General features: G+C 37.1%; 6 protein-coding genes and 2 non-coding genes across 17 annotated transcripts; 2 read left to right on the top strand and 6 right to left on the bottom strand.

Annotated features, from left to right (window-relative positions):
* Positions 1-493: 493 nt before the first annotated feature.
* Positions 494-600, bottom strand: LOC141701731 (small nucleolar RNA R71). The gene has a single exon (XR_012566882.1). It is a non-coding gene; the product is annotated as a small nucleolar RNA R71 (small nucleolar RNA).
* A 14,984-nt stretch (positions 601-15,584) lies between these two features.
* Positions 15,585-16,618, top strand: LOC141701722 (DNA repair protein XRCC3 homolog). The gene has a single exon (XM_074505353.1). The coding sequence runs from the start codon at positions 15,585-15,587 to the stop codon at positions 16,557-16,559; it is 975 nt and encodes a 324-aa protein (XP_074361454.1). The 3' UTR covers positions 16,560-16,618.
* A 1,819-nt stretch (positions 16,619-18,437) lies between these two features.
* On the bottom strand, positions 18,438-21,498 carry LOC141701728 (uncharacterized). 2 transcript variants are annotated; one of them, XM_074505366.1, is made up of 4 exons: positions 19,550-21,498; positions 19,187-19,368; positions 18,865-18,965; positions 18,438-18,785 (listed from the first exon to the last, which is right to left on the bottom strand). In XM_074505366.1, exons 1-4 carry the CDS (start codon positions 19,722-19,724, stop codon positions 18,650-18,652), a joined length of 594 nt encoding a protein of 197 aa, XP_074361467.1. In that variant the 5' UTR covers positions 19,725-21,498; the 3' UTR covers positions 18,438-18,649. The 2 variants fall into 2 exon arrangements, with proteins under 2 accessions (XP_074361467.1, XP_074361469.1); XM_074505368.1 differs by having other exon boundaries at positions 19,187-19,362.
* A 6,977-nt stretch (positions 21,499-28,475) lies between these two features.
* LOC141701724 (uncharacterized) lies at positions 28,476-30,519 on the bottom strand. 2 transcript variants are annotated; one of them, XM_074505355.1, is made up of 3 exons: positions 29,684-30,519; positions 29,222-29,604; positions 28,476-29,146 (listed from the first exon to the last, which is right to left on the bottom strand). In XM_074505355.1, exons 2-3 carry the CDS (start codon positions 29,243-29,245, stop codon positions 28,601-28,603), a joined length of 570 nt encoding a protein of 189 aa, XP_074361456.1. In that variant the 5' UTR covers positions 29,246-29,604; positions 29,684-30,519; the 3' UTR covers positions 28,476-28,600. The 2 variants fall into 2 exon arrangements, 1 of the variants encoding a protein (XP_074361456.1); XR_012566880.1 differs by having other exon boundaries at positions 29,012-29,146.
* Positions 30,520-37,114: 6,595 nt separating this feature from the next.
* LOC141701727 (uncharacterized) lies at positions 37,115-39,778 on the bottom strand. Its single transcript, XM_074505365.1, has 7 exons — positions 39,585-39,778; positions 39,379-39,507; positions 38,940-39,240; positions 38,677-38,795; positions 38,427-38,559; positions 38,023-38,099; positions 37,115-37,579 (listed from the first exon to the last, which is right to left on the bottom strand). The coding sequence occupies exons 1-7, from the start codon at positions 39,696-39,698 to the stop codon at positions 37,313-37,315; spliced, it is 1,140 nt and encodes a 379-aa protein (XP_074361466.1). The 5' UTR covers positions 39,699-39,778; the 3' UTR covers positions 37,115-37,312.
* A 5,806-nt stretch (positions 39,779-45,584) lies between these two features.
* On the bottom strand, positions 45,585-45,691 carry LOC141701730 (small nucleolar RNA R71). Its single transcript, XR_012566881.1, has one exon. It is a non-coding gene; the product is annotated as a small nucleolar RNA R71 (small nucleolar RNA).
* Positions 45,692-60,603: 14,912 nt separating this feature from the next.
* LOC141701725 (DNA repair protein XRCC3 homolog) lies at positions 60,604-61,542 on the top strand (the record flags this gene model as incomplete). Its single annotated transcript, XM_074505356.1, has 1 exon — positions 60,604-61,542. A coding segment is annotated over one exon (939 nt), but the record flags the coding sequence as incomplete, so codon positions are not given.
* Positions 61,543-63,441: 1,899 nt separating this feature from the next.
* LOC141701726 (uncharacterized) lies at positions 63,442-68,389 on the bottom strand. Of its 8 annotated transcripts, XM_074505358.1 has the most exons (12): positions 68,237-68,345; positions 68,064-68,111; positions 67,836-67,974; positions 67,630-67,758; positions 67,191-67,491; positions 66,928-67,046; positions 66,678-66,810; positions 66,274-66,350; positions 64,553-64,742; positions 64,191-64,371; positions 63,869-63,969; positions 63,442-63,789 (listed from the first exon to the last, which is right to left on the bottom strand). In XM_074505358.1, the coding sequence occupies exons 3-11, from the start codon at positions 67,947-67,949 to the stop codon at positions 63,930-63,932; spliced, it is 1,284 nt and encodes a 427-aa protein (XP_074361459.1). In that variant the 5' UTR covers positions 67,950-67,974; positions 68,064-68,111; positions 68,237-68,345; the 3' UTR covers positions 63,442-63,789; positions 63,869-63,929. The 8 variants fall into 8 exon arrangements, with proteins under 8 accessions (XP_074361459.1, XP_074361460.1, XP_074361462.1 ...); XM_074505359.1 differs by lacking the exon at positions 68,064-68,111 and having other exon boundaries at positions 67,836-67,928; positions 68,237-68,389; XM_074505361.1 differs by lacking the exon at positions 68,064-68,111 and having other exon boundaries at positions 67,836-67,925; positions 68,237-68,384.
* Positions 68,390-71,360: the final 2,971 nt, after the last annotated feature.

Raw genomic sequence — 71,360 nt, 5'->3', positions numbered from 1 at the left:
TTTAGATACAGCTGAGGAGACAGATGAAGTTCTTGATATTCCAGAGAAGATAGATTTTGAAGATTCGGATTCAGGAAGTGAGCAGAAAGAACCAGTAATCATGGGTGATTGTATTGTTCAGGCCGATTCCCGCCCTTATGGATATTTCTCGGCCTAAAATTGATGACATTCAGTCGAGCATTCTTCATCCGTCTATTCAAGCTAACACCTTGAAATCAAGTCGGGCACTATTCAGATGGTGCAGAATTCTGTTTCTTTTGGAGGTGATGCGACTGAAGACCCCAACATGCACATAAGGAATTTTGTCGAGATCTGCAGTACTTTCAAGTATAATGGCGTGACTGATGAGGTTATCAAGCTGAGGCTTTTCCCATTCTCACTGAGGGACAAAGCTAAGGACTGGTTACATTCTGAACCAGCTGGGTCCATCACTACTTGGCAAGATCTTGTGCAAAAGTTTCTGGTGAAGTTTTATCCGATGGCAAAGACTGCTGCTATGAGGAGTGCTCTTACTCAGTTTGCGCAGCAACCTACAGAATCTATGTGCGAAGCTTGGGAACGATACAAGGAAATGTTGAGAAAGTGTCCACATCATGGAATGCCCAATTGGATTGTGATCACTGGTTCTATAATGGTTTGGGGGCCCAATCTCGGCCCATGCTCGATGCAGCAGCTGGAGGCGCCTTGTGGGCCAAAGCTATACTGAGGCTTATAATCTTATCGAGACTATGGCTGCAAATGAGCACCAAAACCCAACTCAGAGGATGATGCCTGGGAAGGTAGCAGGTATTCTGGAAGTCGATGCAGCCACAGCTATTGCAGCGCAGCTCCAAGCGCTGTCGATGAAGGTTGATTCTCTAGCTACATATGGAGTTAATCAAATAGCTATGATCTGTGAGCGTTTTGCAGGTTATCATGCTATGGATCAGTGTTCTCTTTTCAACGAATCTGTTCAGTATGTGAACAATTATCAGCGACAACAGCAGCCTGTGCCGGCTACTTATCATCCTAACAACAGAAATCATTCAAATTTCAGCTGGGGTAATAATCAGAATGCTATCCAGCCACCATATCAGCAAGGTGTGAGTAAACAGTTTAATCCACCTGGATTCTAGCAACCACAGCAGTATGCTCAAAGGCAATCATATCCTCAACAGGGAAGTGCAGCTGCACCTACTAGTGCTGATTTTGAGGAACTTAAGTTGTTATGCAAGAGTCAGGCGGTTTCTATCAAGACCTTGGAAAATCAAATCGGTCAAATAGCCAATGCAGTGCTCAATCGTCAACCTGGAACACTTCCCAGTGACATGGAAGTACCAGGCAGGAAGGAAGCTAAAGAGCAAGTCAAGGCTATTACCTTAAGGTCTGGGAAAGTTGTTGATGCTGAAAAGGCAAAAGAAGGAGAATCTGAAGTTAGAGATGAAGAAGCTAAGCAAAAGGAGAAAGCGGCGGAACCAAGGAAGACTACTGTTGAACACACTCTGCCTGAGGGTAATATAGGGGAGAAACAGCTCTATCCTCCACCACCTTTCCCTAAGAGATTGCAGCAACAAAAGCTGGATAAGCAGTTCAGTAATTTCTGGAGGTGTTCAAGAAACTTCACATCAATATACCTTTCGCTGAGGCTCTGGAGCAAATGCCTAGTTATGCGAAGTTTATGAAGAGTATTCTTTCAAGGAAGGTGAAACTGGATGACCTTGAGACCGTTGCTCTAACGGAAGAATGCAGCACTGTTCTGCAGCAAAGTTACCTCCAAAGCTTAAAGATCCAGGTAGCTTCACCATTCCTTGCACATTGGCAAGTTGTCGTTTGACAAGTGCCTTTGTGATTTGGGAGCAAGCATCAATCTGATGCCGTTGTCGATCTTTAAAAAGTTGGATTTGCCTGATCCAAAACCCACCTACATGTCTCTACAACTGGCTGATCGCTCTATTACTTAACCAAGGGGCATAGTGGAGGATGTGCTAGTCAAGGTGGACAAGCTCTTTTTTTCCTGCAGACTTTGTTATTCTGGATTTCGAGGAAGATAAGAAGATTCCCATAATCTTGGGAAGACCTTTCTTGGCCACTGGCCGTACCTTGATAGATGTGCAAAAAGGTGAACTTACTATGCGGGTGCAAGATCAGGATGTGACCTTCAATGTATTCAAAGCAATGAAATTCCCTACAGAAGATGAGGAGTGCTTAAAATTGGATGTGATTGATTCTGCGATTACTTCATAACTCGATCATATGCTAATGTCTGATGCATTAGAAAAGGCCTTAGTGGGGGATTTTAACAGCGATGATGAAGATGGCAATGAGCAATTACAATATCTGAATGCTTCTCCCTGGAGGCGAAAGCTGGACATGCCGTTTGAATCTCTTGGTACTTCTGACCTCAAGAATGCTAAAGGAAAGCTCAAACCATCAATTGAGGAAGTACCTACCTTGGAGCTCAAGCCATTACCTGAACACTTGAGGTATGCTTTTTTAGGTGATGCATCTACTTTACCTGTCATTATTGCATCTGACCTTTCAGGTAGTGAGGAAGACAAGCTCTTAAGGATTTTGAGAGAATTCAAATCGGCTATTGGATGGACCATAGCAGACATCAAAGGGATCAGCCCTTCATATTGTATGCATAAGATTCTGCTAGAGGAGGGTAGTAAGCCAACTGTTGAGCAGCAGCGCAGATTTAATCCTATCATGAAGGAGGTGGTGAAGAAAGAAATTCTGAAATGGCTGGATGCAGGCATCATTTATCCTATTTCTGACAGTTCTTGGGTGAGCCCCGTACAATGTGTACCTAAGAAAGGAGGTATCACTGTGGTAGCAAATGAGAAGAATGAGCTCATCCCCACGAGAACAGTTACAGGATGGAGAGTCTGCATGGATTACAGAAAGCTGAACAAAGCCACGAGGAAGGATCACTTCCCTCTTCCATTTATTGATCAGATGCTTGACAGGTTGGCTGGTCATGAGTATTATTGTCTTCTGGATGGCTACTCAGGGTATAATCAGATTTGTATTGCACCAGAGGATCAAGAAAAGACTACCTTCACTTGTCCATTTGGCATGTTTGCTTTTCGCAGAGTTTCGTTTGGTTTATGTGGCGCACCGGCCACTTTTCAGAGATGTATGATGGCTATATTCTCTGACATGATTGGAAATAATGTCGAGGTGTTCATGGACGATTTCTCCGTCTTTGGACATTCGTATGATGAATGTTTGAATAATCTTCGTGCCGTGCTCAAAAGATGTGTGGAAACTAATTTGGTGCTCAATTGGGAGAAATGTCATTTTATGGTGCGTGAAGGCATTATTCTTGGGCATAAGGTCTCTAGCAAGGGTCTTGAGGTGGATAAAGCCAAGGTGGGAGTCATTGAAAATCTTCCACCACCTATTTCTGTGAAAGGAATCCGTAGTTTTCTTGGTCATGCGGGTTTCTATCGGCGGTTCATCAAGGACTTTTCAAAGATATCTAAGCCATTGTGCAACTTGCTTGAGAAAGATGTGCCTTTCAAATTTGATGATGAATGTTTGACGGCATTCGAGACTCTCAAGAAGAGTTTAATCACTGCACCAGTTATTACAGCACCGGATTGGACAGAGCCGTTTGAGATGATGTGTGATGCGAGTGATTATGCGGTAGGTGCAGTTCTTGGGCAGCGCAAGAATAATCTCTTTCATGTGGTCTACTATGCTAGTAAGACCTTAAATGGGGCCCAAATGAACTACACCACTACTGAGAAGGAGCTTTTGGCTATAGTCTTTAGTTTCAAGAAATTTCGATCTTATCTGTTTGGGACAAAAGTGACAGTATTCACTGATCATGCGGCCATTCGCTATTTGGTTTCCAAGAAGGATTCGAAGCCAAGACTCATTCATTGGGTGCTCTTACTTCAGGAATTTGAGTTAGAGATCAAGGATCGAAAAGATACTGAGAATCAAGTAGCTGACCATCTCTCTAGATTGGAGAATCCCGAGTCTAATTCATAAGATAAGACATTGATCAACGAATCTTTTCCGGATGAGCAGTTGTTCGCAGTTCAAATATGTTGTTTCTCTCTGTTTCTTTGCTATATCTAGCTGTTATCTCTCTCATATAACCAGAAAATACCAAAAACAGTTGCAAAACTAGTTCAGGAACCATCAATTCCGGACATATTGCATAACAAATCTCTTTACACCACTTGTACCATTAACCCTGAAGGAAAACTCAGTTTCTTTATTATCAAAATACTTTGGGGAATGTGTTCTGAGGTAGATTATTCCTATCAATCCAACTATGGCAAGTAAAGATCCCCTGAATTCAGCACTGATCTCCTCGGATATGTACATGTCATGTACCTTTTTTCACTTCTCATGACCATTACATCTACAAGACAAACACAACCACCATCAAAAATAGTTGTCTTTGTACCTTGATAGGGTGCAACAATTCAAGCCCACCAAGACTTTGAGGTTTTGCGACAATCTTTGGACATACAAACTTTGATGCGTACAAACCGCCCCAAGCTTGATTGTGGCCTGTAAAATCTTTATATAATTATTTAAATTTATTAATGTAACTGTAACAGAGAATTGAAAAGAAGTACGAGATATCCTATATAGTTGCAAAACTTCTTTTCGTCTCTTTACCCATGAGCAAACTAGCAAAGTCTACTAAGTTCAGTTGTGATTTATGGATATAGAAAGAGTACACAAGTTAATACAATGTTCACCAGTTCAAAAATAAGCATTGTTGATATTATAAAACATTGATCACAAATGAAACAGCTTAATTATGCTAATTGGTTTTCATCAGAGTCCGTGGGATATAAACTTTGTAGCACAAATAAATTTGGATAATATAAATCTTCACCCTTAAATGCGCCTCTCCCAACCTAAAATTGAACTGGTAGTTTTCATGTAGTAGTTGTTAATGTTTTCCAGTTGCCTTTGTCCAGAATACAATATATTCAGAGTTGACTTGAGCTTCACTATGCCTTGAAAATCCTCCAAACCTTCGACTTCCTCTTCTCCACACAGGTCCTTCCCATTCACAATCACCATAGGAAACCTCACGTTGTCATTACCCACCAGCTCTTGAAGCTCTGTCAGATACTTTAGCTCTTTTGAACAGTTTCTCTCTTCAAATACAACATTTCCACCCATCAGAATCGTCTTCACCAACCCGTTAGCGCCTAGACCATTGTTATCAGTACTAGTTGTGTAAAGAATCACCTTGTCGTTAGTTGGACCATGTCTCAAATGGATGATGAAGAACTGCCTTGTTAAACTGTACTTGTTGGTGTTGGGAGGCGGCATTCTGGGAATTTGGCAGCCAATTTTTCTTGAAACAATTTTACAGTGTTTTGGATGAATGAGCTTTGTAACCTGAACGTGATAAAATAACCAAAGAGACATATTAATATTGATACTCTGGCACATACTTATACGTTTATTGAATATATCAACATCAGCTGAGAAATAAGAAGCATTCATATGATCAAGAAATAGAAAAGGAAACCTCTGTGCATATATTGCGCATCACAGAATAATGTACGTTAGATACATTGCATATCATAGATAATTTGCATATTATAAAACAACGTACTAGATGTTTCACACTCGTATAGGAAATTAAAAGAAGTAACGGTAAACAAAACACAAAATCATCGAAAAATAAGGTAGGAAAATTTACCCCTCTACGTGGTCACCAAAAATATTACCAGCTTCAACCAGAGCGTCTCTCCATTTTTCCACTTTGTGGTTGTGCTTAACCCTATGCTTTTCAAGCGCCATGCCATAATTTCCGAGCTGGTATCTGATATCTCGAATTTCAACCTCATAAAATATGGGCATTAAAAAATATCTGGAATTCTTCTTGCGTTCAAGAATGAGGACAAGTTCATCAAGCCACCATGTAGAATATGTTATCAATCTTGTACGATAAAGACATTATTATATATATATTGAATATATAACTAATTCACAAGAACATTGCTAATTCTTAAATCACATAAGCATATAAGAATTAACAATTAAATTAAGAGAAGAGTTTGAGAAAACAAACAGAGATTGGATTTAATCTCGAGTCCAGAAAACTGTCTCCTTAAAGCAGTTTCGCCCCGCACCATCCGTGTTTAGCGACCTGCTTCCCAGGATAAAACGAGATACTAGTATAATCGATAGATCGAATATACTCTCAGCGAACTTGAACTGAGCCCGATAACTATCACCGAAATATTGGAAAAATTTAAGACTAAAGAGACCGAGAATGAAAGAGATGACTCTTATTTCCTTGACTTAATAAAACTGGTGCCCTAAGACTCTATTTATAAAGAGAGGCTTGAAAGGACTTTTTTTTCTTTTCGATGTGGTACATGGTATTTATAAGAAAAAATGAGGAATAGGTTTGTGCTACTCTCGATGTGGTACAAAACCACTTTTTCATATTAAATGGTAAAACTTTGGAACATCAGTTCTCATTCACCTTTTACTCATTTTGAGCGTGTTAATATGCATCGGAATCCCGTCGAAGAGGAGAATACGTTCCAATAAATACACACCACTAACACATAATGTGTCTCACTCATATAGAGTCTCAAAATGATTCACAACTTAGTCTAAAATACTAAGTTTGTCCAACAATCCCCCACAAATGAGATTGATGGTCCAGTAGCACGCACCACATAGACAGAAAGACGCGGAGCTTGACTTGGTGATAGTTCTGGCGGTCAGATATAGCATACGATAGGTAGAGAATGCTCCTTGAACCTTCGCTCGAATAAGTATATCGACTTTACTAGTAGACAGTATGACGCGATGTCCTTGAACTGTTCGACCGTTTGTGTAAACGATGACATACTCATCACTGTATCTTTCCTGACTCATTAAGTTCTCATGATTATGTCCATTTTGGTCCTGGAACATCGTCCTGGTTCTGCAAGAGTTTCTAAAGAATTGTGCCTCGCAATTCTCCTTTGAAGCGGCCATACTTCTCTCTTACATAGGTGATCTTTATCTTATAGAGTAACCCGCGTTTACTCAACCGAATATTATGTATTCAAACTTGAAATCCTTGTATTCGTCAAAGATCATTAAAAGCATAAAACTTAACCTCGTACCTTACGGGTCTCACTGTTTCATCATCATAGAAATAGGCAAGGAGTTACCCCCACAGTGATTTGGTCATCATGATTTAGTTGTCCCATTGAACCAAGTTCTTGGGATCTCCAGTCAGCAAGGTTGGGTGTCCACCATGACGCCGTTAAGCAATAGGCAAGGCTCATTCCTCTCGATGATTTGACAACTATCTCTCGGTCTAACTAGATTCCCTTGGCTTAAACAGATTCGCTCAATTTAACCATCTGGTTAGTGGATCCAAACATTATCATTTGACTTTACATAGTCAATCATGATAATTCTCGTTGAGAATAGTTGTTTAATGGTATTATGTCCTCATCATAGATGTGAGACATACCATTTCATACACAATAATGTGATCTCCCAATTTGTATATTGATTACATGATATATGCATATTGAAGACACATTTTCCTTGTCATTTAGGAATATCCTTACAAAGTGGCTACTCAGCCTTTTAACTGCATTTATTTTATGTACCCGACTCGTATTCCATCATGAATCGAGCTAAGTTTAGGATTTCCATGACACGACTGCTAAGTGTGAAATGTATTCTCGAATGACTTTTAAGTTCTTAAAGTCAAATATCTAATTTACATACTATATTCACATAGTGCAATTAGATATCTTTCGTATTGCAGTCCAAGCTCACGAGCACATATCATACACCTTAAATCTCATTGCAATCACTTCCAAGTGACCAATTTCCATTGTACTCGTGCATCTACCCAGTTTACCAACTGTGTAGCCTATGTCTAATTTTGTACAATTTTAAAAAGTACAACAGACTTGCAATCCTTCTTGAGAGATCCTTGTTCATCAACGCTTGGATAAATATAAATTCATTCCAGCTATGACAACTTTAGCTTCGTTGATCTCTTCAAAATTCACATCACCAACATGTGACATGTATCGTCTAAAACTTTTAAAGTCACGAAGATTGTAATCTTCAAATCAAAACTTTTCAATCTCATCAAGATTTTCAGAAATGACCCTCTTGTCATTACTTCTCGTAATGATCAGATCACTCACATGCAATCAATTATGACTTGCATATCATGTCTAAATAACACATGCACACTTGTCAATTCTCTGATTTTGAATCAGTTTGACATCTCATATTGACATATTTCACATTTATGAAATAACTTTACTAGTTATTACTTAAGGCTTCACTTGTTATTGATATTACCAGCTTTTAGCGTCCCAAAAACCAGCAATTTCAGTTTGCATCATTACCGAGTTTAAGCGTCCTTAAACTGGCAATCCTTATTCACATAGCAACCAATTTTGAGCGTCCTCAAAATGGCAACCATGTCATTTATTTGAAGTCATTGCTTATCATAACAATATCAAATTTAATATGCCATTATTTCGTGTCAATGTTGTTTCACTGAACATGATCACCGAAAATACAGATTTTCTACTCTTGCTTTATCTAGAGCAACCCTCGGGTTCACGTAAATAGATATTTCTCCAAATATCTATTTAGAAAGACCATCTCAATGTTCATTGATGCACTTTTAAATTTCACAATACGATAATTTTAGTATCATCTTAATGAACCTTATTCTCAAAACTCGAGAATATTTCATAAATTATATAAGGTCATCACTTTCGACTGTAATATTTTAGTATCAGTCTGACCTTATACTTCCTTCAGACCCAGATATATTTTCCCAACAAGATTCTGTCAAACAGAACCACTCTCTCTATTTCTTAACATCTTTCCCCCACAAAGGACATAGAGAGAACATGCACAATCCATTTTCTAGTACACGTGCTAGAAAATCTTGATTTATTGACTCTCAGTAATAGTCAAATTTTCTCTTGATATATTCACTTATCAAGAAATTATACGAGAAGCGCATTGCTTCTATTAAATTTATGAGTTCACCTTCAAGCAAATTATCAAGACATTCGGGACTAGCAATTATCCAAGTCTTTTGCTCTCTGCAGGTTCATCCTCACATTCATCCAATAACTCGTAAGTTCATTTAGATGACTTTTAATTACAGATCTACTGGGATCTACTAGCTTATCGCATAAGCATTCCTAAACTCTGTAATAGTATTCTTACGAATCTCAAAAATTAGATTCATATATCGGATATTATTAGACTCAACCATTGTCTATGTATCCATCCAAAATATCTCAATTGATTTTGGATCTCATGCTACCAACAGAGGTATTGGTATCAAGTTTCGAGATACCCCCACATTTCAATTATTTTCAAGAATGTTTCATTACATTCCACTATTCATAGAAAATTCAATAATTTTCTATTTTAGATACCCCCACAATTTTAATATTTTACAGAATGTCAGAAAACATTCTAAAACTAATAGGAAATTTAATTATTTCCTTCTGTGGTATTATGTTTAAGGAACGATTAGCCCTTCGTAACTAATATCCTCAAATTCAGTGATAGTCTGAGCTGATCATAATCGTTTTGCATCTCTCTTAGAGCGCAACTCAAGCCTGCATCTACTCCATTTATTTAATGCGAGTAAGGTGCAACGACCTCATGAATATTCACGTTGCAAACTGAATTTGCCCGGTGATTATTCATCATCAAATTTATTCACTACCATCTTAATTATCTGTATTAAGTTGGATTTACCCTTGAGTTTATAGAGCACACATCTCTCTATTTAGCTTCAATATTGACTCGACTATGAGTACGAGTGATAAATGTTTTACTATCAAACCAGACAGTAAACACGTATCGTGTCACTACCTCTCATCTGAGCAGGTTTTACGTCATTCATTAAAACCTATAAGATTTTAATATCATGTTTAAATAACTTCCCGTGGTTCTTATCATTAAAAATTCAATTACCGAATTAATCTAAAATATTTACATGGTTCACACGAACCTACATTTCTGGCTCACCTACTGGTACAACCATAAAAGGCCCAAGGAAGAAAATAAATCTTCAATAACCCCACATTCAGTGATCCTTGATCAACTGATGCGTTAGGGTTAACAACTTTTCGGATTCTCTCCGAAGTTCAGCATAACTACTGATATCAATATCTGTCGTATTAAGTATCATATGGATCACTATAATAGGCTCGTGTGTCACTGCCGCAGCAGACCGACACCAACACGTAAAATTACTATTTAATTGGAGGAAAAATCCAACCAGAAAAATATAATTTATGTGCCGACCCATAACCTGTACTCCAGGCCCATTAGGTTTTTTAATGTGGAGAATCCTGAACCATTGTAAATCTGGTTCACTTCAGCTGCACAACTCGTCACATTATTTAACAACAAATATGTTACTGCATTCTATCCAATATTACAAGTTTGTGATATAACTCCATTATTAAATATTAAACAATAATAATTGATGCCTTATCATCACTCAACAATAATTAAAAAATTAATCACCAAATAATCAAGTTCCATCATGAAGGGTCACATTTATGTAGCCATATCATTTAATTGCATAGCAATATCATGTTATGAACTTGCAAACACGCATGTAAACTATAGCATATACGATTCTTGTATCAGTGTACTAATAATTCCGAAATCAATTCAGAATTAAGAAACTCTAGCTCATATATATTATCAATCACCATGTTAACAAAACATAATAAGCTATCCATTAATAGCGAAACATGGACGAATTATAAATTTGGGTTTAATCTACCAATTTATAATGATCAACCCGAGAGAGATGTCAACCAAATATGTCCACTTGAATATAAGTTGATCATAAATCAATAACCATTAAAGCATCAATAGCCTTATAAGAAACCAATTATCCAACAACTTTGTGCTTACTTTTGCCTCGTACCTGTTATGCTTAAACAAAGCACCACTTAAAATCAAATTTATATTAATTTCAAGCACATGGCAACAAGTGATCAAAGAAATTAACACACTAAATTTAATTTAATTAATGAGGCAAATAATGGCCACTCATTTACCCATAAATAAATCCAATTTAAACAATCAAATTGACTTTTGCGTCTACTCACAAGAAAGTATGAAAATTGAAGAAAATTGCTTTAAGATTGTTATCAATCTTGTACGATAAAGACATTATTATATATATATTGAATATATAACTAATTCACAAGAACATTGCTAATTCTTAAATCACATAAGCATATAAGAATTAACAATTAAATTAAGAGAAGAGTTTGAGAAAACAAACAGAGATTGGATTTAATCTCGAGTCCAGAAAACTGTCTCCTTAAAGCAGTTTCGCCCCGCACCATCATTGTTTAGCGACCTGCTTCCCAGGATAAAACGAGATACTAGTATAATCGATAGATCGAATATACTCTCAGCGAACTTGAACTGAGCTCGAGAACTATCACCGGAATATTGGAAAAATTTAAGACTAGAGAGACCGAGAATGAAAGAGACGACTCTTATTTTCTCGACTTAATAAAACTGGTGCCCTAAGACTCTATTTATAAAGAGAGGCTTGAAAGGACTTGTTTTTCTTTTCGATGTGGTACATGGTATTTATAAGAAAAACTGAGGAATAGGTTTGTGTTACTCTCGATGTGGTACAAAACCATTTTTTCATATTAAAAGGTAAAACTTTGGAACATCAGTTATCATTCACCTTTTACTCATTTTGAGCGTGTTAATATGCATCGGAATCCCCTCGAAGAGGAGAATACGTTCCAATAAATACACATCACTAACACATAATGTGTCTCACTCATATAGAGTCTCAAAATGATTCACAACTTAGTCTAAAATACTAAGTTTGTCCAACAGAATACGCATAATTCTGGGAGAATACAACTATGGCGCTCATAGAATTTCGGATCCCCTCTCTAATTGTCAAATCTACTTCATCTCCAATATTTATGTCATTTTTGTCCATGAAAGCTACAAATCCTCGGGCTTTCAAAGCCTCGTACAAGAAGCATGTAAAGTTGTTGCGAGTTTCCCCTTTGAAGCTTAAGAAGACATGACAAAATGAGTCTTCTTTAGCCATGGAGAATTAGCTTTTCTGAATCAGATAGTTAGACTGGAGAAAAAAATTAAGTAGTCAAAATGCAGATGGAATACTTCAAGTTCAAAACAAGTGCTTTATTACAAAAGATGTTCTGATATATATACCAATAATTGGTTAAAAATATGTCAACAAACCTAAAGAATGGAGTGAATTGGTCAAAGAAATTATTAATACATGATAAAAATAAATACAAGGCTAGGTTGGAATGTTGGATGTAGCTTCCACGAAGTCAATCAACCATGGCAAGTCAAGTATTCTAGGGCTCTGCACACAAGGTTATACAAATGCACGTTCTCGGCTTATATATCTTAATGGTATGATCAATAATAAAAAAATTCTAAGTAAGGTTGATAAGAATTCTTACAAAATATCATTGATGTTGTTTAAGTCGGTCAAACAGTGACAGGAAAGCCAACTTCCCTCAGAAATAAATCTCATTAAAATTTGGAACAAGCTTAGAGAGGATAATTTTACATAGAACATTTAAAATTGAATTGTCAGCCTTTAAAGAAAACCAAGAATTTTAAATCATAGATAATAAGTTGTTATACAGTATTCGAGCTTGCTCAAGTAGCACTGCATCTGCAGCATCAGAAAACAAGCTGCTAGAAAGGAACTTGGCTGATCTCTTTGGCTCCTTTGCTTTTTATCTTGTTTAGATGTCTCTAGTCCCAAACACTCCATCAATATTCCAACAACTTTACATAATATTAGGGAATAGCAGAAGGAGTGAATATTTACAATGGGGGCATCATGTACTTAAGTGACTATATTACGTGTCGAAATTCAACTTTTTTTATCATTTTCATTGAAATTTCAATTTTTTTAATATTGAAGTGCTAAAATTAGTATTTCATCTATTTAATCTCCAATTTATGATCATATAATTATAAATTAAATTAAATATGACTCAAATTATGAAAGATTTGCTAACATTACGGGGGCACTTAACATTTTTCTGGTGGGGACATTTTATAAAATATACATATTTATACCTTAAAATTTTAATAAAAAATGGCTAATTTTTTATTCTTTTATGTGAGAGCACGTGTTCCCGTTGTCCAGTACAATATGCGACCTCTTGTCCCAACCTAAAATTGAACTAGTAGTTCTCATATAATCATTTATACTCTCTAGTTGCCTTTGTCCAGCATACAATATATTCAGAGTTGACTTGAGCTTCACTATGTCTTGAAAATCCTCTAAACCTTCAACTTCTTCTTCTCCGCACAAGTCCTTCCCATTCACAATCACCATGGGAAGCCTCATCTTGTCATTACCCACCAGCTCTTGCAGCTCTGTCAGATACTTTGGCTCTTTTGAACAGTTTCTCTCTTCATATACAACATTTCCACTCATCAGAATAGTCTTTACCAGCCCATTCAAATACAACATTTCCACTCATCAGAATAGTCTTTACCAGCCCATTTGCGCCTAGGCCATTTTTAACACTAGTTGTGTAAAGAATCACCTCGTCATTAAATGACCCCTGTCGAGAGAAGGACGATGAAGAAGTGCTTGGTAAACCTGAACTTTTTGACATTGGATGACAGTGTTTTGGATAAAAGTGCTCTGTAACCTGGAAGTGAAATCCTGATATGTTGAGAAGTGTGTATATGATTTGTAAATGAAGAAGAAACAGGGAATTAAAACTTGAAGTAAATATTATGTATAATAGAACATATTAGACATTTAGATCACTTATATAAAAAAGCTATTAATATAGAACACAGTATTATTTAACATTAAACATAATAGCATTGCGAAAGAAGTAAGAAAAGTTACCTCTTTACATGGTCTCCCAAAATACTACCAGCTTCTACCAAAGCTTCTCTCCACTTGTCTATCTTGTGGCTATACTTCGCCCTATGCTTTTCGAGGGCCGGACCATAATTCCCGAGCTGGTGTTTTATATCTCGGATTTCAACCTCGTAGAAGATTGGTATGATAAATTGTCTGGAGTTTTTCTTGCGCTCAAGGATGAGAACCAGTTCATCGAGGTACCATGTACAATAAGCATAATTTTGGGAGAAAATAACTATGACACTCATAGAGATTCTGAAAATAATTATCTGGAGGTTTTTTTTGCGCCCTAGTACACATGGCTACGTTAAATTGCTTATGTGGTAGTATAATCTAGATATGTGAAACCAAGAAGCAAGCTTGTTTTCAGTTTTGTGATTGTGAAATGTTTGTATAATTGGAATATTATAAAAAGGAGTAGAGCATTACAATAATTAGAATGTTTTAGAAACAGAGAGAACAAGTAGTTATACAGCATCCCAAGTAGCGAAATCAAACTACTGCAGTTGACAAGCTGCAACAAGGCAAACTCTATCTCCAGGTGTAGTCCAGCAACTTGAGCTGAACTCCTGGGAGGAAAATACCCCAACTCCACTGCTTTTCATCTTGTTTACCAGTCGTCCAACATTCCATTAACAACTACCAACTGAATCTTTACCTAAAAAATATACAAAGCTTACAGTAATCACAAGATCTTCATTACAAACTGCAATTGGTCTAAGGATCAGTTTCACATTAGAATCGACAATTTCATGCTTCAATGTTCAAATAGAGAAAGTATAAATTACAGTTACAGGTGTATTCTCATTCCCATTCACCAACTTAATTATGGGCTCGCTACTATTTTAGCCTTCCTAATAAAACAATAATCATTCTGTACTAGAAATATACATTTCTAAGTTTTAACACTTTATGTGTTTAATCAACGCAATTTAAAAGCTTTCAGTCCTATTATATTGTTTGCCTCTTTTTTCTTTTTTATTTACTCTCTGATTGATTAGTATACGTCAGCCATTTGCTAGGTTGATGGACTACTAAAAGGAACTTCACTGATTGGGCCTAAACAAGCAATCATCTTTTTATTAAACACCTCTGGGCTTCTAAGCGGGTTATATTATGACCCAATTCATTGTAGCGCACTGTAAATTATTTTCATTGCGTGATCAGTTCCTCTGATTGAAATTACAAAAGAAGTTATTATTATTAATCAGTTACTTTCTTTACCAATCAATAACCAAATAATTGCACAAAATTCTCAAAGGATTTAAATGCACAATCAATCCATCATTCACTCTTACTAAATCAAAGTTTGCAAAATGTTATATAATTCATGACGGATATATATTCTGGCGGAGTAATAACATTTTTAGTTAATACTGTCTTTTTTTAATTTTCAAAATCTTTTGCAAATCTCCATTTGACATAATGTATTCCAAATAACTTATATTTTTATGTTTTTCTACGTGTTCTAAAAGCTCTATTGAACATTTTTCCAGATTTTTTTCAAATGTGTTTTTAATATTTATCATTTTCGCAAGTTAATATAAATTTTAAATATTATCTAAATTCAGAAAATCTGATATAAAATTAAAAATTGGGCCTGGGCCTAGTAACTCTCAAATAAATACAAGATATGTGTATATATTATCCAGTTCTATATTTTCAATGTAAAATGAGGCCTGAAATTTTAGTTCCCGCCAAAAAATGTTCCCTGGGTTGTCCAGTTCTTGATCAATATCTCGCCGGCGGCGTGCCATGTGGGTCCATCACCGAACTTTCCGGCGAAAGTGGGTCCGGAAAGACCCAAATAGCCCTCCAACTCCTCCTCTCTGCTCAGCTTCCACTTTCACTCGGTGGCCTTGCATCATCCTCTTTGTATCTCCATTCTGAACCCCCTTATCCTTTTCGTCGTTTTGAGCAATTATCGAAAGCCTTTTACTTATCGTACCCTCAACTATTTGATTCTGTTCAATGTGTGCGTAATAATGTTCTTGTTCAGGAATTAGATTCTGCAGATCACCTGTTTGATGTTGTGTTTAAGCTAGATTCTGCATTGGCGAAGGAGTCTCGTAAAACGATGCCGATTAAGGTACTTGTCATTGATTCAATAGCGGCGTTGTTTAGGTCTGAATTTGATAATAACCCATTTGATCTTAAGAGGAGGGCAAATTTGTTTTTCAAGATTTCGTCCACTTTGAAATTTGTGGCGAAGAAATATGGGGTTGCTGTTTTGGTGACGAATCAGGTGGTCGATGTCATGCGATCGGGGGATTTGAATGGATTGAGGATTGGGAATTATGACAGTTTGTATAGTTCGGGACGGAGGGTTTGTCCTGCTTTGGGGATATCGTGGGCTAATTGTGTTAACTCAAGGTTGTTTTTGTCTATGAATGAGGAAGTAGTTGGTAATGTCGCGGGTGAGGGTGATGATAATACATTGTGTAGAAGAACAAAGAGGGAAATGCATGTTGTTTTTGCACCACATTTGCCTAGTTCATCTTGTGAGTATGTTATATATAGGGAAGGTGTTTTTGGTGTGCGTGGACAGATAGAAATCTCAGTTTTCGGTACAAGTTTAAATTCAGATGCTAGTAAAAATCCCACTTTTTTGTTGTGTGATAAAGAGTACAGTTGTGGAAATGTGTGAAGCTTATTGCATATTCATTTTCGATACCGGAGTAAATTATGTATATTTTTGTTACGATTGCTCATGGTTCTGCAGTGGAACTCTTCTGGTATTATTCCAATTTAATACTTGTTGCTTTAGAAATGTAAATCTTCCATTTCCCTTCTTTTTTTCCTTAACTATCTTTTGTAGGAGTATTGCTTTTCTTTTTCCAATCAAAAGTCAAAACTCGTGGAGTAATGTCAAAGATAATAAAGTTAAGATAGCTCGTGGAGATTGTATACGGTGAACTAATACCAATATATTATCAGATTGCATTGAAATTTTGGAACATATAGCACTTGTTTTAGTGTCAAATCAGGAATCAAAATGATATTACCAATATGTAATACCGTGACATAAATGTAGATCATATTTTAGGGTTTTAGACTTCAGGAATCGACAAGAAGTAGTGGGTGAGAGTATTGATGAGCGGCACCTGAGTCTATAATCCATGTATTGATGGGACTATTAAATTGTTTCTTATCGGCTAGAGTTGAACAGTTTGTTTTTTAAGTATAAAAGTACAAGGTATTTTTTGACTTAATCAGCTGCTGATATCGTCTATTAGACAAATTAATGGCTGCTTTTGAGTCTCCATTCTGATTATCTTGCTCAAGGTGTAAATGCATGTTCAGGTGCAACCTTTGATGTTTATGGTCATTTCTTTTTCCTATGTAATGTAGCCTAGTGGCCTATGCCATTTAGGATAGTCATGAAGTGCAAGCACTTATTATATCCTAAAATATTGCAATACTCACACTCTTGCAGTGCAATAAGGATCTGATAATCTTTGGTGATTTTTGTTGGATCACGTTTGTTGCTAGATCATGTTTGTTGCTGAATTATCAGGAATTAGAGATAAATGATCGGCAAAATATCATTAATATACTTCTTGAAGAAAAATTTCAACACATTTAGTAAACATGACTAATATTTGATAATGTATTCATAAGAATTTGATCCCATGAGGGTATGTCCTGGGCTATTTGTGTTAATTCTAGGTTGCTTTTGTCTCTTGTCTCTGACCGAGGAAATAGTCTGTATTGTCACGGGTGAGGGTGATGATAATTTGTTGTGTAGACGAACAAAGAGGGAAGCGCACGTTGTTTTTGCACCACATTTTCCTAGTTTATATTGTGTGTATGTTATAATTGGGCAAGGTGTTTTAGGAGTGCAAGGACAGACAGAAACACTGCAGAAAGTGCACTAAACGCAGATCTGCTCGAATGGTCGTAATTCTGGTAGGAAAGAGCTGTACTTGACAAGAACTATCCTCGATGATCAGACGAACTTGAGAACATGCGGATCATTGGTGTCAAGAACTACAGTTAATCTTATGATTGTTGATGAAAATGTAGAAATAAAACTTTCCAAATTAAAGAACACGCTAAAAATTCCGTATTATATTTCACTATCTTATGAATTGAAATCAAGCTCTGATCATATAACAAAATCAGGGAAGAGCAGAACTTTAACCAGTGAAGTTCTGTAATTTCAGGAGAAGATTTGTTTATCGTAAATGAAATGTAGAAATCTACAGACTACACTCGGTGCCTGTTTTCAGATCTGAAACAAGAGAGTATCTATAATCTTCTAGAAATTATTTATATATTGATTTCAAACAAACTACTTCACCAGCATGCATTAACTGCTAGCCAAGGAAGAGAGAAATTTTCACAGCTTAGAACAGTTCAAAAGAATTAAACAAATATATGTGTGCAGTTAACATCTTATGCTAGGTGAATATCATTTCTACTTTGGTTATATTGTTTCAAATAAATTTTTGATGAAATTAATCAAAAACTTTTATTGATAACTAAAATAGATAGTGCTTCGAACTTAAATGATATCATCGGAGAGATTAAAGTCTATACCATTTGTAAACCTGGCATGAACAGATCAAGTATATAAGCATCAATGAAGGATACACATGTATCCGCAAATATTTACATTTTTGTGATCAACCATAAGAACAAAAGAAATCATACAAGGCAGGGAAATGGTTACAAAAAATTATTTGCTCCAATATATCATATAACATTAGTTATCTAATTTCCATGTCAGCTGCCTTAAGTTATACATTTGGACAACTCAGTTTCCACCAACTTGCAACCAGCTTTACAAGAAGTTACAATGGAGGAGAGTATCTTTCTTTGTGACTTTTTGAACTTTAAGGCTAATTTTACATCCCAACTAACATTTTCCCTGTAAAATGAGGAATATTTACTATTAGAGAACTGATACTAGACATTTCTGGAAACAATAAATTACAAGCTGTATCAACCTGTCGTCATCATCAGTATCACATATGGCTTGCATCATGTCTTCGAAAGTAGAGCAAAGAACTAAGAGTATTTCCAATTCAATTGCCAAGTTTTCTTGCGTCTAAATCATTTTAAAGGATTACTGAATCAGCTACAGATATTTGCACGTAAAAACAAAATTAATAAAATTTTGCATTATTGGGGAATGAATAAAGCAGTAGAAGACATTTAGAAATGATATTTGCACGTAAGCACAAAATTAATAAAATTTTGCATTATTGGGGAAAGAATAAAGCAGTAGAAGACATTTAGAAATGGTATAGTATACGGTAGGAAACATACAATGGTATTTGGCTGCATAGTAGAACCCTGAGCTCTACGCAAATGATCCAATAAAGGAGATGGCAATCCATAGTTGAATATTTCATGATTCTTTGAGAGCCAAGTACCCCTCACCATATGCATGGTCCAATCAGACATTTGGCTTCCATTTTCAGAATCATCAGCATCATGAAGATCTAAATCTCCATAATGATTGAAAAAGGTATGAGAAAGAACAAGCAGTGACCAACGTCAAGCAAAACTTAGTTCTAGACTAAACATATACACATGTATCTACAAGCAAATCACTTACAAGATATTGCACACATAATCAGTAAGAGCATGAAAAGTCCTATTCTGAAAGGTAAAAGACAGAAGAGGTACCAATTGGAATGACATCATAGGGGTTGTCTGCTTGAGTTGAAAACCCATAAAACGTAACCAGATGAGAACAAGAGAGTTTCCCGTAACTCAGAAAACATTGTTCCCCTGCATTGCATGGTCTAGAAAGAGGGAACTTTAAGGAGTTTGTAGTGGAGTCTACTTTCCCATATTGCATTATGTGCGGATTTATCTGTGAAATAGCAAAAATGAGAATGAGCAGGGTGAAAACGGACACAAGCTAGAAGGGAAAAAGTCTGAATGTGCAATAAACCAACACCAGACCCCTGTGTTGTGGACTTATGCTATAAAAGGGAAGAAGGGCAAAACTGTCCAACAAGATATGACTAAGGGTAATTTAGGAAAAGAGCTACAGGAGGTGGAGTTATAGTGAGCAAAGGGGGAGAAATTAGGTATCCAGACATTAGTATCGAGTATTACCTACTTGGGAGAGCTCCAACCTCTCGAACGTTGGAAGGCGAGGTCTAGTAGAGTCGCTTGTAATTTGCTAGATCGAGTCATATCTGCTACTTATTAACTTAATACAAGCATCTGTTCTCAGTATTACTTGTTCGACTGGATTATTGTGCATTAATCAGATTTAGATTCATCCAGTCTATAGAAAATTTGGTATCAGAGCATACGATCTATGGGGCATCCTCCAACAACTCAACAAACAGAAAAGAGTGAAGAAACATTAGCTTGTCTTCATGCCTCTATCCGTAGCACGGTTACAGAAGAGGTGTCGGCGGCGGTGAAAGGGGCCATGGCGGCTATGGAACAGTTGTCGGATCGATTCATACGCAGTTTTGATGAGACCTTCAAGCGACAAGAACTGCACTTAGATGAAGCCACCAACCGTTTGGAAGGGAGGGTGAATCAAGCCCGTGAACATCAGCAAATGATGATTAATATGATGAAAGATGATCAATTAAAGTTTCAAGCTGAGGTCCGTGCAACTCTTTCAGAATTAAAGTCTCATATCAAAGCTCCAGCGAAACACACAGAGGTACATCCTAACTGTAGTGGTTTATCTATGGTGGGCAGGTCGGAAACAGGAGTTGAGGCAAGTCAGATGTATGGGCGTATGGGAAAGGGTTTACTATTTGGGGAAGGTAGTAATGGAGGTAAAAGTTTTGGTGGAGGACCAGAGCGTGGAACACAAGGGAAGGAGGGGGAACAAACTGGAGATATAAGAAGTTAGATCTTCCGTTATTTGATGGTAATAACCTAGATGGGTGGATATTAAGGGCAGAAAGATACTTTAACTTTTATACGCTGACCGAGGAGGAGAAGGTTGAAGCCACAGTGGTGGCGTTAGAGGGGCAGGCATTGTTGTGGTTCCAATGGGAGCATAGGAGGAGGCCTGTAGAACGTTGGGAGCAGGTGAAAGCTCTCCTCAGGCGCCAATTCCGTTAGCTCATGCTCAGGAGGGTTCGGTGGCAGAGTATCGCATGAAATTCATTGAACTCCTGGCACCGTTAGAAAACATTCCGGAAGATTTAGCATTGGGCCACTTTCTGATGGGTTTACGGGAAGATATCCGAGCGGAGGTTCGTCTGCAAGGCCCTATGTCGGTGGATCAGGCCATGGAATTGGCCATTATGATAAAGGATAAAAATCGCCTGAACACTGTGAGAAAGGGGGACATTAAAGGGGTATTGGGGTCAACTAGGAGTTTCAGTTTAGAGGGATCTTCAACGGCCAAGGAAAATTTCAGTTCATATTCCTCACCAAGTAAAGCTCCTTCAAGCTACTCTCAATCCATTTTCTCGACGGCACACAGCTCAGTACCACCAGCCAAACCAATGGGAGAAATAAGGCGTTTAAGTGAGAAGGAATTGCAGTACAAACGAGAGAAGGGGTTATGTTTCAGGTGTGACGATAAATGGGTTGTTGGTCATAAATGTCGTCGGAAGGAATTAAGTGTTCTGCTTTCACAGGGAGAGGATGAAGATGGTGAGTTTAGTCTGGACAGTCCACAATCACAAGAATCTAAAGAGCACAACAGTGACGAAGTGTGTCTTTAAATCTCTTTGAATTCAGTAATGGGAATTACTAGTCCGAAAACAATGAAGCTTAAGGGACGATCAATGGTAAGCCGGTGGTAGTTATGATTGATCCCGGGGCTACACATAATTTTGTGTCCCTCGATGCGGTGGAAGTTCTAGGTCTCACTTTAACTCCAACTAAAATTTTTGGGGTTTCCTTGGGAACTGGGGAGGTAGTGCTAGGAAGGGGAGAGTGTTGTTCAGTAGTTTTACAACTTCAACTTCAGGGAATCACTATAGTGGAAAATTCCTTACCATTATCCTTAGGCAATTCCGATGTGATACTAGGCATACAGTGGTTGGAAAAATTGGGAACCATGTCAACTAATTGGAAAACACAAACGATGAAATTTCCATTAGGCAACGAAACGGTAATATTAAAGGGCGATCCCTCGTTAGGCAGAACGGAGATTCCACTGAAAGCCATGATTCGACAGTAAAAAAAAGAGAAGGGGGGTGATAGGGATAAATAAATTATGATTGTATAATTAAATACTGCATTAATTGTACCAGCTGTGGGCTGCTAGGCCCAATAAAAAGATATATGATACTCAGACCAGAAAGGTTAAGCCTGATGGACCAGATCAGTCCTGATGGAATAAAAAAGGCCCAAAAGCCCTGATTATTAATTAATTTCGTAATTAATTAATAAGGGACAAATCAGATGTTGAAAAGAGTCCCGATAAGGATATAAATTCTTGGAGATTAGCCTCAAGGGGACCTAAAAGGATAAGGAATCAGTTTCCTACTACCTAGGACTCCAAAGTCCATTCTAATTATGAGACTTGCCCACCAAGTCTCCTATACCAAGTCCAATTCAAGGACTCCCAACATCTATATAAGAGGTCTCACCCCCACCAATCAGAACTACGTTTTTTGGCTTGATTCTCTAATTCACAGAGATACGTAGGCATCTCGTAAAGGCAGATTGAGTCACGAAACACGAGAGCAGCCATTAAAGGCCTTGAGCTCCCGAATCTTAGTAATAAATACAGCAAATAATAACCTTAGCTTTTTATCCATAACATTTGGCGCCGTCTGTGGGAAAGCAACAACAACCATGGCGAGAACACGGAGAACAATTGGAGCTCTAGAGGAAGGAACACCATCAGAGACAACCCAGGTGATTTCATCAACCGTGGAGGTTCCTCCCCATTCAACTTATGCATCTACTCAGGGGGAAGCCCAGACAGGGGCAACTCAACCTCAGCCACAAGGGACAACTCCCCCGACTATTCAAGGTACGAATCCTCAAGTTCAACAAGTACATATACCTGTGAATTCTCGACCCGTCGGGTATGAATATTCAACTGTTGTTACTACTAACCCCCCTTATGGGATGCCCCTTCACCCTGAGGTTGGAGGAAGCGGATATGCTGGGCGAAGCGAAGCACGAGGGCGGTCGCCCCCCTATATACGAGGTTTGGATCCTATCCCTGAGGATCGGGAATTTTCTGGTCCATACACTGAGAGAGACTCCGAATCTTCGGATGATGAAGTGGCTCCGAGAAGGAGGCGTCCTGGAAAAGAGCCAATGGCCGATGGAAGGCAACGCCCCCAAAGCACCCCAGGGGCGAATCCCCAAGAAGTGCAGGAAAGGATCAGGGCTCATGAGGCTGAAATCCAAAGGCTGAGGCGTGATTTGGAGGCTCACCAAGCCACCAGACCCCACATACCTCCTAGGGGGAGAAATCCTCCTCCTATCATAGACCTGGATGGTCCGGTAAGAAGGGCTGCAGTCCCAAGAACTGATCCAAGCAATCTCCTTCCCCTTGGAGATCCTGATGATCCAACTCCACCCTTCACAGAAGAGATAATGAATGCCCATATCTCAAGGAAATTCAAGATGCCCACTAATCATGTTAGGACATTCTCTAATGCACTGCTGCTGCAACCCGTGAATGATGCTATAAAGTGTCGGGCCTTCCCTCAAACCCTGTCGGGTATGGCTCAAAGATGGTACAGTCGCCTACCCCCAAATTCTATTGGATCGTTCAGAGAATTAAGTCAGGCTTTTATTAAGCAATTCATCAGTGGAAGAGTCCATGAGAAAAATTCAGCATCTCTTATGAGTCTTGTGCAGGGAGCTAAGGAATCCTTAAGAGATTACCTGAATCGTTTTACAAAGGAGGCTTTAAAAGTCCCAGACCTTGATGATAAGGTAGCCATGATAGCACTGCAACAAGGAACTAGGGATGAGTTTTTCAAGATGTCTTTGGCCAAACGACCCCCTGAGAGCATGTTGCAGCTCCAAGAGAGGGCAGGGAAGTATATCAAGGTTGAAGAAAGTATGAGGAAGACCGTAGTAAGTAATGAGCCCACTGGAGGCAAGAAACGAAAAACTGATTTGGAGTATATCGCTAAGGACAAATATCCTAGAACCGAACAAAACCCTGATTCAACCCCCAAGAAGGGAGGACCTGGGCAAAAGTTCACTGAATACGCTAAGCTGAATGCTCCCAGAAGTCAGATTTTGATGGAGATTGAGAAAGACAGAGATATTCGCTGGCCTAAGCCCTTGAAGGTTGATCCCGCCAAGCTAGATAAGGGCAAGTATTGCAGGTTTCACAAAGATGTTGGCCATGACACCGATGAGTGTAGGCAGTTGAAAGATGAAATTGAGTTTTTGATTCGAAAAGGAAGATTGAACAAGTATACTGGAGATGGAGGAGACAGAAATAATAATGGAAGGAAGAACTTTGAAGATCGTAGGAGGGACCAAGATGATCAGGGACGGAATCCCCAACCTAGAGGACCAGTTATAAACACCATTTATGGAGGGCCGAGACCTCGGGGGCCTGTGATAAACACGATCTTTGGAGGTCCAACTGCTGCTGGATTGTCCAAAAATTCCAGAAAGGCATATACTAGAGAGGTTATGCATATTGTTGGAGAAGCCCCGAAGAGGGCCAGGACAGAAGTAACATTGGCTTTTGATGATTCCGACCTAGAGGGTGTGAAGTTTCCCCATGACGACCCGCTGGTCATAACACCGATAATAGGAAATAGCCCGGTTAAGAGGGTCCTTGTGGATAATGGTGCTTCTGTGGATATCTTGCTCCACGACACCTTTCTAAGGATGGGATATAACGACTCCCAGTTGACACCAACCGACATGCCGATATATGGATTTACTGGAGTAGAATGTCCTGTGGAAGGGATAATTAAATTGCCAACCACCATAGGTACGGAGCCAAGGCAAGCAACGCAGATGCTGGATTTCGTGGTGGTAAAGGCTAGTTCAACTTATAATGCTATCATGGGGAGAACAGGGATACATGCCTTCAAGGCAGTCCCCTCTTCCTACCATTCAGTCATGAAGTTTCCCACCCGAAACGGGATTGGAGAAGAGAGAGGAGATCAAAAAATGGCTAGAAGCTGTTATGTGGCCTCTTTGAGGGCAGATGGAGTCGGGGGCAGGTTCTTCCTATTGAAGATATGGATGTTCGAGAAAATGATGAGAATAGAGGAAGGCCAGCAGAAGAATTGGTTTCGGTTCCTTTAGATCCCAAGAATCCTGAGAGGATGACTTTCATTGGAGCCACATTAGAGGAGCCCCTTAGAGGGAAGTTAGTGAAATTTTTGCAAGAAAATAGTGATGTGTTTGCATGGTCAGCAGCTGATATGCCAGGCATAGACCCGGAGTTAATTACTCACAAGCTAAACGTGAATCCAAGCCGGAAGACAGTGAAACAAAAGAAAAGAAATTTTGTCCCGGAAAGACAAGAGGCTATAAGGCAGGAAGTGGAAAAGCTCTTAGAGGCTGGTTTCATTGAGGAGATTCAATTTCCGGAGTGGTTAGCAAACCCTGTAATGGTGAAGAAGGCTAATGGATAGTGGAGGATGTGTATAGACTTCACCGATCTGAATGATGCATGCCCCAAAGACTGTTTTCCGCTGCCTAGAATTGATACTTTGATTGATGCCACCGCTGGACATGAGATGCTGAGTTTCATGGATGGGTTTAGCGGATACAACCAGATCAAAATGCATAAGGATGACATTCCAAAGGTATCATTTATCACTGACTTTGGTGTTTATTGTTATCTTGTTATGGCGTTTGGTCTCAAGAATGCAGGAGCCACCTATCAAAGGTTGGTGAATAGAATTTTTAAGGATCTTATTGGTAAGACTATGGAAGTCTATGTTGATGACATGTTAGTCAAGAGTTTAGTAAAGACTGATCATATAGCCCATTTAAGGGAAGCTTTTGAGGTCCTGAGGTACCACAAGATGATGTTGAATCCTACGAAGTGTGCTTTCGGAGTAGATAAAGGCGATCCTGGACATGGAACCACCAAAAACTGTTAAGGATGTTCAGAAGCTTACAGGAAGGGTTGCTGCGTTAGGACGATTCATCTCCAAGTCAGGAGACAAGTGCTTGTCATTTTTCAAGTCACTAAAGAACATCAAAGACTTTGTATGGAGTGAGGAAAATCAGAAGGCATTTGAAGAGTTAAAAAAGTATATGGGCCAGGCCCCGTTGTTGGCCAAGCCAGTTCTGAATGAAGTTTTATTCTTGTACTTGGCTGTTTCAGAGAGCGCCTTGAGCGCGGTGTTGGTTAAGGAGGAACTGAAAGTCAAGAAACCTGTATACTATGTCAGCAAAATTTTGCATGGTGCTGAGTTGAATTATTCAGCCATTGAGAAATTCGCTTTAGCCTTGGTAATGGCTTCAAGAAAGTTGCGTCCTTATTTTCAAGCTCACCAAATTGAAGTGCTAACAAATCAGCCACTGAGAAATATCATTCACAGTCCCAAGGCAAGTGGGAGACTGATTAAGTGGGCAATAGAGTTGGGAGAGTTCGATCTCAAGTATAAGCCACGTACGGCCATAAAAGCCCAGGCACTAGCTGACTTCGTGGTGGAATGTACCATACCCAACCAAGAAGTCGGGGGGCAGGAAGATACCATACCTCAAGACAAGGGAGTCGACAATGGGGACAGGGAGAAGAATGACAAGGAGAAAGAATATTGGGTTCTCTATTTTGATGGAGCATCAAAAACAAATTCCAGTGGAGCAGGGTTGGTTTTGCAAAGCCCTGATGGGTTCTTAATTGAGTATGCTATGAAGCTAGATTTTCCAACCACAAACAATGAGGCAGAGTATGAAGCCCTGATAGCTGGCCTTGGTCTAGCTGGGACACTTAGAGTCAAAAACTTAAAGGTCCGTGGAGACTCGAAGCTGATCATATCCCAGGTAAAGGGAGAATTTGAGGCAAGGGATGATACGATGGCTAAGTATGTCCGCCTAGTAAGGGCTGTGATGACCCAATTTAATGAGTGCCATGTTGAACACATTCCAAGGGAAGAAAATGTTAAGGCAGATGCGCTATCAAAATTCGCTTCATCTGAGATTGAAGAAAGTTCAGGAAGTGTGTACTTCCGTGTTTTGAAGACACGAAGCATAGATGTTAAGCTGCTGGCTCCCATAGGCTTGGGGACGTCATGGATTGATCCCATCAAGGCTCACATTCAGACCGGTTGGTTACCAAGTGATGCAACTGAAGCACGGAAGTTAACTGTTCGGGCACTAAGGTACTCTTTGATAGATGGGATTCTTTACAAAAGATCTTTCGTGGTTCCCTACTTGAGGTGTCTCAGGCCCGATGAGGCACGCTTGGCTCTTGAAGAAGTGCATGAAGGTATTTGTGGACAACACTTGGGGGGCAGGGCCTTGGCTCATAAGATAACTCGTTTAGGCTTTTATTGGCCAGAAATGATGGCTGATGCCAAAGAATATGTGAAGAAGTGTGATCGCTGTCAGAAGCATGCACCAGTTGTTAGACAACCCCCCGAGATGCTGACCTCTATCAACTCGCCTATTCCCTTTGCCATGTGGGGGATGGATATTCTAGGGCCTTTTCCTATGGCCACGGCACAAAGGAAATTTCTGATTGTAGCCATTGATTATTTCACCAAGTGGATCGAAGCCAAACCCTTGGCCAAAATCACAACTAAGCAGGTTGCACGATTCCTGTGGGAAAACATTATGTGCCGATATGGAATTCCCCGTATCCTCGTCACTGACAATGGAGCACAATTCAACAATGAGGAATTCAAGAAGTATTGTGAAGAAAATGAAATTGAATTACGATTCACCTCTGTGGCTCACCCGCAAGCCAATGGGCAAGCAGAGGTAGCAAATCGGATAATCCTGGATGGACTAAAGAAGAGGATCGAGAAGTCAAGAAATAATTGGGTGGATGAGATACTTCCCATATTATGGGCCTATAGGACTACCTGTAGAGTCACGACAGGAGCAACTCCTTTCATGTTGGCATATGGGGCAGAAGCAGTAGTTCCCGTAGAGATATCACATTCCTCTCCAAGGATTCAGGCTTTCAACGCAGAAGAAAATGAGGAAGGGCAGAGGTTAGCCCTGGATCTGATCGATGAAGTGCGAGATAAGGCACATGCAAAGATAGTAGAATATCAGAAAAAGGCTTCATTCTACTACAACCTAAGGGTTAAAGAAAGGTTTTTTAAACAAGGCGATCTAGTCTTGAGGAAGATAGAAGCATCTGGTGTAGGACAAAAAGGGAAGCTTGCCCCGAATTGGGAAGGGCCGTACAGAGTCAAGAGTGTTCAAGGTAGAGGAACCTACAAGCTAGAGACTATGGATGGATTTGAAGTCCCGAGAACTTGGCATGCACAAAACCTGAAGGTTTACTATGTGTAGGGCAGCCGGATACGATTCTCTCTCGTCAGGATGGCGAGTAGGTTGAAAAGCACCTTGAAGCTTTGCTTGCTTAGGATTTACATGTTTTAGTTTTATTACGAAGTTTATTATTACTTGTGTAAGGGACGAATCCCAGATAATTTTACAAAATTCATGAGTTCTTCAAAGTATGTTTGTGGCCTAACAAATCAAAATCAAATGCATGGATGCAAGCATAAAAGGTGATAAATGAAATAGATCTGATAGATATTACAAAAATTCGATAAATAAAGTCTCGAAAATAGGATAAAAAACAAAAAGCCACGCAGGGCTGAAAAAGCTCTAAGGAGCTGAAGTACCCTCGGCATCCATATCATCGTCCTCTCCGCTCTCGCTGGATGTCTCTGTCGTCTCGGAGGAGGAAGAGCTATCGTCCTCAGCTGGTCTGGAAGAAGACTCGGGAGGAGGAAGGAGTGGATCCTGAGAAACATGATCCGAGACTACTCGGGTACGAAACCTCTGTAGCAAAGCCTCGTCATCAGGGCAGACATAGTCCGTCGGGTTAATATCAGGACAAGCCTCGTTCACGGTCCCAAGGGCCGTGTCCCAACCAGTCCTAAAAAACCCGGGAAAGACTGAATCATCCCTAATCCTCATGGATTGGGCAAACTCCTCCGAGTCCAGATAGTTGTCTATAGCTTTATCCTTCTCCGCCCGAAGTACCACTAGCTCGGCGTTGGACTCTCCGAGTTCTTCTTCCTTGCGCTTGAGCTTCTTCTCCAGGGTAGCATACTTCTTCTGTTGCCTCCTGAGGGCATTGTCGGCCTTATCAGAAGCCCGCTTCCATGACTCGGCTTGCCTCACGGCGCCTTGAAAATAGGCGTTAGACTGAAACAAAGCAATCAACGAAGTATAAGGCAAGAAAATGCTACAAGAATGAAAGATAAAAGAGAGAAGGCATACCGAAGCCAGAGATTGGGCTCCCATGAGCTTAATCCTCTCAAGGTCAGGGGTGGCCACCACATCAGTAAAGTCCTTTGGAGTCACGCTATGGTAGGACCAATCCCAAGCATGTTTCGTGGAACCAACCACGGTGTCCCCTCGACGGAATCCCTAGAGAGGCTGGAAGGCGCCTGTGGCAGTAGCAGTAGGGGCAGCAGCAGTGATAGGAGCACTATGGCCCCCAACTCCTTCAGTTGAAGCCTCCCCCATAGGCTCTTTGTGCTTCTTCAAAAAGATAGGCTCCGTGGCCTTTCCCCGGGTGTCTAGGCCTGCGAGCCGAGCTTTCTTCATCCTAGCTGTTTCCTCAACCAAGGGAACATTGTCCTCATTAATCTCCTTAGCAGCTGAAACAAAGCAAAGGACAAAATAAGTGACGTTAATAATGCATGAAATGAAGTAAAATTGAGAAGGGAAGAAAAATACCCTGTTGAGAAACAGAGGATAGTCCCACATGAATCAGGGAAAACTCCTCTAAGAGAGTCCAGCTGGTGGTGGTGCCATCATCCTGAGTAAGCCCATTATAAATAATAGTTTCTTCAGGAGTTAAGTGAATGGATTTGAGGCTACCATCACTGACCTTCCCGAAGGAAGATCGAAAAAGTGTGCCCCAGTCACCATTCTCCCAACGTAACCCAACAAAACTATTCCTCCAATTTTGATTATTATCAGGAATAGAGGCGCTGTTAAAGATATGTTTGCTTTTGGGCCTTTGCTTGACATAGACCCAGCCGCAGATATTGGAAGAACTATTATAACACTGAAAGACCTTCCTAAAAACGGCTACAGAAAGAGGAAAGCCCTCCCTAAGACAACAAACCATAAAACATAGAATATTCCTCCAGGCGTTTGGAGGAAGCTGACATGGGTTAATTTGTAGATCAGCCAAAAGATGAGGAATAAAAGGATGGAAAGGAAACCTAAGCCCAGCATTAAGGACATCTGTGTAAATGAAAAGAGTGTCGGGTCTCCAGTGGCAAGTACGGTCACCACCAGAGACTGGAACTAATCTAAAAGGAGGAAGGACGTTATAACGAGCATTTAGTTTATTGAAATCAATGTTGTGCCAAGTGTTACAATGATTAAAAGAATCGAGATGTGCAGTAGAGGGATATTCATCCCCCCTAGTGTTAATCATATCGATTAAAGACATGTACGAAGAACGGATCTCGATATCCTTACCTCGTTTTGAAGCTGAGGCAATCTTCGCCGCTCTCTCGGAATTCTTGTCAGCCATTAGTAAAGCCTAGAAAACCTGAAAGTCTTGAAGGGAGTGGCCAAAAAAAAAAAACTAAAGGAAGAGAAGAGGGAGAAATTTGTAGGAGGAGTGGAGAAGTGAAATGAGAGGTGTGAGGAAACACACCCTCATCCCACCTTTTTATAGCCAAGAAGAAGGGGATTTGGGCCTCAAAAAAGCCCATTTGAGCCCAAAAATAAGAAGGTTCTGGAATTATCCAGAAAATCCCTGGAAAAATTAAGAGAAATTTGAATTTTTTTGAAGAATCTGGAAGAATCCAGAATAACCTTAGAAGAATTTGGAATTTGGGCTCAGAAATGAGGCCCAATTCTAGAAAAATCTTGAAAAACCCAAGGCCCAGTACCAAGGCCCAAATACAAAAAGCCCTATTTGAGGCCCAAAATGATTTTTTCAGGCCCAGGATTAATAAAGATAGTGGGCCCCAAGGTCAGCCCAATAAAACCAGCCCAGAAAAGGGCCCAATTAGTTAAAAATACAAAACCCAGTTGAAATGGGCCCAGGTTATAAACCAAAAAAGGGGATGGCCCAAAAGAATACAGCCCAGGTTTAAGGGCCCAAATCCAAATTACAGAAATATATGCAAGAAGTTAATTCAAGACCAATTCGACCAGGAAACACAAAGGAATCCTGATCGAAGCTCCTAAGGTCGAAATCTTGTCGATCAGGGCTGAAAAATAAGCTTAATTCGACCTGAATTAAGACTCATTCGACTAGAAATCAAGACAAGATCCTGGTCGAATGGATCCTGCCCGAACTTACGTCGATCTGGGCAACAAAAGGTGGCTAATTCGGTCAAAGCAAGGAATTCCGACCCAAAATCCTGACCGAAAATTCTCTGCTCGAATATATATAAAAAAAAAAAAAAAATTAGGAAGAAATCCTGGCCGAAATTCGACCAAGATTCCTGATCGAAACCATCCTACCCGAAATCCTGTCAACCAGGGCAATATGGAGGTTAATTCGACCAGGATCCTTGGTCGAATGGATTCCTGGTCGAAATCTGCATAAAAAAAAAAAAAAAAAAAGAGAAAAGAGAAAAAGAAAAAAAAAAAAAAAGGGAGGGAAAAATTCCTGGAAAATTACAGAAAAATAAGGAAATTCCTTAAATAATTTCTGAAAAATACTAATATTTTCAGAAAATTAGGGGAAAATCCAGAAATTAAGGATAAATCCCAGAAAATTAGGGAAAAATCCAGAAAATTAAGGATAAATCCCAGAAAATTAGGGAAAAATCCAGAAAATTAAGGATAAATCCCATGAAATTAGGGAAAAATCCAGGAATTAAGGATAAATCCCAGAAAATTAGGGAAAAATCCAGAAAATTAAGGATAAATCCCAGAAAATTAGGGAAAATCCAGAAAATTAAGGATAAATCCCAGGAAATTAGGGAAAAATCCAGAAATTAAGGATAAATCCCAGGAAATTAGGGAAAAATCCAGGAATTAAGGATAAATCCCAGAAAATTAGGGAAAAATCCAGAAAATTAAGGATAAATCCCATAAAATTAGGGAAAAATCCAGAAATTAAGGATAAATCCCAGAAAATTAGGGAAAAATCCAGAAAATTAAGGATAAATCCCAGAAAATTAGGGAAAATCCAGAAAATTAAGGATAAATCCCAGGAAATTAGGGAAAAATCCAGAAATTAAGGATAAATCCCATGAAATTAGGGAAAAATCCAGAAAATAAGGGAAAAATTCCTGGAAATTAAGATAATTCCTGAATAAAAGGAAAAATTCATTGTAAATGTGTAGGTCGCTCCACACTTTACGGAAAAAACGAAACCCTGTAAGGGAACGAATAGACTTAACTTCTGCGAAACCTAATCAATGTTTCCCAAAAGTTGGGGGGCAAATTATAGGGATAAATAAATTATGATTGTATAATTAAATACTGCATTAATTGTACCAGCTGTGGGCTGCTAGGCCCAATAAAAAGATATATGATACTCAGACCAGAAAGGTTAAGCCTGATGGACCAGATCAGGCCTTATGGAATAAAAAAGGCCCAAAAGCCCTGATTATTAATTAATTTCGTAATTAATTAATAAGGGACAAATCAGATGTTGAAAAGAGTCCCGATAAGGATATAAATTCTTGGAGATTAGCCTCAAGGGGACCTAAAAGGATAAGGAATCAGTTTCCTACTACCTAGGACTCCAAAGTCCATTCTAATTATGAGACTTGCCCACCAAGTCTCCTATACCAAGTCCAATTCAAGGACTCCCAACATCTATATAAGGGGTCTCACCCCCACCAATCAGAACTACGTTTTTTGGCTTGATTCTCTAATTCACAGAGATACGTAGGCATCTCGTAAAGGCAGATTGAGTCACGAAACACGAGAGCAGCCATTAAAGGCCTTGAGCTCCCGAATCTTAGTAATAAATACAGCAAATAATAACCTTAGCTTTTTATCCATAACAGGGGGCTTCCTTATGGAATTAAATATGATCTCCAGATTGGACAACAATGAGTGCAATAATGGAACTCTTCCGGTAGCAGGGGAACCTGTGTTACAAAAATACCAACAAGTGTTCGACATACCAAGTAGACTTCCACCTAAACGAACCCAGGAGCACTGCATAGTACTGAAAGAAGGGGTTGACCCGGTAAACGTGCGTCCCTATCATTACCCACAGGTACAAGAGGACGAAATTGAGCATTTAATCAAGAATATGCTACTGGAAGGGATAATTCAGGTCTCAAACAGTCCATTCTCAAGCCCGGTGTTGTTGATTACAAATAAAAATGGCTCGTGGAGATTTTGTGTTGACTACCGGGCACTTAATAAGGTCACCATCCCGAATAAATTTCCTATTTCCATCATTGACGAGTTGTTAGACGAGCTCCATGGATCACGGGTTTACTCCAAAATTGATCTCAAATCCGGGTATCACCAAATTAGAATGAAGGCAAAGGATACACCAAAAACGGCATTTCCCATGAAGGACTCTACGAATTCTTGGTGATGTCATTCGGGTTAACCAATGCCCCTGCAACTTTTCAAGGAACAATGAATGAGACATTCAAGCCTTTACTTCGCAAGTGCGTGCTAGTATTTTTTGACAACATTTTAATTTATAGCCCGAGTGAGCAAGACCATTTTAATTTGAGCATGTGAAATTGGTGTTAGAAATTCTGCAGCAAAACTCCTTTTACGCGAATGGGAAGAAATGTAAATTTGGGAAGGATAAAATCGCGTATTTGGGGCATGTTATCTCTCATGAAGGCGTGGCGGTAGATAATGAAAAAATCCAAGCTATGTTGAGTTGGCATGTACCGGGCAGCCTTAAGGAGTTAAAGGGTTTTTTGGGACTTACCAGATAATATCGGAAGTTCATACAGGGTTACGCCAATATTGCCTTGCCATTGACAGAACAACTAAAGAAAGATAATTTCAGTTGGTGTACTGCTGCCACACAAGCCTTCGAAAATCTGAAAGCCGCAGTGGTGTCGACTCCGGTGTTATCAATACCGAACTTTTCGATCCCATTTACTGTTGAGGCTGATGCCTCGAGGTTTGGCATGGGGGCTGTCCTTATGCAAAAAAAACATCCCATAGCCTTCTTTAGTGAAGTCCTTGGTCCGAGAGCTCGAATGAGATCAATTTATGAAAAAAAACTCATGGCAATTGTTTTGGCGGTTAAAAAATGGAGACATTTTTTGTTGAGTCGGAAGTTTGAGATTTGCAACGACCGGCAAAGTTTGAAATTTTTAATGGAACAACGGGAGGTAGGTTCGGAGTATCAACGTTGAGAAAGCAAGCTTATGGGGTATAATTTTGATATTCGATATAAACCCGGGGTTGTAAATAGAGTCGCTGATGCTCTCCCTCGGGAATAGGGCTGAGCAAAACCCAACCGAAACCGAAAAACCGAACCGAACCGTGCTAATTCGGTTCGGTTCGGTCCTATTTTTTTCAGAAATTCGGTCTATTCGGTCTGGACCGAATAGACCGAAATAAAATTCGGTTCGGTTCTTTTAACAAATATTTCGGTCCGGACCGAATAGACCGAATAGACCAAATAATAAATGCTATATTTTCATATTATAAACATTTTACATATATCTTAAAAATTATAATCATAATTTTTAATTTTTAATTATATTCATGAACTATTAGAACTCTACATAGCACAATACTTTAATTATATTTTAAATTTTATAATTTATGATTTAATTTTTAATGCAATTTTCTTTTTGAAAAAAATTTCGGTCTATTCGGTCCAAAACCGGACCGAACCAAATTATTTCGGTTCGGTCCGGTCCATAATATAACTTCGGTCCGGTTCGGTCCAAGAAAAAATGACTATTCGGTTTTTCGGTCTATTCGGTTCGGTCCGGTTTTGGACCGAACCGACCGAATGCTCAGCCCTACTCGGGAATTTGTAGGCATGACGGAGTTGGGGACTGGTTTCGGTTTGTGGGTTAGAATGGGAGAAAATATAGCAACTCATTGAAGCTGACAAGCAGCTCAACCAGCTCCGAAAATGTATTGAAGCAGGGCAGACACCTCCACAAGGATATACCCTCGAACATGGGGTGCTACGATATAAGGGACGTATAGTGGTGCCTCAGAAATCAGTGCTGGTAGATTACCTGTTAAAAGAATACCATGACTCTCCCACGGGTGGCCATTCAGGCGAGTTTAAAACGTATCAAAGAATGGCCAGGAGTGGTTCTGGACTGGAATGCACATTACAATAGCGAAGTATGTACAAGCCTGTCAAGTTTGCCCCAAATTTTCCAACATAAAACATCTTCGCTTACACCGGCTGGATTATTGCAACCCCTCCCCATTACGAGTCGTGTGTGGGAAGATACTTCATTAGATTTCGTTGAAGGTTTGCCAAGATCCAAAGGGATCGATAGTATACAGTGTTAGTTGTCGTGGACAGATTAACGAAATATGGGCACTTTATTGGTCTTAAACATCCGTTTACCGCCCCATCTGTAGCTGAGATTTTTACAAAGGAAATTGTTCGATTACATGGCTACCCTTCCACCATAGTCTCAGATCGAGATAGAATTTTCATGAGTTTATTCTGGCGAGAGATATTCCGAGTTCGGGGCTCGTTGCTTCATTGCAGCACTGCCTATCATCCGCAATCGGACGGGCAACCTGAAGTGGTCAATAAGACATTGGAAAACTACCTTCGATGTTTCATCAATGGGCAACCAAAAAGCTGGGCAGACTGGCTCCATTGGGCAGAATACTGGTATAATACTGATGTGCATACATCTATTTAATACTCTCCGTTTCAAGCCTTGTATGGCAGCAGTGGGAACCTGGGAAGACAGCAGTGGCATCACTAGAGGAACAACTAATAGAGCGTGATGCACTATTAGATGATTTAAAAGGGCACCTCAGTAAAGCCCAGCAACGTATGAAGGTTCAAGAAGATGCTAAACGAAGGGAACTGGAGTTTTAAGCGGGGGAATTGGTGTTCTTAACTATATCCTTATCGACAGCGGTCTTAGCTCACCGAAGCCACAACAAACTTGCTCCACGCTATTATGGGCCATTTCTAGTGATTCAACGAATTGGACAAGTCGCATACAAATTAGAGCTTCCAGCATCGTCTAAAATACACAATGTGTTTCACATCTCACAACTTAAGAAATGTGTTGGTACAGTCCCAGCAACATCAACTATTCTTCCGCACTTGACTGCAGATTTGGTTATGGAAGGTGAACCTGAAATGGTCATAGGTGTGCGCCAGGGCCCAGGAAAAGAACAAGGAAGAGAGGTGTTGCTTAAGTGGAAAGACATGCCGCAATGGGAAGCCACCTGGGAGGATGTTGACTTGGTGCAGCAGAGGTTTCCTGCATTCCGCCTTGAGGACAAGGTTGAAGTTTGGGTCCGGGGTAATGCAATAAACCAACACCAGACCCCTGTGTTGTGGACTTATGCTAGAAAAGGGAGGAAGGGCAAAACTGTCCAACAAGATATGAGTAAGGGTAATTTAGGAAAAGAGCTACAGGAGCTGGAGTTATAGGAGCAAAGGGGGAGAAATTAGGTATCCAGACATTAGTATTGAGTATTACTTACTTGGGAGAGCTCCAACCTCTCGAGCGTTGGAAGGCGAGGTCTAGTAGAGTCGCTTGCAATTTGCTAGATCGAGTCATATTTGCTACTTATTAACTTAATAGAAGCATCTGTTCTCAGTATTCCTTGTTCGATTGAATTATTGTGCATTAATCAGATTTAGATTCATCCAGTCTATGGCAGAATGATTAGTAGTAACAAAGATGATCTATGTTACCCGGACTCGGGTATGGGTGTCAGACACGGGTTCGTATCCAAGTGTCGGACTCGGTAATATTCTGAAAAATTTACATGTTTTCTGCCTAAAATAAGTGTCCAAGTGTCTATATCCATGTCCGAGTGTCGAGTGTCCGACACGGGTAATCGAAGCAAGATGAAGAGTCCGGGTAACTAAGAAGATGATCCAAATTAAAAATTTCAAAAATAAACAGACTATGTAAGTTGGTCACAATTGTAGTAACCATTCAATACAGGCACTAAATTAGGCATTGTATCTATATATATATGTATATATATATATATAACCTTTTGTTAAATTTTAATATTCAAGTGATTGCTTTATGGCTTCCCTTCCATCACAAATAGAAATCATCTACTGCAAAATGTTTCATTTGGTCAATCACATGCAAGATGCCAAGACTATGCTCATTCATAAGTCCTGACTCTAATGTCAGTTGATAGCCCATAATACCCAATATTTAACTGTTCATACCTCTGAAAACATCTAGGATGTAACTATCTTAACTATTAGGTAGGAAGTTTCAAATTATAAACGGGATTGAAAATTACGACAACTGAAGCAAAATTGAGACAAACCGAATGATTGAGAAAGCCTGCAACAGGAACTAAGCACGTTTGAAATCTTTCATCAGGGAACACAACTTTCATGCTGTTAGAATACCACAGCTCACACGCCCATAAGAAGTGTTCCCATGTGTATAAGTCTGGAGGAAATATATCAGGATGATCATGGTAAAGTGCAGGAAATAACTCGTCATATTGAGAGCGCAAGTGCTGCGAAAATATAAATGCACAAATATATAAGATAGCGAATTGGTAATCCTTTGATTCAAGATAAGATAGTCAAAATTATCTAGGCTAAAGATAGTAATCCGTTCTTTTATCCTCTCCTCAAGATCATGAATGTCACAAGAATACAGTTGTTATAAAGTACTAAGAATAATAACCAAGTACAGTTTATGACCAAGGGAATCCACTTATTTTATATACATAGCGCTTCAAGCCACACAATTTTTTTGAGGCTTTGACCTTAGTTTTATAAAGAGAGGAGAATGATACTTTATCTAGGATTCCAGATCCACTCAGCCCTTGTTAAAATGTAAAATTTGCACACAGTAACCACACATAACACATACCTAGATCTGGAACATTAATTTTCTACCTTAAAGTATTGTTTAAATTTTGACAAGAACAAGGGGATTGAAAGAGTTGACTACCTCTTTAGCTTGCACTATTTCTTCTAGTAACAAGGTTCCATCTAACTCCAATAATGCATCAACTCCAAAGCTCAAGCCTGCAATTTAGAGTAGAATCACACTTTGCTTAATACAAGAAAGCCCTATTATTTCCTTTATTTTCAGGCTTTCCATCTTTTCACCTGATGCCAACGAAAACATAATAGAATAAGGAAAAAGATAGCACATGTTTCAGATAAGGTGTAGCCGTGTAGGCAGAAGCATCTATACAGAGTATTATAGAGTATGTGTTCAATTCTTTATCTTGTTACAGTTCCCTTGAATGGCTTTGAAGCATTTTGAAGGACGATAAAATAACAATAAAGTACATCATTAAAAATAATAACAAGATGCACGTATAAGGAAATTGACAACAAAATACCGACCTGTATTAAATACAGCAGGAAGTGCGTCAAAGTAGAATTTAAAATTTGAGTCACGGTTGTGCTTCTCCTTCATACTCCATAATAACAACATTGTTTCAGAGGTAATGCCTTCGAATTTTTCCAATATAGGAAACTGCAACCAGGAAAAAGGATTTATAACAAGGAATGGTCATTAAACTGTTGGAATAAAGATACTTGACATATTGATTGGATGCTTTAGGTTACATGATTCTTCTAGGATAAAGTGTACCATGTCTGATTTATGCACGGCCTCCTCCGAGATAATAACAGTAACAGGGATCTCCAAAGCAATGTCTCCTGCTTTTAGATTTTCTCTGGCTATTGCGCCCCTTCCAGCTCCTTCAACATCTATAAAGCAAATAATGTCATGGCAGTAAACATTAAAAATTAAAAAATTAGCAACTTTTCCCAACTTAACACATAATTTATCTGTAAAATTAGTTTGACGAGTTCACTGGTGAGACAACAATGTTATCACAATGAAAAACTTACAAGCAATGTCCAGCTTTGTTTGAACACCTGCACCTTCACCCCATTGTAATAAACAAGTCTCCTTATCACAGCTAACATTTTGTGCAAGTACAGTATCCTGTCTAATTTTATTCCCCAACGCATTGATCTTGTCAAGGATCATCTCGCGTAAATCTTGCAGTACATCTACCCGCAAGTGTTTAGCACTCAAGATAGAATTATCAATAAGCAACAGGACTGAGTGTAGAGCTTCCAGCTCATTCCTGGGGTTGTTAAACTTCACCAGTTGAATGACATCAGTTGCATCAAAGTAAAGGTCTACCTGTAGCAACATGCATCAGCTTTTAGTATTCCAAGTAGCCAGCTCCAATAAATTTTGAAGCGATTTACAGCAACAACTATAACGACAAATTAAAAATGTTGAGAGTCTAAAAGGCTGTCAGGTTAGAAACAAACATACCTCATTAAAGGTCATGATTCTTGCCTTTTGAAGCAATTGATCCAATACGGAATTCAACACGACAGCAGTATAAGGGGCTTTGAGATGTATGCATTCATCGGGACTAATACCCAGAAGTTGAAGTAGTTTCTGTAGAATGAATTATAATAAGGAAAGAGCAACTGGATATACACTTAATACGAAGGAATGTAGGGGGACTTGTAAACCTTCTTTTTGTGAAATAGGGGATCATTTTCGGATAACTTAAGAAGTAAAGAATGTCCGTCATCGTGATTAGTAGTCACATACTGCTGCTGCTGCTGCATATAAATCATCAGCATTTTCAGTCTAATGGCTCAAACTTGAATAAGGCTTGAGAGGGGGGGCTAGAGCCTAGGTTGAAATTAATTTTAAATTAATTGCTGAAATTGGATTTCGCTGTCAACGCAGTTGAGCCAAAGCTAGGTTTAAAACCAGTCCCCTCCCCTTCTCCGGGACCTCTTTTGAAGGCTTTTTCCAGTAAATATTATAGCCTCATATTTAGACCCGGCAATTCGTTTCGTTTCGTTTCGTCAGTGTCGAATATTTTTGTGTTTCGTGTACTCGAAGGCTAAATACAAAACCGACATGTTTAGCGTTCGTGTACCTTCGTTCATGTACTTTCGTTTCATGTCTTTTCGTGTCGTAGATTTCGTGTTAATTGAATATTAATATATATTAAATATAATATTAATATAAATTAAAATATAAAATTTTTAGGTAAAAAAATTATAAAATATATGAAAAATATATATTTAGATCTCATATATATACAATATAATGAAATCAAATAATATTTTAAAAATAAATATGCATACATTTATTATAATTCTACATATATTCATAAAAAATATTAAAATTTAATTATAATATTTATTTATATCGTATACTTCGTGTCGTGTATTTGAAAGTTAAATACAAAACCGACACTAAATCTCGACCGTGTACTTTCGTGTTCGTGTACTTTCGTGTCGTGTATTAAAAATTCAAACATAAACACTAAATTTTCGTATCGTTTCGTGTCGTGTAAGTCGTGTCGTGTCCAAAATTGTCGTGTCTACTCATATTCCCTGGTATATACTCCCCGGTTCTCAAATTAGTTTCCCAGCAAATTGAGTCATTTTAATTGGGTGGTGGTGAGTGCAAGTCCAACATGTGCCTTGTATGATGTCCTAAATCAAAATTTAGGATATTTGACAAGGAAGGTAGTTCCAACAGTGTCCATGATATCTTATATCACTAGAATAACCTCTTTTACCTTATTTTTAAGTCACTTCTTTTCTCATAGCCCTAATGAAAGTAAACTTTTAAGAATAAAATATTAAAGTTGAAGTAAGATAAATATGTCCTAAGTTACTAGGACATAATATTTTATACTATATTTAAGGCTTCAACTAAAACATTTTTGGACTTGCTCTAAATACAGTAAAAATTATTAGTAATTACTATTATGTCCCTCACCTCTAACTTTAAATATTAATCCTGTAATCTTGCAAGCATTAAATAGGCCGATAAACATGACACATGTTTTGCTTTTTTTAATATTTACTACTAATTTTGTAATCTTTTATTAACCAAAACTAATCAAATTGCACTAATTTGTTAACTGAAATTGTCTTATTGACTAGTATTTTTGATAAAATAATAATTTAATGTAATAAAATTATTTGAAAAAATATGGAAATACTATTAGTGAAATAAAAAATATTTATATTTGACTCAAATCATAATAATTATTGTAAAATAAAAAGTGAGCATATAAAACTAAGGTCACAAAATTTAGTAAACTATGTTTGTAATCGGAATAAAATAATAGAAAAATTGCTTATAGAAAGTAAAAATATATATTTAAAAGAGGAATGAGGTAAAAAAAGATTGAACTGCCTTGAGTAGATAAAAACAAAACATTTTATATGAGTTTTGATTTTTGCACGTATTTTAATATTTTTTGATTGAATAATTAAAAATAGTATTGGTATTTTTTTGTAAATAAAATAGGCAATATGTATATAATTTAATTTATAAAATATTATTTAAAAATTAATTTTTTAACTAATCACTCAAAGTATATTAAAATATTAATATATGTACAAAAGTGAAAATGTCTTGTAAAAAATAAAATCAAAAAAGTACTTACAAATATAGGGCGACGTGTATGTGAAATTGGGAATTGATAATTTATTCATGACCATATATGTATTTAATGTAAGATAAGGGATATAATAGTAATTACTTATTACTACACGGATAAATTTTTTACTGCATTTAGCAATCATGTTTTAATTACCGTCAAAACACAATTTTGCTAAAAATGTCATTCTCACATGATTTTTGTTAAAAATATATATTTTATTGTATTTATTAAGAATTGAAACCTCAACAATCTACTCAAACATTTCATATTATTACCACTATGCTACATAACTTCTTGATTTTATTTTAAAATTCTTATTAAATAAGCCGCATCTTCTCTTTTTATCAATTTTTTTGTTATTTTAATTTTTTAGTAAATAAAATGTTGATTTTATTATTTATATGACTTCTTTTTATTTAGTTTTTTTAATTTTATTATAAAATTTTAAAATTCCTTATATATATATATATATTAAAAGAGGACAAGGGAAATAGGTGTGCTTTTGTATCTACTAAATATCGAACCTCAAACTTCCTACTCAAACACTACATAACTTCTTTATTTTAGTTTAAAATTCTTATTAAATAACCCTCATCCTCTTTCTAAATTTTTTTATTATTTTAATTTTTGAATAAATAAAATGTTGGTTTATATTATTTATGTGCCTCCTTTTTATTTAGTTTTTGTAGTTTATTATAAAACTTTAAAACTCTTTTCTATATATTAAAAGAGAACTATGGGTAAATTGAGCTATTTTAATGGATGTCAAATTATAATTTTGCCCTTTATGTTGAAAAATTATAAAATTTTCATTCCCGCACTATTTTTGTAAAAAATATGTATGTTGTTAATTTTTGAGTAAATAAAATGTTGGTTTATATTATTATGTGACTCCCTTTTTTTTTGCTAACTTACGTGACTCCTTCTTATTTAGTTTTTGTAGTTTGTTAGGAAATGAATAACATAAAGAGGGGGTAACATAAAGAGGGGGTGAATGTGTTTTACAGTTTTTAAACTTTTCTTGAATCTTTCATGGTTGAACAAAGTAAATTAAATCTTGTAGTGAAAGAGTGTTCATGCAGAAATTAAACTTGCAAAAATAAAGAACACAGATCTTCAAAACTCACTTAATTTTATATTAAAATTAAGAATGTTTTGCTACAAAATTTCTAGGCTCTTTGTTGATAAAGAGCTTAGCTTCTTCTTAAGAGTGTTACAAGATTTTCTATCTGAATTGTTACAACTACAAAAGACCAGTGTTAACTTTATAACTCAGTTAACTACAAGTTTACACAGTGTACAATAAGACATGCTAATAACCTTTACTAAACTATCACTTGTCATTTCCATATTAGGAAAAGTGAATCTTCTATTTCTAGCTTAACATATCTTTAGCATCCTGTGATTATCTTGATCTTCCTTTGCCAGTTAATCTTCACCATTGATCTTGCACATCCTTCAAGCTGCTTTTTGTAGACTTGTCAATCCAGCTGGTTGGATTATTTGTTGATTGTATATCTTGGATATTGAACTGGTCTGCATTTTGTACTTTGAGAATTTACCTTGAGATCTCCATTTGGTCTATAGAGAACTTAACATCTCGATAAGTATATTGGCTTATCGAGATCTCTAATACTCCATAGTGAATTTGACTTATAGAGGTCTCTGAGTTCTCGAATGAGACTTTGGCTTGTCGAGATCTCTCAGCTTCATGTCTTTACTTTGACTTGTCGATAACTTAGAGTTCTCTAGTGAATTTTGACTTATCGATATCTCTGAGTACTCTAGTGGACTTTGACTTATCGATAACTCAGAGTTCTCTAATGAATGTAAACTTGTCGATAACTCTGAGTTCTCTAGTGAAGAAATGACTTGTCGATATCTCCAAAGCTCATGTCTTCAATTGACTTGTCGATATCTCTCTGGGTTCTCTAGTAGCTTTTGATAAGTGGCATTTTATACCACTTATAACGTCTTAAAATAGCTTCAATTGGTGTCTTGAAATCGAGTATTTTGTGTATTTGATGCGTTTTTCTAGTGTTTGTGCATTTCAGGGTATTAGTTGCATTTCGGGGGAGTAATCATCAAGAATAAGTCTTGGCATGTGTTCAGCATTGCGAGAGTAAAGAAAGGGGCAGATTACAGCGAAGAAACGGAGCAAACTTAGGAAAATTCCAGTAGGGTCCTGAGCGCCCGCTCAGCTATGCTGAGCGGCCGCGCAGAAAGCTGAGCGCCCGCTCAGCTATGCTGAGCGGCCGCGCAGGGTCGGGAAATTTGATAATTTATTTTAGACTTCTACTTCTGTTTGGCTTCCAACTTCTATATAATCTGAGTTTTATGGGACTATTATATAAGTAGATTTAGAGACGTTTTCACGAGGTTGAATCGTGGTATTAAGCAAGGAGAAAAGGAGACAAGCAAGAAGACCGTGTTAGCACACCGCAACGAAGAGGAAGCATATTTTCTTGTGATTCTTATTTCGTTGTAACGTTGGATGCTAGTTTTCTTTGCTTTGACCCTATTACTCTTGTGACGTACTCTGGTTTAATATAATTAGTTTAGTTATTATTCTCTTGTATTTGTTTATCATGTTTTCATATGAACCCATGATGACGATAAGTGCTATCATGGGCTAATCGTGATCATGGGGTCGTAACGGATTTACTATGGAATTCTTTAGTTAGTTGTTTAATACCTTAGTGTGTGATGATTGTATGATATCTAGTATTGGTTGTGCGTATTCGTCTTATGTGCGTCGCGAACATATAAGATAGGGTGTTAATCTCTTGTGAAGCGACAGTGGATCTCGAGATTTAGAACTTGCCATGCTAGCATAGGTTCATGTATGATGTGCATGATTAGTGGGTAACTCTAACCGTTTTATTCGCCCTGTGTAATCAAAAGGAATAACTTGTGCTTCAATCGTTATGTTGTCAATTTCTGTAGACATATAGGAACTCAACATAATTGATGCCTATTCAATTTCTATCTTAATTGTGGATGCTTGGTAGAATGGTATTAGTACAATGAAAGTTGGCTTTTATCAGTTTCGTGTTATTCGATTAATATCATCGATGTTGCATGCTAAGGGTAATAACAATAACTATTGAAGGAAGTAGTAATGAAGTTGTGATCTCATGAGTGTTTTAATATTGTTAATTCGAAGTGTTAATTAAGTGGTTAATTAAGTACTTAATTGTAGTTAATATTTAGTCAACAATTTTAATTGTTAGTGTCTTAACATTGAGAAGTAATCATACATTGGTGAGTGAGTATAACTGAACAGTAATTAGTCTGAGTCTCTGTGGGAACGAACTAGAAAGTATTCTATATTACTTGCGAACGCGTATACTTGCGTGTATTATTAGCGCGTGTTTTCGCACTAACAAGTTTTTGGCGCCGCTGCCAGGGACTCGGCGTATTTGTTTAGTTTATGTACTTACCATCATTGGTCGTTAGGACTCAGTGATTAAGACGTAATTGTTACTTATTGTTTCTGGTTGTGTTTCAGGTACTTTAGCGAGCTTTTATGCAAACTCGTTCTCGTACTCACAAGAGGACTTTAGATACAGCTGAGGAGACAGATGAAGTTCTTGATATTCCAGAGAAGATAGATTTTGAAGATTCGGATTCAGGAAGTGAGCAGAAAGAACCAAGTAATCATGGGTGATTGTATTGTTCAGGCCGATCCCGCCCTTATGGATATTTCTCGGCCTAAAATTGATGACATTCAGTCGAGCATTCTTCATCCGGCTATTCAAGCTAACACCTTGAAATCAAGCCGGGCACTATTCAGATGGTGCAGAATTCTGTTTCTTTTGGAGGTGCTGCGACTGAAGACCCCAACATGCACATAAGGAATTTTGTCGAGATCTGCAGTACTTTCAAGTATAATGGCGTGACTGATGAGGTTATCAAGCTGAGGCTTTTCCCATTCTCACTGAGGGACAAAGCTAAGGACTGGTTACATTCTGAACCAGCTGGGTCCATCACTACTTGGCAAGATCTTGTGCAAAAGTTTCTGGTGAAGTTTTATCCGATGGCAAAGACTGCTGCTATGAGGAGTGCTCTTACTCAGTTTGCGCAGCAACCTACAGAATCTATGTGCGAAGCTTGGGAACGATACAAGGAAATGTTGAGAAAGTGTCCACATCATGGAATGCCCAATTGGATTGTGATCACTGGTTTCTATAATGGTTTGGGGGCCCAATCTCGGCCCATGCTCGATGCAGCAGCTGGAGGCGCCTTGTGGGCCAAAAGCTATACTGAGGCTTATAATCTTATCGAGACTATGGCTGCAAATGAGCACCAAAACCCAACTCAGAGGATGATGCCTGGGAAGGTAGCAGGTATTCTGGAAGTCGATGCAGCCACCGCTATTGCAGCGCAGCTCCAAGCGCTGTCGATGAAGGTTGATTCTCTAGCTACATATGGAGTTAATCAAATAGCTATGGTCTGTGAGCTTTTTGCAGGTTATCATGCTATGGATCAGTGTTCTCTTTTCAACGAATCTGTTCAGTATGTGAACAATTATCAGCGACAACAGCAGCCTGTGCCGGCTACTTATCATCCTAACAACAGAAATCATCCAAATTTCAGCTGGGGTAATAATCAGAATGCTATTCAGCCACCATATCAGCAAGGTGTGAGTAAACAGTTTAATCCACCTGGATTCTAGCAACCACAGCAGTATGCTCAAAGGCAATCATATCCTCAACAGGGAAGTGCAGCTGCACCTACTAGTGCTGATTTTGAGGAACTTAAGTTGTTATGCAAGAGTCAGGCGGTTTCTATCAAGACCTTGGAAAATCAAATCGGTCAAATAGCCAATGCAGTGCTCAATCGTCAACCTGGAACACTTCCCAGTGACACGGAAGTACCAGGCAGGAAGGAAGCTAAAGAGCAAGTCAAGGCTATTACCTTAAGGTCTGGGAAAGTTGTCGATGCTGAAAAGGCAAAAGAAGGAGAAGCTGAAGTTAGAGATGAAGAAGCTAAGCAAAAGGAGAAAGCGGTGGAACCAAGGAAGACTACTGTTGAACACACTCTGCCTGAGGGTAATATAGGGGAGAAACAGCTCTATCCTCCACCACCTTTCCCTAAGAGATTGCAGCAACAAAAGCTGGATAAGCAGTTCAGTAAGTTTCTGGAGGTGTTCAAGAAACTTCACATCAATATACCTTTCGCTGAGGCTCTGGAGCAAATGCCTAGTTATGCGAAGTTTATGAAGAGTATTCTTTCAAGGAAGGTGAAACTGGATGACCTTGAGACCGTTGCTCTAACGGAAGAATGCAGCACTGTTCTGCAGCAAAAGTTACCTCCAAAGCTTAAAGATCCAGGTAGCTTCACCATTCCTTGCACCATTGGCAAGTTGTCGTTTGACAAGTGCCTTTGTGATTTGGGAGCAAGCATCAATCTGATGCCGTTGTCGATCTTTAAAAAGTTGGATTTGCCTGATCCAAAACCCACCTACATGTCTCTACAACTGGCTGATCGCTCTATTACTTAACCAAGGGGCATAGTGGAGGATGTGCTAGTCAAGGTGGACAAGCTCTTTTTTCCTGCAGACTTTGTTATTCTGGATTTCGAGGAAGATAAGAAGATTCCCATAATCTTGGGAAGACCTTTCTTGGCCACTGGCCGTAACTTGATAGATGTGCAAAAAGGTGAACTTACTATGCGGGTGCAGGATCAGGATGTGACCTTCAATGTATTCAAAGCAATGAAATTCCCTACAGAAGATGAGGAGTGCTTAAAAGTGGATGTGATTGATTCTGCGATTACTTCAGAACTCGATCATATGCTAATGTCTGATGCATTAGAAAAGGCCTTAGTGGGGGATTTTAACAGCGATGATGAAGATGGCAACGAGCAATTACAATATCTGAATGCTTCTCCCTGGAGGCGAAAGCTGGACATGCCGTTTGAATCTCTTGGTACTTCTGACCTCAAGAATGCTAAAGGAAAGCTCAAACCATCAATTGAGGAAGTACCTACCTTGGAGCTCAAGCCATTACCTGAACACTTGAGGTATGCTTTTTTAGGTGATGCATCTACTTTACCTGTCATTATTGCATCTGACCTTTCAGGTAGTGAGGAAGACAAGCTCTTAAGGATTTTGAGAGAATTCAAATCGGCTATTGGATGGACCATAGCAGACATCAAAGGGATCAGCCCTTCATATTGTATGCATAAGATTCTGCTAGAGGAGGGTAGTAAGCCAACTGTTGAGCAGCAGCGCAGATTTAATCCTATCATGAAGGAGGTGGTGAAGAAAGAAATTCTGAAATGGCTGGATGCAGGCATCATTTATCCTATTTCTGACAGTTCTTGGGTGAGCCCCGTACAATGTGTACCTAAGAAAGGAGGTATCACTGTGGTAGCAAATGAGAAGAATGAGCTCATCCCCACGAGAACAGTTACAGGATGGAGAGTCTGCATGGATTACAGAAAGCTGAACAAAGCCACGAGGAAGGATCACTTCCCTCTTCCATTTATTGATCAGATGCTTGACAGGTTGGCTGGTCATGAGTATTATTGTCTTCTGGATGGCTACTCAGGGTATAATCAGATTTGTATTGCACCAGAGGATCAAGAAAAGACTACCTTCACTTGTCCATTTGGCATGTTTGCTTTTCGCAGAGTTTCGTTTGGTTTATGTGGCGCACCGGCCACTTTTCAGAGATGTATGATGGCTATATTCTCTGACATGATTGGAAATAATGTCGAGGTGTTCATGGACGATTTCTCCGTCTTTGGACATTCGTATGATGAATGTTTGAATAATCTTCGTGCCGTGCTCAAAAGATGTGTGGAAACTAATTTGGTGCTCAATTGGGAGAAATGTCATTTTATGGTGCGTGAAGGCATTATTCTTGGGCATAAGGTCTCTAGCAAGGGTCTTGAGGTGGATAAAGCCAAGGTGGGAGTCATTGAAAATCTTCCACCACCTATTTCTGTGAAAGGAATCCGTAGTTTTCTTGGTCATGCGGGTTTCTATCGGCGGTTCATCAAGGACTTTTCAAAGATATCTAAGCCATTGTGCAACTTGCTTGAGAAAGATGTGCCTTTCAAATTTGATGATGAATGTTTGACGGCATTCGAGACTCTCAAGAAGAGTTTAATCACTGCACCAGTTATTACAGCACCGGATTGGACAGAGCCGTTTGAGATGATGTGTGATGCGAGTGATTATGCGGTAGGTGCAGTTCTTGGGCAGCGCAAGAATAATCTCTTTCATGTGGTCTACTATGCTAGTAAGACCTTAAATGGGGCCCAAATGAACTACACCACTACTGAGAAGGAGCTCTTGGCTATAGTCTTTGGTTTCAAGAAATTTCGATCTTATCTGTTTGGGACAAAAGTGACAGTATTCACTGATCATGCGGCCATTCGCTATTTGGTTGCCAAGAAGGATTCGAAGCCAAGACTCATTCATTGGGTGCTCTTACTTCAGGAATTTGAGTTAGAGATCAAGGATCGAAAAGATACTGAGAATCAAGTAGCTGACCATCTCTCTAGATTGGAGAATCCCGAGTCTAATTCATAAGATAAGACATTGATCAACGAATCTTTTCCGGATGAGCAGTTGTTCGCAGTTCAAATATGTTGTTTCTCTCTGTTTCTTTGCTATATCTAGCTGTTATCTCTCTCATATAACCAGAAAATACCAAAAACAGTTGCAAAACTAGTTCAGGAACCATCAATTCCGGACATATTGCATAACAAATCTCTTTACACCACTTGTACCATTAACCCTGAAGGAAAACTCAGTTTCTTTATTATCAAAATACTTTGGGGAATGTGTTCTGAGGTAGATTATTCCTATCAATCCAACTATGGCAAGTAAAGATCCCCTGAATTCAGCACTGATCTCCTCGGATATGTACATGTCAGGTACCTTTTTTTCACTTCTCATGACCATTACATCTACAAGACAAACACAACCACCATCAAAAATAGTTGTCTTTGTACCTTGATAGGGTGCAACAATTCAAGCCCACCAAGACTTTGAGGTTTTGCGACAATCTTTGGACATACAAACTTTGATGCGTACAAACCGCCCCAAGCTTGATTGTGGCCTGTAAAATCTTTATATAATTATTTAAATTTATTAATGTAACTGTAACAGAGAATTGAAAAGAAGTACGAGATATCCTATATAGTTGCAAAACTTCTTTTCGTCTCTTTACCCATGAGCAAACTAGCAAAGTCTACTAAGTTCAGTTGTGATTTATGGATATAGAAAGAGTACACAAGTTAATACAATGTTCACCAGTTCAAAAATAAGCATTGTTGATATTATAAAACATTGATCACAAATGAAACAGCTTAATTATGCTAATTGGTTTTCATCAGAGTCCGTGGGATATAAACTTTGTAGCACAAATAAATTTGGATAATATAAATCTTCACCCTTAAATGCGCCTCTCCCAACCTAAAATTGAACTGGTAGTTTTCATGTAGTAGTTGTTAATGTTTTCCAGTTGCCTTTGTCCAGAATACAATATATTCAGAGTTGACTTGAGCTTCACTATGCCTTGAAAATCCTCCAAACCTTCGACTTCCTCTTCTCCACACAGGTCCTTCCCATTCACAATCACCATAGGAAACCTCACGTTGTCATTACCCACCAGCTCTTGAAGCTCTGTCAGATACTTTGGCTCTTTTGAACAGTTTCTCTCTTCAAATACAACATTTCCACCCATCAGAATCGTCTTCACCAACCCGTTAGCGCCTAGACCATTGTTATCAGTACTAGTTGTGTAAAGAATCACCTTGTCGTTAGTTGGACCATGTCTCAAAATGGATGATGAAGAACTGCCTTGTTAAACTGTACTTGTTGGTGTTGGGAGGCGGCATTCTGGGAACTTGGCAGCCAATTTTTCTTGAAACAATTTTACAGTGTTTTGGATGAATGAGCTTTGTAACCTGAACGTGATAAAATAACCAAAGAGACATATTAATATTGATACTCTGGCACATACTTATACGTTTATTGAATATATCAACATCAGCTGAGAAATAAGAAGCATTCATATGATCAAGAAATAGAAAAGGAAACCTCTGTGCATATATTGCGCATCACAGAATAATGTACGTTAGATACATTGCATATCATAGATAATTTGCATATTATAGAACAACGTACTAGATGTTTCACACTCGTATAGGAAACTAAAAGAAGTAACGGTAAACAAAACACAAAATCATCGAAAAATAAGGTAGGAAAATTTACCCCTCTACGTGGTCACCAAAAATATTACCAGCTTCAACCAGAGCGTCTCTCCATTTTTCCACTTTGTGGTTGTGCTTCACCCTATGCTTTTCAAGCGCCATGCCATAATTTCCGAGCTGGTATCTGATATCTCGAATTTCAACCTCATAAAATATGGGCATTAAAAAATATCTGGAATTCTTCTTGCGTTCAAGAATGAGGACAAGTTCATCAAGCCACCATGTAGAATATGTTATCAATCTTGTACGATAAAGACATTATTATATATATATATATATATTGAATATATAACTAATTCACAAGAACATTGCTAATTCTTAAATCACATAAGCATATAAGAATTAACAATTAAATTAAGAGAAGAGTTTGAGAAAACAAACAGAGATTGGATTTAATCTCGAGTCCAGAAAACTGTTTCCTTAAAGCAGTTTCGCCCCGCACCATCCGTGTTTAGCGACCTGCTTCCCAGGATAAAACGAGATACTAGTATAATCGATAGATCGAATATACTCTCAGCGAACTTGAACTGAGCCCGATAACTATCACCGAAATATTGGAAAAATTTAAGACTAAAGAGACCGAGAATGAAAGAGATGACTCTTATTTCCTCGACTTAATAAAACTGGTGCCCTAAGACTCTATTTATAAAGAGAGGCTTGAAAGGACTTTTTTTTCTTTTCGATGTGGTACATGGTATTTATAAGAAAAACTGAGGAATAGGTTTGCGCTACTCTCGATGTGGTACAAAACCACTTTTTCATATTAAACGGTAAAACTTTGGAACATCAGTTCTCATTCACCTTTTACTCATTTTGAGCGTGTTAATATGCATCGGAATCCCCTCGAAGAGGAGAATACGTTCCAATAAATACACACCACTAACACATAATGTGTCTCACTCATATAGAGTCTCAAAATGATTCACAACTTAGTCTAAAATACTAAGTTTGTCCAACAATCCCCCATAAATGAGATTGATGGTCCAGTAGCACGCACCACATAGACAGAAAGACGCGGAGCTTGACTTGGTGATAGTTCCGGCGGTCAGATATAGCATACGATAGGTAGAGAATGCTCCTTGAACCTTCGCTCGAATAAGTATATCGACTTTACTAGTAGACAGTATGACGCGATGTCCTTGAACTGTTCGACCGTTTGTGTAAACGATGACATACTCATCACTGTATCTTTCCTGACTCATTAAGTTCTCATGATTATATCCATTTTGGTCCTGGAACATCGTCCTGGTTCTGCAAGAGTTTCTAAAGAATTGTGCCTCGCAATTCTCCTTTGAAGCGGCCATACTTCTCTCTTACATAGGTGATCTTTATCTTATAGAGTAACCCGCGTTTACTCAACCGAATATTATGTATTCAAACTTGAAATCCTTGTATTCGTCAAAGATCATTAAAAGCATAAAACTTAACCTCGTACCTTACGGGTCTCACTGTTTCATCATCATAGAAATAGGCCAGGAGTTACCCCCACAGTGATTTGGTCATCATGATTTAGTTGTCCCATTGAACCAAGTTCTTGGGATCTCCAGTCAGCAAGGTTGGGTGTCCACCATGACGCCGTTAAGCAATAGGCAAGGCTCATTCCTCTCGATGATTTGACAACTATCTCTCGGTCTAACTAGATTCCCTTGGCTTAAACAGATTCGCTCAGTTTAACCATCTGGTTAGTGGATCCAAACATTATCATTTGACTTTACATAGTCAATCATGATAATTCTCGTTGAGAATAGTTGTTTAATGGTATTATGTCCTCATCATAGATGTGAGACATACCATTTCATACACAATAATGTGATCTCCCAATTTTCATATTGATTACACGATATATGCATATTGAAGACACATTTTCCTTGTCATTTAGGAATATCCTTACAAAGTGGCTACTCAGCCTTTTAACTGCATTTATTTTATGTACCCGACTCGTATTCCATCATGAATCGAGCTAAGTTTAGGATTTCCATGACACGACTGCTAAGTGTGAAATGTATTCTCGAATGACTTTTAAGTTCTTAAAGTCAAATATCTAATTTACATACTATATTCACATAGTGCAATTAGATATCTTTCGTATTGCAGTCCAAGCTCACGAGCACATATCATACACCTTAAATCTCATTGCAATCACTTCCAAGTGACCAATTTCCATTGTACTCGTGCATCTACCCAGTTTACCAACTGTGTAGCCTATGTCTAATTTTGTACAATTTTAAAAAGTACAACAGACTTGCAATCCTTCTTGAGAGATCCTTGTTCATCAACGCTTGGATAAATATAAATCCATTCCAGCTATGACAACTTTAGCTTCGTTGATCTCTTCAAAATTCACATCACCAACATGTGACATGTATCGTCTAAAACTTTTAAAGTCACGAAGATTGTAATCTTCAAATCAAAACTTTTCAATCTCATCAAGATTTTCAGAAATGACCCTCTTGTCATTACTTCTCGTAATGATCAGATCACTCACATGCAATCAATTATGACTTGCATATCATGTCTAAATAACACATGCACACTTGTCAATTCTCTGATTTTGAATCAGTTTGACATCTCATATTGACATATTTCACATTTATGAAATAACTTTACTAGTTATTACTTAAGGCTTCACTTGTTATTGATATTACCAGCTTTTAGCGTCCCAAAAACCAGCAATTTCAGTTTGCATCATTACCGAGTTTAAGCGTCCTTAAACTGGCAATCCTTATTCACATAGCAACCAATTTTGAGCGTCCTCAAAATGGCAACCATGTCATTTATTTGAAGTCATTGCTTATCATAGCAATATCAAATTTAATATGCCATTATTTCGTGTCAATGTTGTTTCACTCAACATGATCACCGAAAATACAGATTTTCTACTCTTGCTTTATCTAGAGCAACCCTCGGGTTCACGTAAATAGATATTTCTCCAAATATCTATTTAGAAAGACCATCTCAATGTTCATTGATGCACTTTTAAATTTCACAATACGATAATTTTAGTATCATCTTAATGAACCTTATTCTCAAAACTCGAGAATATTTCATAAATTATATAAGGTCATCACTTTCGACTGTAATATTTTAGTATCAGTCTGACCTTATACTTCCTTCAGACCCAGATATATTTTCCCAACAAGATTCTGTCAAACGAAACCACTCTCTCTATTTCTTAACATCTTTTCCCCCACAAAGGACATAGAGAGAACATGCACAATCCATTTTCTAGTACATGTGCTAGAAAATCTTGATTTATTGACTCTCAGTAATAGTCAAATTTTCTCTTGATATATTCACTTATCAAGAAATTATACGAGAAGCGCATTGCTTCTATTAAATTTACGAGTTCACCTTCAAGCAAATTATCAAGACATTCGGGACTAGCAATTATCCAAGTCTTTTGCTCTCTGCAGGTTCATCCTCACATTCATCCAATAACTCGTAAGTTCATTTAGATGACTTTTAATTACAGATCTACTGGGATCTACTAGCTTATCGCATAAGCATTCCTAAACTCTGTAATAGTATTCTTACGAATCTCAAAAATTAGATTCATATATCGGATATTATTAGACTCAACCATTGTCTATGTATCCATCCAAAATATCTCAATTGATTTTGGATCTCATGCTACCAACAGAGGTATTGGTATCAAGTTTCGAGATACCCCCACATTTCAATTATTTTCAAGAATGTTTCATTACATTCCACTATTCATAGAAAATTCAATAATTTTCTATTTTAGATACCCCCACAATTTTAATATTTTACAGAATGTCAGAAAACATTCTAAAACTAATAGGAAATTTAATTATTTCCTTCTGTGGTATCATGTTTAAGGAACGATTAGCCCTTCGTAACTAATATCCTCAAATTCAGTGATAGTCTGAGCTGATCATAATCGTTTTGCATCTCTCTCAGAGCGCAACTCAAGCCTGCATCTACTCCATTTATTTAATGCGAGTAAGGTGCAACGACCTCATGAATATTCACGTTGCAAACTGAATTTGCCCGGTGATTATTCATCATCAAATTTATTCACTACCATCTTAATTATCTGTATTAAGTTGGATTTACCCTTGAGTTTATAGAGCACACATCTCTCTATTTAGCTTCAATATTGACTCGACTATGAGTACGAGTGATAAATGTTTTACTATCAAACCAGACAGTAAACACGTATCGTGTCACTACCTCTCATCTGAGCAGGTTTTACGTCATTCATTAAAACCTATAAGATTTTAATATCATGTTTAAATAACTTCCCGTGGTTCTTATCATTAAAAATTCAATTACCGAATTTCTCTAAAATATTTACATGGTTCACACGAACCTACATTTCTGGCTCACCTACCGGTACAACCATAAAAGGCCCAAGGAAGAAAATAAATCTTCAATAACCCCACATTCAGTGATCCTTGATCAACTGATGCGTTAGGGTTAACAACTTTTCGGATTCTCTCCGAAGTTCAGCATAACTACTGATATCAATATCTGTCGTATTAAGTATCATATGGATCACTATAATAGGCTCGTGTGTCACTGCCGCAGCAGACCGACACCAACACGTAAAATTACTATTTAATTGGAGGAAAAATCCAACCAGAAAAATATAATTTATGTGCCGACCCATAACCTGTACTCCAGGCCCATTAGGTTTTTTAATGTGGAGAATCCTGAACCATTGTAAATCTGGTTCACTTCAGCTGCACAACTCGTCACATTATTTAACAACAAACATGTTACTGCATTCTATCCAATATTACAAGTTTGTGATATAACTCCATTATTAAATATTAAACAATAATAATTGATGCCTTATCATCACTCAACAATGATTAAAAAATTAATCACCAAATAATCAAGTTCCATCATGAAGGGTCACATTTATGTAGCCATATCATTTAATTGCATAGCAATATCATGTTATGAACTTGCAAACACGCATGTAAACTATAGCATATACGATTCTTGTATCAGTGTACTAATAATTCCGAAATCAATTCAGAATTAAGAAACTCTAGCTCATATATATTATCAATCACCATGTTAACAAAACATAATAAGCTATCCATTAATAGCGAAACATGGACGAATTATAAATTTGGGTTTAATCTACCAATTTATAATGATCAACCCGAGAGAGATGTCAACCAAATATGTCCACTTGAATATAAGTTGATCATAAATCAATAACCATTAAAGCATCAATAGCCTTATAAGAAACCAATTATCCAACAACTTTGTGCTTACTTTTGCCTCGTACCTGTTATGCTTAAACAAAGCACCACTTAAAATCAAATTTATATTAATTTCAAGCACATGGCAACAAGTGATCAAAGAAATTAACACACTAAATTTAATTTAATTAATGAGGCAAATAATGGCCACTCATTTACCCATAAATAAATCCAATTTAAACAATCAAATTGACTTTTGCGTCTACTCACAAGAAAGTATGAAAATTGAAGAAAATTGCTTTAAGATTGTTATCAATCTTGTACGATAAAGACATTATTATATATATATATATTGAATATATAACTAATTCACAAGAACATTGCTAATTCTTAAATCACATAAGCATATAAGAATTAACAATTAAATTAAGAGAAGAGTTTGAGAAAACAAACAGAGATTGGATTTAATCTCGAGTCCAGAAAACTGTCTCCTTAAAGCAGTTTCGCCCCGCACCATCCTTGTTTAGCGACCTGCTTCCCAGGATAAAACGAGATACTAGTATAATCGATAGATCGAATATACTCTCAGCGAACTTGAACTGAGCCCGAGAACTATCACCGGAATATTGGAAAAATTTAAGACTAGAGAGACCGAGAATGAAAGAGACGACTCTTATTTTCTCGACTTAATAAAACTGGTGCCCTAAGACTCTATTTATAAAGAGAGGCTTGAAAGGACTTGTTTTTCTTTTCGATGTGGTACATGGTATTTATAAGAAAAACTGAGGAATAGGTTTGTGCTACTCTCGATGTGGTACAAAACCACTTTTTCATATTAAAAGGTAAAACTTTGGAACATCAGTTATCATTCACCTTTTACTCATTTTGAGCGTGTTAATATGCATCGGAATCCCCTCGAAGAGGAGAATACGTTCCAATAAATACACATCACTAACACATAATGTGTCTCACTCATATAGAGTCTCAAAATGATTCACAACTTAGTCTAAAATACTAAGTTTGTCCAACAGAATACGCATAATTCTGGGAGAATACAACTATGGCGCTCATAGAATTTCGGATCCCCTCTCTAATTGTCAAATCTACTTCATCTCCAATATTTATGTCATTTTTGTCCATGAAAGCTACAAATCCTCGGGCTTTCAAAGCCTCGTACAAGAAGCATGTAAAGTTGTTGCGAGTTTCCCCTTTGAAGCTTAAGAAGACATGACAAAATGAGTCTTCTTTAGCCATGGAGAATTAGCTTTTCTGAATCAGATAGTTAGACTGGAGAAAAAAATTAAGTAGTCAAAATGCAGATGGAATACTTCAAGTTCAAAACAAGTGCTTTATTACAAAAGATGTTCTGATATATATACCAATAATTGGTTAAAAATATGTCAACAAACCTAAAGAATGGAGTGAATTGGTCAAAGAAATTATTAATACATGATAAAAATAAATACAAGGCTAGGTTGGAATGTTGGATGTAGCTTCCACGAAGTCAATCAACCATGGCAAGTCAAGTATTCTAGGGCTCTGCACACAAGGTTATACAAATGCACGTTCTCGGCTTATATATCTTAATGGTATGATCAATAATAAAAAAATTCTAAGTAAGGTTGATAAGAATTCTTACAAAATATCATTGATGCTGTTTAAGTCGGTCAAACAGTGACAGGAAAGCCAACTTCCCTCAGAAATAAATCTCATTAAAATTTGGAACAAGCTTAGAGAGGATAATTTTACATAGAACATTTAAAATTGAATTGTCAGCCTTTAAAGAAAACCAAGAATTTTAAATCATAGATAATAAGTTGTTATACAGTATTCGAGCTTGCTCAAGTAGCACTGCATCTGCAGCATCAGAAAACAAGCTGCTAGAAAGGAACTTGGCTGATCTCTTTGGCTCCTTTGCTTTTTATCTTGTTTAGATGTCTCTAGTCCCAAACACTCCATCAATATTCCAACAACTTTACATAATATTAGGGAATAGCAGAAGGAGTGAATATTTACAGTGGGGGCATCATGTACTTAAGTGACTATATTACGTGTCGAAATTCAACTTTTTTTATCATTTTCATTGAAATTTCAATTTTTTTAATATTGAAGTGCTAAAATTAGTATTTCATCTATTTAATCTCCAATTTATGATCATATAATTATAAATTAAATTAAATATGACTCAAATTATGAAAGATTTGCTAACATTACGGGGGCACTTAACATTTTTCTGGTGGGGACATTTTATAAAATATACATATTTATACCTTAAAATTTTAATAAAAAATGGCTAATTTTTTATTCTTTTATGTGAGAGCACGTGTTCCCGTTGTCCAGTACAATATGCGACCTCTTGTCCCAACCTAAAATTGAACTAGTAGTTCTCATATAATCATTTATACTCTCTAGTTGCCTTTGTCCAGCATACAATATATTCAGAGTTGACTTGAGCTTCACTATGTCTTGAAAATCCTCTAAACCTTCAACTTCTTCTTCTCCGCACAAGTCCTTCCCATTCACAATCACCATGGGAAGCCTCATCTTGTCATTACCCACCAGCTCTTGCAGCTCTGTCAGATACTTTGGCTCTTTTGAACAGTTTCTCTCTTCATATACAACATTTCCACTCATCAGAATAGTCTTTACCAGCCCATTCAAATACAACATTTCCACTCATCAGAATAGTCTTTACCAGCCCATTTGCGCCTAGGCCATTTTTAACACTAGTTGTGTAAAGAATCACCTCGTCATTAAATGACCCCTGTCGAGAGAAGGACGATGAAGAACTGCTTGGTAAACCTGAACTTTTTGACATTGGATGACAGTGTTTTGGATAAAAGTGCTCTGTAACCTGGAAGTGAAATCCTGATATGTTGAGAAGTGTGTATATGATTTGTAAATGAAGAAGAAACAGGGAATTAAAACTTGAAGTAAATATTATGTATAACAGAACATATTAGATATTTAGATCACTTATATAAGAAAGCTATTAATATAGAACACAGTATTATTTAGCATTAAACATAATAGCATTGCGAAAGAAGTAAGAAAAGTTACCTCTTTACATGGTCTCCCAAAATACTACCAGCTTCTACCAAAGCTTCTCTCCACTTGTCTATCTTGTGGCTATACTTCGCCCTATGCTTTTCGAGGGCCGGACCATAATTCCCGAGCTGGTGTTTTATATCTCGGATTTCAACCTCGTAGAAGATTAGTATGATAAATTGTCTGGAGTTTTTCTTGCGCTCAAGGATGAGAACCAGTTCATCGAGGTACCATGTACAATAAGCATAATTTTGGGAGAAAATAACTATGACACTCATAGAGATTCTGAAAATAATTATCTGGAGGTTTTTTTGCGCCCTAGTACACATGGCTACGTTAAATTGCTTATGTGGTAGTATAATCTAGATATGTGAAACCAAGAAGCAAGCTTGTTTTCAGTTTTGTGATTGTGAAATGTTTGTATAATTGGAATATTATAAAAAGGAGTAGAGCATTACAATAATTAGAATGTTTTAGAAACAGAGAGAACAAGTAGTTATACAGCATCCCAAGTAGCGAAATCAAACTACTGCAGTTGACAAGCTGCAACAAGGCAAACTCTATCTCCAGGTGTAGTCCAGCAACTTGAGCTGAACTCCTGGGAGGAAAATACCCCAACTCCACTGCTTTTCATCTTGTTTACCAGTCGTCCAACATTCCATTAACAACTACCAACTGAATCTTTACCTAAAAAATATACAAAGCTTACAGTAATCACAAGATCTTCATTACAAACTGCAATTGGTCTAAGGATCAGTTTCACATTAGAATCGACAATTTCATGCTTCAATGTTCAAATAGAGAAAGTATAAATTACAGTTACAGGTGTATTCTCATTCCCATTCACCAACTTAATTATGGGCTCGCTACTATTTTAGCCTTCCTAATAAAACAATAATCATTCTGTACTAGAAATATACATTTCTAAGTTTTAACACTTTATGAGTTTAATCAACGCAATTTAAAAGCTTTCAGTCCTATTATATTGTTTGCCTCTTTTTTCTTTTTTATTTACTCTCTGATTGATTAGTATACGTCAGCCATTTGCTAGGTTGATGGGCTACTAAAAGGAACTTCACTGATTGGGCCTAAACAAGCAATCATCTTTTTATTAAACACCTCTGGGCTTCTAAGCGGGTTATATTATGACCCAATTCATTGTAGCGCACTGTAAATTATTTTCATTGCGTGATCAGTTCCTCTGATTGAAATTACAAAATAAGTTATTATTCATCAGTTACTTTCTTTACCAATCAATAACCAAATAATTGCACAAAATTCTCAAAGGATTTAAATGCACAATCAATCTATCATTCACTCTTACTAAATCAAAGTTTGCAAAATGTTATATAATTCATGACGTATATATATTCTGGTGGAGTAATAACATTTTTAGTTAATACTGTCTTTTTTTAATTTTCAAAATTTTTTGCAAATCTCCATTTGACATAATGTATTCCAAATAACTTATATTTTTATGTTTTTTTACGTGTTCTAAAAGCTCTATTGAACATTTTTCCAGATTTTTTTCAAATGTGTTTTTAATATTTATCATTTTCGCAAGTTAATATAAATTTTAAATATTATCTAAATTCAGAAAATCTGATATAAAATTTGGGTTGTCCAGTTCTTGATCAATATCTCGCCGGCGGCGTGCCATGTGGGTCCATCACCGAACTTTCCGGCGAAAGTGGGTCCGGAAAGACCCAAATAGCCCTCCAACTCCTCCTCTCTGCTCAGCTTCCACTTTCACTCGGTGGCCTTGCATCATCCTCTTTGTATCTCCATTCTGAACCCCCTTATCCTTTTCGTCGTTTTGAGCAATTATCGAAAGCCTTTTACTTATCGTACCCTCAACTATTTGATTCTGTTCAATGTGTGCGTAATAATGTTCTTGTTCAGGAATTAGATTCTGCAGATCACCTGTTTGATGTTGTGTTTAAGCTAGATTCTGCATTGGCGAAGGAGTCTCGTAAAACGATGCCGATTAAGGTACTTGTCATTGATTCAATAGCGGCGTTGTTTAGGTCTGAATTTGATAATAACCCATTTGATCTTAAGAGGAGGGCAAATTTGTTTTTCAAGATTTCGTCCACTTTGAAATTTGTGGCGAAGAAATATGGGGTTGCTGTTTTGGTGACGAATCAGGTGGTCGATGTCATGCGATCGGGGGATTTGAATGGATTGAGGATTGGGAATTATGACAGTTTGTATAGTTCGGGACGGAGGGTTTGTCCTGCTTTGGGGATATCGTGGGCTAATTGTGTTAACTCAAGGTTGTTTTTGTCTATGAATGAGGAAGTAGTTGGTAATGTCGCGGGTGAGGGTGATGATAATACATTGTGTAGAAGAACGAAGAGGGAAATGCATGTTGTTTTTGCACCACATTTGCCTAGTTCATCTTGTGAGTATGTTATATATAGGGAAGGTGTTTTTGGTGTGCGTGGACAGATAGAAATCTCAGTTTTCGGTACAAGTTTAAATTCAGATGCTAGTAAAAATCCCACTTTTTTGTTGTGTGATAAAGAGTACAGTTGTGGAAATGTGTGAAACTTATTGCATATTCATTTTCGATACCGGAGTAAATTATGTATATTTTTGTTACGATTGCTCATGGTTCTGCAGTGGAACTCTTCTGGTATTATTCCAATTTAATACTTGTTGCTTTAGAAATGTAAATTTTCCATTTCCCTTCTTTTTTTCCTTAACTATCTTTTGTAGGAGTATTGCTTTTCTTTTTCCAATCAAAAGTCAAAACTCGTGGAGTAATGTCAAAGATAATAAAGTTAAGATAGCTCGTGGAGATTGTATACGGTGAACTAATACCAATATATTATCAGATTGCATTGAAATTTTGGAACATATAGCACTTGTTTTAGTGTCAAATCAGGAATCAAAATGATATTACCAATATGTGATACCATGACATAAATGTAGATCATATTTTAGGGTTTTAGACTTCAGGAATCGACAAGAAGTAGTGGGTGAGAGTATTGATGAGCGGCACCTGAGTCTATAATCCATGTATTGATGGGACTATTAAATTGTTTCTTATCGGCTAGAGTTGAACAGTTTGTTTTTTAAGTATAAAAGTACAAGGTATTTTTTGACTTAATCAGCTGCTGATATCGTCTATTAGACAAATTAATGGCTGCTTTTGAGTCTCCATTCTGATTAGCTTGCTCAAGGTGTAAATGCATGTTCAGGTGCAACCTTTAATGTTTATGGTCATTTCTTTTTCCAATTGCATTCCTAGACATTGGTCTGGGTGGACTATGTAATGTAGCCTAGTGGCCTATGCCATTTAGGATAGTCATGAAGTGCAAGCACTTATTATATCCTAAAATATTGCAATACTCACACTCTTGCAGCGCAATAAGGATCTGATAATCTTTGGTGATTTTTGTTGGATCACGTTTGTTGCTAGATCATGTTTGTTGCTGAATTATCAGGAATTAGAGATAAATGATCGGCAAAATATCATTAATATACTTCTTGAAGAAAAATTTCAACACATTTAGTAAACATGACTAATATTTGATAATGTATTCATAAGAATTTGATCCCATGAGGGTATTTCCTGGGCTATTTGTGTTAATTCTAGGTTGCTTTTGTCTCCGAGGAAATAGTCTGTATTGTCACGGGTGAGGGTGATGATAATTTGTTGTGTAGACGAACAAAGAGGGAAGCGCATGTTGTTTTTGCACCACATTTTCCTAGTTTATATTGTGTGTATGTTATAATTGGGCAAGGTGTTTTAGGAGTGCAAGGACAGACAGAAACACTGCAAAAAGTGCACTAAACGCAAATCTGCTCGAATGGTCGTAATTCTGGTAGGAAAGAGCTGTACTTAACAAGAACTATCCTCGATGATCAGACGAACTTGAGAACATGCGGATCATTGGTGTCAAGAACTACAGTTAATCTTATGATTGTTGATGAAAATGTAGAAATAAAACTTTCCAAATTAAAGAACACGCTAAAAATTCCGTATTATATTTCACTATCTTATGAATTGAAATCAAGCTCTGATCATATAACAAAATCAGGGAAGAGCAGAACTTTAACCAGTGAAGTTCTGTAATTTCAGGAGAAGATTTGTTTATCGTAAATGAAATGTAGAAATCTACAGACTACACTCGGTGCCTGTTTTCAGATCTGAAACAAGAGAGTATCTATAATCTTCTAGAAATTATTTATATATTGATTTCAAACAAACTACTTCACCAGCATGCATTAACTGCTAGCCAAGGAAGAGAGAAATTTTCACAGCTTAGAACAGTTCAAAAGAATTAAACAAATATATGTGTGCAGTTAACATCTTATGCTAGGTGAATATCATTTCTACTTTGGTTATATTGTTTCAAATAAATTTTTGATGAAATTAATCAAAAACTTTTATTGATAACTAAAATAGATAGTGCTTCGAACTTAAATGATATCATCGGAGAGATTAAAGTCTATACCATTTGTAAACCTGGCATGAACAGATCAAGTATATAAGCATCAATGAAGGATACACATGTATCCGCAAATATTTACATTTTTGTGATCAACCATAAGAACAAAAGAAATCATACAAGGCAGGGAAATGGTTACAAAAAATTATTTGCTCCAATATATCATATAACATTAGTTATCTAATTTCCATGTCAGCTGCCTTAAGTTATACATTTGGACAACTCAGTTTCCACCAACTTGCAACCAGCTTTACAAGAAGTTACAATGGAGGAGAGTATCTTTCTTTGTGACTTTTTGAACTTTAAGGCTAATTTTACATCCCAACTAACATTTTCCCTGTAAAATGAGGAATATTTACTATTAGAGAACTGATACTAGACATTTCTGGAAACAATAAATTACAAGCTGTATCAACCTGTCGTCATCATCAGTATCACATATGGCTTGCATCATGTCTTCGAAAGTAGAGCAAAGAACTAAGAGTATTTCCAATTCAATTGCCAAGTTTTCTTGCGTCTAAATCATTTTAAAGGATTACTGAATCAGCTACAGATATTTGCACGTAAAAACAAAATTAATAAAATTTTGCATTATTGGGGAATGAATAAAGCAGTAGAAGACATTTAGAAATGATATTTGCACGTAAGCACAAAATTAATAAAATTTTGCATTATTGGGGAAAGAATAAAGCAGTAGAAGACATTTAGAAATGGTATAGTATACGGTAGGAAACATACAATGGTATTTGGCTGCATAGTAGAACCCTGAGCTCACGCAAATGATCCAATAAAGGAGATGGCAATCCATAGTTGAATATTTCATGATTCTTTGAGAGCCAAGTACCCCTCACCATATGCATGGTCCAATCAGACATTTGGCTTCCATTTTCAGAATCATCAGCATCATGAAGATCTAAATCTCCATAATGATTGAAAAAGGTATGAGAAAGAACAAGCAGTGACCAACGTCAAGCAAAACTTAGTTCTAGACTAAACATATACACATGTATCTACAAGCAAATCACTTACAAGATATTGCACACATAATCAGTAAGAGCATGAAAAGTCCTATTCTGAAAGGTAAAAGACAGAAGAGGTACCAATTGGAATGACATCATAGGGGTTGTCTGCTTGAGTTGAAAACCCATAAAACGTAACCAGATGAGAACAAGAGAGTTTCCCGTAACTCAGAAAACATTGTTCCCCTGCATTGCATGGTCTAGAAAGAGGGAACTTTAAGGAGTTTGTAGTGGAGTCTACTTTCCCATATTGCATTATGTGCGGATTTATCTGTGAAATAGCAAAAATGAGAATGAGCAGGGTGAAAACGGACACAAGCTAGAAGGGAAAAAGTCTGAATGTGCAATAAACCAACACCAGACCCCTGTGTTGTGGACTTATGCTATAAAAGGGAAGAAGGGCAAAACTGTCCAACAAGATATGACTAAGGGTAATTTAGGAAAAGAGCTACAGGAGGTGGAGTTATAGTGAGCAAAGGGGGAGAAATTAGGTATCCAGACATTAGTATCGAGTATTACCTACTTGGGAGAGCTCCAACCTCTCGAACGTTGGAAGGCGAGGTCTAGTAGAGTCGCTTGTAATTTGCTAGATCGAGTCATATCTGCTACTTATTAACTTAATACAAGCATCTGTTCTCAGTATTACTTGTTCGACTGGATTATTGTGCATTAATCAGATTTAGATTCATCCAGTCTATAGAAAATTTGGTATCAGAGCATACGATCTATGGGGCATCCTCCAACAACTCAACAAACAGAAAAAAGTGAAGAAACATTAGCTTGTCTTCATGCCTCTATCCGTAGCACGGTTACAGAAGAGGTGTCGGTGGCGGTGAAAGGGGCCATGGCGGCTATGGAACAGTTGTCGGATCGATTCATACGCAGTTTTGATGAGACCTTCAAGCGACAAGAACTGCACTTAGATGAAGCCACCAACCGTTTGGAAGGGAGGGTGAATCAAGCCCGTGAACATCAGCAAATGATGATTAATATGATGAAAGATGATCAATTAAAGTTTCAAGCTGAGGTCCGTGCAACTCTTTCAGAATTAAAGTCTCATATCAAAGCTCCAGCGAAACACACAGAGGTACATCCTAACTGTAGTGGTTTATCTATGGTGGGCAGGTCGGAAACAGGAGTTGAGGCAAGTCAGATGTATGGGCGTATGGGAAAGGGTTTACTATTTGGGGAAGGTAGTAATGGAGGTAAAAGTTTTGGTGGAGGACCAGAGCGTGGAACACAAGGGAAGGAGGGGGAACAAACTGGAGATATAAGAAGTTAGATCTTCCGTTATTTGATGGTAATAACCTAGATGGGTGGATATTAAGGGCAGAAAGATACTTTAACTTTTATAGGCTGACCGAGGAGGAGAAGGTTGATGCGAAAATATAAATGCACAAATATATAAGATAGCGAATTGGTAATCCTTTGATTCAAGATAAGATAGTCAAAATTATCTAGGCTAAAGATAGTAATCCGTTCTTTTATCCTCTCCTCAAGATCATGAATGTCACAAGAATACAGTTGTTATAAAGTACTAAGAATAATAACCAAGTACAGTTTATGACCAAGGGAATCCACTTATTTTATATACATAGCGCTTCAAGCCACACAATTTTTTTGAGGCTTTGACCTTAGTTTTATAAAGAGAGGAGAATGATACTTTATCTAGGATTCCAGATCCACTCAGCCCTTGTTAAAATGTAAAATTTGCACACAGTAACCACACATAACACATACCTAGATCCTTAAAGTATTGTTTAAATTTTGACAAGAAAAAGGGGATTGAAAGAGTTGACTACCTCTTTAGCTTGCACTATTTCTTCTAGTAACAAGGTTCCATCTAACTCCAATAATGCATCAACTCCAAAGCTCAAGCCTGCAATTTAGAGTAGAATCACACTTTGCTTAATACAAGAAAGCCCTATTATTTCCTTTATTTTCAGGCTTTCCATCTTTTCACCTGATGCCAACGAAAACATAATAGAATAAGGAAAAAGATAGCACATGTTTCAGATAAGGTGTAGCCGTGTAGGCAGAAGCATCTATACAGAGTATTATAGAGTATGTGTTCAATTCTTTATCTTGTTACAGTTCCCTTGAATGGCTTTGAAGCATTTTGAAGGACGATAAAATAACAATAAAGTACATCATTAAAAATAATAACAAGATGAACGTATAAGGAAATTGACAACAAAATACCGACCTGTATTAAATACAGCAGGAAGTGCGTCAAAGTAGAATTTAAAATTTGAGTCACGGTTGTGCTTCTCCTTCATACTCCATAATAACAACATTGTTTCAGAGGTAATGCCTTCGAATTTTTCCAATATAGGAAACTGCAACCAGGAAAAAGGATTTATAACAAGGAATGGTCATTAAACTGTTGGAATAAAGATACTTGACATATTGATTGGATGCTTTAGGTTACATGATTCTTCTAGGATAAAGTGTACCATGTCTGATTTATGCACGGCCTCCTCCGAGATAATAACAGTAACAGGGATCTCCAAAGCAATGTCTCCTGCTTTTAGATTTTCTCTGGCTATTGCGCCCCTTCCAGCTCCTTCAACATCTATAAAGCAAATAATGTCATGGCAGTAAACATTAAAAATTAAAAAATTAGCAACTTTTCCCAACTTAACACATAATTTATCTGTAAAATTAGTTTGACGAGTTCACTGGTGAGACAACAATGTTATCACAATGAAAAACTTACAAGCAATGTCCAGCTTTGTTTGAACACCTGCACCTTCACCCCATTGTAATAAACAAGTCTCCTTATCACAGCTAACATTTTGTGCAAGTACAGTATCCTGTCTAATTTTATTCCCCAACGCATTGATCTTGTCAAGGATCATCTCGCGTAAATCTTGCAGTACATCTACCCGCAAGTGTTTAGCACTCAAGATAGAATTATCAATAAGCAACAGGACTGAGTGTAGAGCTTCCAGCTCATTCCTGGGGTTGTTAAACTTCACCAATTGAATGACATCAGTTGCATCAAAGTAAAGGTCTACCTGTAGCAACATGCATCAGCTTTTAGTATTCCAAGTAGCCAGCTCCAATAAATTTTGAAGCGATTTACAGCAACAACTATAACGACAAATTAAAAATGTTGAGAGTCTAAAAGGCTGTCAGGTTAGAAACAAACATACCTCATTAAAGGTCATGATTCTTGCCTTTTGAAGCAATTGATCCAATACGGAATTCAACACGACAGCAGTATAAGGGGCTTTGAGATGTATGCATTCATCGGGACTAATACCCAGAAGTTGAAGTAGTTTCTGTAGAATGAATTATAATAAGGAAAGAGCAACTGGATATACACTTAATACGAAGGAATGTAGGGGGACTTGTAAACCTTCTTTTTGTGAAATAGGGGATCATTTTCGGATAACTTAAGAAGTAAAGAATGTCCGTCATCGTGATTAGTAGTCACATACTGCTGCTGCTGCTGCATATAAATCATCAGCATTTTCAGTCTAATGGCTCAAACTTGAATAAGGCTTGAGAGGGGGGGCTAGAGCCTAGGTTGAAATTAATTTTAAATTAATTAAGTGAATTGTATGAGTAAAGAAAAAATGCACAAGAGCCCAGCTAGCATTACTGAAGCAGTAGAGGCTGATGAAACCTTAAACTGAAAGCAGATAGTGAGTAGTATAATACAATCGTAATTAACAAAATTGGTAAAAATTAGTAGGAAACTACTGTAGAAAACAAGAGATAGAAATGAAGTGATTGGATTGGGTTGGGGGGATGTACCTGCTCATTTTCCATCTGGAGGTGGCTAAGAACCAATTAAACCCCTAACTGAAATTGGATTTCGCTGTCAACGCAGTTGAGCCAAAGCTAGGTTTAAAACCAGTCCCCTCCCCTTCTCCGGGACCTCTTTTGAAGGCTTTTTCCTGTAAATATTATAGCCTCATATTTAGACCCGGCAATTCGTTTCGTTTCGTTTCGTCAGTGTCGAATATTTTTGTGTTTCGTGTGCTCGAAGGCTAAATACAAAACCGACATGTTTAGCGTTCGTGTACCTTCGTTCATGTACTTTCGTTTCATGTCTTTTCGTGTCGTAGATGTCGTGTTAATTGAATATTAATATATATTAAATATAATATTAATATAAATTAAAATATAAAATTTTTAGGTAAAAAAATTATAAAATATATGAAAAATATATATTTAGATCTCATATATATACAATATAATGAAATCAAATAATATTTTAAAAATAAATATGCATACATTTATTATAATTCTACATATATTCATAAAAAATATTAAAATTTAATTATAATATTTATTTATATCGTATACTTCGTGTCGTGTATTTGAAAGTTAAATACAAAACCGACACTAAATCTCGACCGTGTACTTTCGTGTTCGTGTACTTTCGTGTCGTGTATTAAAAATTCAAACATAAACACTAAATTTTCGTATCGTTTCGTGTCGTGTAAGTCGTGTCGTGTCCAAAATTGTCGTGTCTACTCATATTCCCTGGTATATACTCCCCGGTTCTCAAATTAGTTTCCCAGCAAATTGAGTCATTTTAATTGGGTGGTGGTGAGTGCAAGTCCAACATGTGCCTTATATGATGTCCTAAATCAAAATTTAGGATATTTGACAAGGAAGATAGTTCCAACAGTGTCCATGATATCTTATATCACTAGAATAACCACTTTTACCTTATTTTTAAGTCACTTCTTTTCTCATAGCCCTAATGAAAGTAAACTTTTAAGAATAAAATATTAAAGTTGAAGTAAGATAAATATGTCCTAAGTTACTAGGACATAATATTTTATACTATATTTAAGACTTCAACTAAAATATTTTTGGACTTGCTCTAAATACAGTAAAAATTATTAGTAATTACTATTATGTCCCTCACCTCTAACTTTAAATATCAATCTTGTAATCTTGCAAGCATTAAATAGGCCGATAAACATGACACATGTTTTGCTTTTTTTAAGATTTACTACTAATTTTGTAATCTTTTATTAACCAAAACTAATCAAAATGCACTAATTTGTTAACTGAAATTGCCTTATTGACTAGTATTTTTGATAAAATAATAATTTAATGTAATAAAATTATTTGAAAAAATATGGAAATACTATTAGTGAAATAAAAAATATTTATATTTGACTCAAATCATAATAATTATTGTAAAATAAAAAGTGAGCATATAAAACTAAGGTCACAAAATTTAGTAAACTATGTTTGTAATCGGAATAAAATAATAGAAAAAATTGCTTATAGAAAGTAAAAATATATATTTAAAAGAGGAATGAGGTAAAAAAAGATTGAACTACCTTGAGTAGATAAAAACAAAATATTTTATATGAGTTTTGATTTTTGCACGTATTTTAATATTTTTTGATTGAATAATTAAAAATAGTATTGGTATTTTTTTGTAAATAAAATAGGCAATATGTATATAATTTAATTTATAAAATATTATTTAAAAATTAATTTTTTAACTAATCACTCAAAGTATATTAAAATATTAATATATGTACAAAAGTGAAAATGTCTTATAAAAAATAAAATCAAAAAAGTACTTACAAATATAGGGCGACGTGTATGTGAAATTGGGAATTGATAATTTATTCATGACCATGTATGTATTTAATGTAAGATAAGGGATATAACAGTAATTACTTATTACTACACGGATAAATTTTTTACTGCATTTAGCAATCATGTTTTAATTACCGTCAAAACACAATTTTGCTAAAAATGTCATTCTCACATGATTTTTGTTAAAAATATATATTTTATTGTATTTATTAAGAATTGAAACCTCAACAATCTACTCAAACATTTCATATTATTACCACTATGCTACATAACTTCTTGATTTTATTTTAAAATTCTTATTAAATAAGCTGCATCTTCTCTTTTTATCAATTTTTTTGTTATTTTAATTTTTTAGTAAATAAAATGTTGATTTTATTATTTATATGACTTCTTTTTATTTAGTTTTTTTAATTTTATTATAAAATTTTAAAATTCCTTATATATATATATATATATATATATTAAAAGAGGACAAGGGAAATAGGTGTGCTTTTGTATCTACTAAATATCGAACCTCAAACTTCCTACTCAAACACTACATAACTTCTTTATTTTAGTTTAAAATTCTTATTAAATAACCCTCATCCTCCTTCTAAATTTTTTTATTATTTTAATTTTTGAATAAATAAAATGTTGGTTTATATTATTTATGTGTCTCCTTTTTATTTAGTTTTTGTAGTTTATTATAAAACTTTAAAACTCTTTTCTATATATTAAAAGAGAACTATGGGTAAATTGAGCTATTTTAATGGATGTCAAATTATAATTTTGCCTTTTATGTTGAAAAATTATAAAATTTTCATTCCCGCACTATTTTTGTAAAAAATATGTATGTTGTTAATTTTTGAGTAAATAAAATGTTGGTTTATATTATTACGTGACTCCCTTTTTTTTTGCTAACTTACGTGACTCCTTCTTATTTAGTTTTTGTAGTTTGTTAGGAAATGAATAACATAAAGAGGGGGTAACATAAAGAGGGGGTGAATGTGTTTTACAGTTTTTAAACTTTTCTTGAATCTTTTATGGTTGAACAAAGTAAATTAAATCTTGTAGTGAAAGAGTGTTCATGCAGAAATTAAACTTGCAAAAATAAAGAACACAGATCTTCAAAACTCACTTAATTTTATATTAAAATTAAGAATGTTTTGCTACAAAATTTCTAGGCTCTTTGTTGATAAAGAGCTTAGCTTCTTCTTAAGAGTGTTACAAGATTTTCTATCTGAATTGTTACAACTACAAAAGACCAGTGTTAACTTTATAACTCAGTTAACTACAAGTTTACACAGTGTACAATAAGACATGCTAA

This window comes from Apium graveolens, unplaced genomic scaffold (assembly GCF_009905375.1).
Source record: "Apium graveolens cultivar Ventura unplaced genomic scaffold, ASM990537v1 ctg4308, whole genome shotgun sequence".
NCBI classification, from domain to species: Eukaryota; Viridiplantae; Streptophyta; class Magnoliopsida; order Apiales; family Apiaceae; genus Apium; species Apium graveolens.
The sequence above is the reverse complement of the archived record's forward strand: the minus strand, read 5'-3'. Positions and strand labels throughout refer to the sequence as shown.

Coding starts and splice junctions, on each gene's coding strand:
- LOC141701726 (XM_074505357.1), bottom strand. CDS start 67,949: ATGCTGATGATTTATATGCAGCAGCAGCAGCAGTATGTGACTACTAAT. Junction 67,047..67,190: donor AACAAAGCTGGACATTGCTT/GTAAGTTTTTCA, acceptor TTTGCTTTATAG/ATGTTGAAGGAGCTGGAAGG. Junction 66,811..66,927: donor CCGTGCATAAATCAGACATG/GTACACTTTATC, acceptor TCCTGGTTGCAG/TTTCCTATATTGGAAAAATT.
- LOC141701724 (XM_074505355.1), bottom strand. CDS start 29,245: ATGGGAGCCCAATCTCTGGCTTCG. Junction 29,147..29,221: donor GAGCCCAATCTCTGGCTTCG/GTATGCCTTCTC, acceptor GCTTTGTTTCAG/TCTAACGCCTATTTTCAAGG.
- LOC141701722 (XM_074505353.1), top strand. CDS start 15,585: ATGAGGCCTGAAATTTTAGTTCCCGCCAAAAAATGTTCCCTGGGTTGT.
- LOC141701728 (XM_074505366.1), bottom strand. CDS start 19,724: ATGCAATATGGGAAAGTAGACTCCACTACAAACTCCTTAAAGTTCCCT. Junction 19,369..19,549: donor CTATGATGTCATTCCAATTG/GTACCTCTTCTG, acceptor ATCATTATGGAG/ATTTAGATCTTCATGATGCT. Junction 18,966..19,186: donor CTATGCAGCCAAATACCATT/GTATGTTTCCTA, acceptor AAAATGATTTAG/ACGCAAGAAAACTTGGCAAT.
- LOC141701727 (XM_074505365.1), bottom strand. CDS start 39,698: ATGCTGATGATTTATATGCAGCAGCAGCAGCAGTATGTGACTACTAAT. Junction 38,796..38,939: donor AACAAAGCTGGACATTGCTT/GTAAGTTTTTCA, acceptor TTTGCTTTATAG/ATGTTGAAGGAGCTGGAAGG. Junction 38,560..38,676: donor CCGTGCATAAATCAGACATG/GTACACTTTATC, acceptor TCCTGGTTGCAG/TTTCCTATATTGGAAAAATT.